Source organism: Cryptomeria japonica, chromosome 3, assembly GCF_030272615.1.
Source record: "Cryptomeria japonica chromosome 3, Sugi_1.0, whole genome shotgun sequence".
NCBI classification, from domain to species: Eukaryota; Viridiplantae; Streptophyta; class Pinopsida; order Cupressales; family Cupressaceae; genus Cryptomeria; species Cryptomeria japonica.
In genome coordinates this window covers 250,831,554-250,903,642 of record NC_081407.1, presented here as the reverse complement: position 1 = coordinate 250,903,642, position 72,089 = coordinate 250,831,554, and the positions used below count along the sequence as shown (strand labels likewise).

General features: G+C 35.8%; 1 protein-coding gene across 1 annotated transcript; it reads left to right on the top strand.

Moving 5' to 3' along the window:
• Window positions 1–60,150: 60,150 nt before the first annotated feature.
• LOC131874071 (zinc finger protein STOP1 homolog) lies at window positions 60,151–61,305 on the top strand. The gene has a single exon (XM_059217295.1). It carries the CDS (start codon window positions 60,151–60,153, stop codon window positions 61,303–61,305), a length of 1,155 nt encoding a protein of 384 aa, XP_059073278.1.
• The last annotated feature ends 10,784 nt before the right edge of the window (window positions 61,306–72,089 follow it).

Here is a 72,089-nt window from a genome sequence, read left to right as displayed (position 1 = left end):
ATGTTTGATTAGATTGACCTTAGACCTTCCCCATTTTTATGGAAGGCCAAAAATCACAGCTTAGAATTCATTTTAGATGTCTCTATTAGGAATTGAACTTGGGTCTCCACAGTGAGAACCTAATGTTTTAACTAGTTAAGCTCAACCCCTTAACATAATTTTTATACTTATTATTATTTATATAAAATTATAATATATCATATTTTAATAAATATCAAAAAAAATCAAATTTTAAATAACATGATATATATAATTTTTTTTATTCTTGAAAGAGAGGTGGGAAGTTCAAATCTTGAAAGCACCTGGATCTATCCGATAGAAACAACTCTTGATTGAAGGGAAGGGACAGGGAAAGCATACCTCCAACATAATTAGTAAATCCGAAATCTGAAGATCATAGACTATGAAACATAATTAGTTAATTAATGTAAACCTTGGGTTTGAGACACGTGTAGGATACACCGTCATTTTGGTCAGCCGCGCAAGCGCATTGACGAGATCGCTTAGCTTAAAAATTTATAAGTAAATAGACTTTAAAGTGTATTTTTTCCTCTTAAAATACGAGTATTATCGTAGCTTGGGAACTTTCGTTTGTGCTTCCTCTCCAACAAAGCAGACGGCGAAATTGTCAAGCGGAACATTTAAGATCATGTATCGTTCTGAGACAGATTTGATTTAGCAGGACCACCAGGAGTATCGAAGCCATGGAAGTTCCAACTGTTAAGCGGGATTTGGAAGCTGGGCATATGTATAATAAAGCCCAGTACCCCTGCAGTCAATACTCTTCACAACCCATGTTAAATTTCGACAATTACAGTGAAAAATCTGAGTTGGGCCAGGAAAGAAATCAGGGAGAAACAGATCTGTTTGCTCTGACGTCTAAGCTTTCTTGCCTTGGTCAGAAAGCCCAGCAATTAGAGCAATTTTTCAGAAGTCAATCGCTGTGTTCATCAGGGCAAGATTTGCAGCAGCAGCAAGCGAAATTTTCCCTGAATTCGGTTCTCAGCGAGGTCATTTACACATCTGTTTCGATTCTGTCACAATGTCAAATCTTAAATAATCAACAGAAGCCGCCGAAGGAAGAGGAAGAAGAAGCAGAAGAGGAAGAAGAAGAGAAAGTAGAAATTATACAGATCAACGAAGATGATATTCTGGCAGAGCATGTCCATTTCTGCAAGATCTGTGGGAAAGGCTTCAGGCGAGATGGGAATGTCCGTATTCATATGCGATCCCATGGCAACCAGTATAAAACCCTAGAGGCGCTCAAATCCGACAGGCCTAAGGCAACAAAATCGTATTTTTCATGCCCCATTGAAGATTGCAGGCGGAACAGGGGTCATCCCAATTTTAAGCCCCTGAAATCCATGGTCTGCCTGAGGAATCATTACAGAAGAAGCCATTGCGCTAAGATGTATACCTGCAACAAATGTGGAAAGGAATTTTCTTTTGTGACAGATCTAAAAACCCATGGAAACAAATGTGGACACAATTCCTGGCGCTGCTCCTGCAACACCACTTTTTCTACCAAGGATAAGCTGTTTCGCCATGTTGGCCTGTTTCAGGAAGGTCACAAGCCTGTGCTTCCCTCACATACCTCTTTTGCTGTTCCTGCTCTTCTGAGTGAGGAAAAACCCACAAGCAATGGCAAAAACTTGGATTCTTGTGCTCAAGATGCTGATGATTTAGCACCAGAGGGTCTGTCTAATTTAGCTGAAGGCCCGAATGGTTATGGCCGGGATGAAGATTTATTGATGTTTGATACAGGTTCAGTTGGGATACAACAAAGTGAATATATGGGGCAGGAGAATGAGTTTGCTTTCTTCGATGATTACAGAGAGGACAACGAATTGTATGGATCCCTATTTTGGTCAGATGCAGATCTGCATTGGCCCTAGGCAATTGCAGCTGGATCTTTTCCAAATTCTTTTCAATAATTTAGGGCGATCAATTTGTTTTTGTACATGGTACATACAGATTATAGTTCTATCAATATTGAGCTCTTTAGAGAGTTTTTTGGTATGAAATTTTCTGTACATCGTACAATACAGATTATAGTTCTATCAATATTGAACTCTTTAGAGAGTTTTTTTTGGTATGAAATTATCTGTACATGGTACAATACAGATTATAGTTCTATCAATATTGAGCTCTTTAGAGAGTTTTTTTGGGTATGAAATTCTCTTATCGTAATTGAAAGTATTATGTTTCTAATTCTTAAAAGTCATGATCTATTGTTGTTTATCTGTATTGAAGCATTATAAGCATTATGTCTCTAATTCTTAAAAGTAATAGTCTTTATGGTTGTTTATCTGTATTCAATATTGGTAGTATAGGTGATTTTATTTAAATTTCAAATCAAATATAGAAGATTGATGTGATAAAAAATCATATATAATTGAATTCAGAAACAATGTAATGTGGAAATCTAATTTTTCTTAAAAGATTGAGTTGTTATAGTGGGGAGATTGAAAATAAATTATGAAAAAAGAAAATGTCTATCATTCTCATATAAATTTGATCATATTTATTGATTCTATTTATCACTTAATTTCAATTCATTAATAAATATGGTCAGATGTGCATCAGAACCTTGAATAGACAATACTGAATAAAATTATCCCAATTGAAATTATACAGTTACTACATAATTAAAAATATAATATATATATTTCCTTCCAAATTTTACTTTCAAATTTTAAATGTACATATCTGCTATGTATTTTAACTGTTTTTCAATTTAAACTAGATTATTAAAATTCTCTAAAACCACTAGCTTCAAAAAAAATTCCTCAAGCATTTGATCAACAACTACTCAAAAAATAAACCAAACAACCAGATAAAACCTCCCTCTACCAAAATAGAAGTTGTAGACAAATTGAAGTTTTTTTAATAGTGTTGACAAAATTAAGGGGTTTAGGAGAGTGGTTCTAAAAACTCATGTCATGCGTTTATAAACTCTAACCAAAATTTCCAAGAAACGAAGAAAAAATAGGCTAAAAAATCTAAGGGTTAGTCCACTATTTTTTGAGTGGATACCACAGATAAAATTTATATGATTTGCTTCGTTACATGGTCACAACTCCCAATACAAAGATTTACCATATCAAGCTTTGAAGGAATTATGAACAAAAAAGATCACAGTGATCTCCATTGAAAAAGCTTACAACTCCCAATACAAAGATTTACAATATCATCTCCCTTTAAAAATCTTACAACTCCCAATACAAAGATTTACAATATCAAACTTTGAAGAAATTATGAACAAAAAAGATCACAGTGATCTCCATCCATTTAAAAAACTTAGGATGCACATCTATCAAAGCTTTTGAATCTGCAAGCAGAAATATAATGTTGATGATTCTTTTTCTTTTCTCCCACCTTGTGATCTCCTTGAATAATTATCCTGGCAAAGGTTGACATATTTGGCATTATCCCTTGCCATTTGCTTTGTTTAAACTTTCTGTATGGCAAGAGACCACACCATCTTTGACATGTGGGCCCATAGGGAATGGAAAGTGTTGATGTGGTAATGTGGGTCCACATGGAATAGGCACGTGACATAGGGTGGCCACATGATACAATCTAACTTGCCGCAGCCTAATTAGGGCATCTATTTATTTGGTTCCCAACGTTTATATTTAAATATATTTTTTATTGAGGATTTCAACATTTGCACGATTGTATATGGGACCACGAGGATGAAACTTTCTAACCTACTTCGTCAAACTCATCCAAACCAATCTCTTGAGCTCAGTTCTTATTCAAGTGGAAATTTTGGCCATTTGAGCTCAATTCTTATATGTTGAGATTCAATTCTTGATTAATTCATTCAAACAATTCAACTTTACCAAAAATATATTGATTAAAATTATTTGTCTATGAGAATTATAATTTCACACAGGATTGATCTTTGAAACAAACAATGAATGTGATTTGAGCATTCTTTGAAACTTCTAAATATATAATACTAATATAAATTACACCTTAGATTCTTAGCGATGCACTGCAACCTGTCTCCTTTAACCTTTATATTGCAAATAAACATCCATGTCTCTGGAGTAAGAATTAGAGTCTTGAAGGGACTTCCCAACTCAGGAATGTCAATAACAAATTTGTTTTATTATTCAACCTGGGCAATTTTTGAATATCAATCTACTATTTTACAAATGGTCTTCTTTGTCATTTTCGCAGATCTTAGCATTTTCAAGCTATCCAAATTAGAGGTTCATCTATTTGTTGGCACTGAGTACATCTCATCAAGGTATAGTATCATGTCCTCCCACCCAGGGACAAATATGCATTCTTTCTGGGACAAGTGATTTCTACATTTTACATTCATCACTAACAAGTAGGTCCTCTCACCACTTGATAAATTTCCTTTCTTTCAAGGTTAAGTAGTTAAGTTGGCTATTTTATATTCCCTAGTACAATGTTCCCCCTCTAACTACTTTAGAGATTTACATTATTACAGTTCATGGGATGTTGGGGTTGCATGTGTCACAGTCATGGAGAGATGGAAGGATAGGGGAGATGAACAATGATGGGGATGTTATTGTTGGTGGTGGATGGAGCAGAATTAATAGTGCATAAAAAACATATATGCAAAAATAGAACATTTATATGCAACTATGTTGCGGCACAAATAGACTTTATTGACTTCATCAAAATAGTTAACATTCACCTCTTTTTATAGAGGTCATCAAAATTATCTGAACGCATACAGTTTAAGTCAGTGGGAGAAGCATCTACACACAGATAATTCTAGATGTCTTATTTAAAGTTGGTAGGTGGTAGAAATTACCAAATACTACCAACACTCCCCCCTAATTTCTACCACAAACGCTTTGGCATTCTCAAATTATTTTGCTTATGACTGTTGTTTTTCCTCTTATTTGTCAAGTATGGTTGCAACCAAGTCTCTAGACACACTCATATTATTTTCTTGTATGATATCTTCAAACCATCTCTATAATTCTTCAAATATTTTCTTCAACTATGATGCCCTTCTCTTGGATTCTTCCAACTGTTGTGGCAGTCTCTTGATCCATTGATTTTCAAATCTTCAATCTTAAAACTTCTTGCAACTCGTCTTTCTATAGACGTCAAAACAATGATTTCTCTTAAACAACAATATTTGCTATCCTTCTTAGACCTTGATATCTTTCTCGATTGTTACTAACATATGAGCATTTATATTTGAATAAATTTTTCATCATGCATGTAATATTTGCCATCTCAATCCATTGCTCCATTCATAATCCATTTTTATGCATCCTATAATAGATTCATTTTTTTTTACTTTATTTCAATATGTCTTTTTGCAATGATTCTGCAAACCGCAAATACTACAAGGATGAATATCCCAACACTTATCTTTTGTATGAAATTTTCTATTACAATGTGAACACTACATCGTTTGCATTCCTTGCAAAAAAAATCCTTTAGTTGGAACAACTATATCATTATTTCCTCTACCTATGTTATACCCAAGACCACCATACTTTGGCCTCATTGTTTGTTCAATTGATTTTTTTATTCCTTATTCATGTTTTCCTAATCGTTGACCTTTATACCCCTTTCTTTTCATGATTTTATAACCAATTCCTTATTTTCATTATCGCTTTTATCAAGATTTGTATATTTATTAACATCTTCATTACAAACAAATTCTAAAAAATTACATTTACCAAATGACAAACACAAATCTCCTATGTCACATGAAATATCACATACTAATTGCTTTGACTTTAGACATTCATTCTCTTCATTCAATTTTGATATTTTCTTCTTGTATATTCTATTCTCCTCTTCTAGTTTATTTAGTTTCTCTTCTAAGTCATTAAATAAATTCACTCTTTATTCCAATTCCTCATTATATTTCTTAATCTCATCATACAACTTTAAAATTTCCTCAAGCTCTTTATTTTTCTCTTCGACTTTGTTGTTCTTTCCAAAGATCATAATTTTCATCTAAAATTTTACATTTTTTTCTTGTCTATGCTTTATAATTGCTATCTCTGAGTTAGATTTCTTCACTTCCATTAATTTATTTTTTAAAATATCCATTTCATGAACTAAAATTTTATTTTCTTTCTTCACTTTTTCCCCTATCTTTCCCATTGAAACAAATGATTTCAACTCACCTTGTTCACTTGAATTTGATATGGTAATTTATATTTCTTCTCTAATAGCTTTGCATGACTTCACTTCCTCAATTCCCTTGTCATTGTTGTAAAAAAGAAGAACATAAAGATCAAGAAGGACAAGAAGATCAATCAAGAATACAAGAAGATACTGAACATCAAGAAGTCCACAAGGAGACAATTCACAAGTAGGTAATGATTCTAATCCTACACTTGCATCATTAAGATCAAGAATTTTAATAAAAAAAGAAAGTAAAACTATTTAATGAGGTTATTAAAAGGAACGAAGATTTAGAAGAAAATTTGAAGAAATTGGAAGAAGAAAATAATTTACAAAAGAAGGAAATATTAAAGTTGAAAGAAGAATCACTTGCAAAACAGCAATGAATGTTTGAAAACAAAGCAAACAATATGTGATGTTTCATGTAACACAAGAGATTTGCGTAAATGGAATTTTGTTGAAGTTGTTTGTGATGAAGATGTTAATAAATATACAAATTTTGATAAAAGTGAAAATGAAAAGAATGTTGGTTTTAAAATCATGAAAAAAATGGGTTATAAAGGTAAAGGATTATAAAAACATGAACCATTGAACAAGGAATAAGAAAGTCAATTGAACAAAATATGAGGCCAAAGTATGAAGGTCTTGGGTATATCACTAGAAGAGTAAATAATGACACAAGTATTCCAAGTACAAGAAAATTAGTTCAAAGAATGCAAAATATGTAGTGTTCACATTGTAACAAAAAAGGTCATACAAAAGATAAGTGTTGGGATATTCATACTTGCAATATTTGTTGTTTGATGAAGCATTACAAAAAACATGTTGTAATAAAGAAAAAAAGAATGAATCTATGATAGGATGCATAAAAATGGATTGTGGATGGAGCTATGGATTTAGTTGGCAGAAGAGGACATGCATGATCAAAAATTTGTTCAAGTATAAAAGCTCATATGTTGGTAATAATCAAGCAAGATATCAAGGTTTTATAAAGGATATCAAATGTTGTTGGTCAGGAGAAATCATTTTTTGACATCTATAGAAAGAAGTGATGCAAGAAGTTCTAGAAAAAAGTTTGAAAATCAATGTTTGAGGGAATTGGCTATGGCAGTTGGAGAAAGACAAGAGAAAGGCATCATAGTTAAAGAAAAGATTTGAATAATTGAAGAGATGGTTTGAAGATATCATACAAGAAAATAATATGAGTGAGTTTGGAGACTTGTTGCAACCGTAAGACAAAGGAGAGAAAAGACAACAATAATTAGCAAAAGAATTTAAGAATGTCGAAGCATTCATGGTAGAAATTACGGAGGAGTGTTGGTAGTATCTAGTATTTTTTGCACCACCTACCAACATTAAATAAGACATCCAAAATTATATATATGTAGATTCTTCTCCCAAATAATTCCCAACACTTATCTTTTGTATGACCTATTTTGTTACAATGTGAACATTGCATAGTTTGAATTCCTTAAAATTATTTGCTTTTAATTGGAACACTTATATCATTATTTCCTCTACTTGTGTTATACCCAAAGCCTTCATACTTTGGCCTCATTGTTGTCTCAATTGGATTTCTTATTCCTTGTTCATGCTTTCCTAATCCTTGACCTTTATAACCTTCTTTCCATGAATTTAAAACCAATAATATTTTCATTATCACTTTTACCAATATTTGTAGATTTATAAACATCTTCATCACAAATAAATTCAGCAAATTTACATTTACCAAATGACAAACACAAATATCATGTGTCACATGAAACACCACATAGTAATTTCTTTTTTTCAAACATTCATTTCTTTTTACAAGTGATTCTTCTTTCAACTTTAATATTTCCTTCTTCTGTAAATTATTTACGTCTAATATTTTTAAATTTTCTTCTAAATCTTTGTTCCTTTCCTTAACCTCATTAAAAAAATTTACTCTTTCTTTTAACTCTTCATTTTCATCTTTAACTTTGTCCAATTCTTTCCAAAGATCACATTTTTCATCTAGAAGTTTATATTTTTCTAGTTATCTCTATTTCATAATAGCTATCATATCTACATTAGATTTCTTCACTTCCATTTATTTAACTTTGAGATAGATCTTTTACAAAGGGAATCAATGAAAGTGAAGAAATCTAATTCAGAGATGATAACTATTATAAAACAAATACAAGCAAAAAAATGTAAACTTCTAAATGAAAATTTTGATCTTTGGAACTAGATGTAATAGTTGCCAAATTACATGACCAGGGTCGTGGTTCCCATAGAGATTCTTCGCTCTAGTGACCCTTCAATCCTTTTCACCAGGGTCATGTCATGATGTGCGAGAATTTTCTCATACCCACATCATTTTGCAGCTGAGGGAAACAATCATACACAGGTGATCCCACCACAAGAGAGCCTACAACTTTTAGGCCTAGCCAAACTAGCTTGTTACCAGAGAGTATATAGACTAGTAGGGAACACAAATAGAATTGTGTATTCTTCTGATAACATACTAGTTTCTCATACAGGTGTTTACTTATCAATCTTTCCCAATCCACATAGTTGTTCTTGTCACAAATAATCAATACAAACTAGCACATTCATTCTTCAAAATATTTGTGCTGGAAATTAGGAACACTGAGAGGGGGGTTGAATTAGTGTTCTACAAATCTTATTTTTAACTTGTTCTTTTAAGCACTTAACAAATTTAATCAAGAGAAGGATACAAGAACAAAATAACAACAACCACAAAATTATAACACCACATTTTTGTACGTGGAAACCTTGTTATAGGAAACACCATGGCGGGGATGAACCCACAAAATGATTGTACTTTTTTAAAAGTATTACAAGAGAGAATGCACTTGCATTCGGGCACACTGTCTAGAGCTCACTGCTCAAGAGGAGGCTCATTGCCTATAGAATTATTAACAAAATATTACAAAAATGTTTGAACTAGAGAACAATATCTATAAATGCCAAAATACAGTTTCGGTTAAGCACAATATATGGATTTCATACACTTCATTTCTCACTACTCTGTTAAAGATCTGAAGCACAAATCTCTATCATGCGCATGTAAAACTGCACATAATCGATCACCTAGCACATAATCTATATTAAAATGATTAAATACATCAACTATATATATCTGCAAAAAGAAACTAGATCCATTGTTAGTCAGCTCATGAAGACAGAACATTATTCAAACGTGTATGAACAATCAGCAAAATTCAAGCTCCAATGCTTAAGTGGACCAAAATAATTGTTTAAACGTTTCCACAAATGTTGGCCAAACCTCTTATATCACAAAACCAATCACCAAAACTGCACCATCAAATCCGCACAAAGATCAACTACACAAGTCCGCTTGTTCTTTACTGGCAGACCAAAACCAGTACTCAGAAGCTTCTATCTTACACACCAATCATCACCAAAGACTAAAACTCTGCAATAGGGTAATCCAGACATCCATCAACCTTCCCTCATATTTGTAATACAAAATCTTAACCTAAAAAGAAGTACCAACCAAAGTACTAAACATTGTCAAATGCTTTGTTCTTAGCTTGTCGAACTCGAAAAAATCTCCAATCTGACTTTTGGTATGATCAAATAATACAATGTGGATGGGTGTAATGACTTGGGTTGTCATCAATTACAACACCTGATAACTTTTGTAGTGTCTCTTGCCAACAATCTCCCCCTTTGGCATCGATGGCAACACTTAGTGAAAAATGACCAAGTGTCATAATCAATACCACATATGTACACACACTTCAAAAATTAAAAAACTCAAAACTCCCCCTGAGATGAATATTACATTTTTCACTGTCCTATTCTCCCCCTTTGACATCAATGGAAAAGGTAGGGATCCGCATACCAAAATTCATACAAAAATCCTATAAATAGATCATATATGTACAAATAGACTTTGCTATCTTACATGAACTTAAATACATATGCAAAAATGTTATTCAATAAATTCAAATCACTGTCCCAACCTTTCTTGAGACACTCCAAAACTGAGATGAGATCACTGAAGAGAAATTCTTGTATCTCTACCGACTAAAGATATGTGGGATCATTGGTGACCATGGCATCGTGGACTTCATTTAAAGCTCTAAACATTGTTTCCACCTTAGGAGCAATTAAACTCTAAATCTCGCCAAATCTACCAACAATCTTATCCTTATCGTGCATCAAGCTCTTAATCTTATCAAGTAAAGATATAAATTAACCTTCTTGACTAGCCATAGAAATAGTCAAGGGATCAAAATACTGAGAAATACCTGCTAACTGCTTCTCATTCTCCTTTATATACTTCTCAATATCTTCAACAAAGTTAGAATCTGATGATAAACAAGATTTGTAGACACTGCCTCCTTCAGATAAGACATTTTGAATACTCTTTACAGAAGTGTCTAGCAAAATCCTATCATTAACAACTTCATCTCCTTCAACTTACTGAATCTTTTAACATCAAACTCATTCTAGACCCTAAATTCTACTAATTTTTCCAAAGACTCAAGGTGAGTACTTACAAAATTAATTAAGCTCTTCAGCTAATCAGAGGAAGGATCAGATGTGTCTTTGACAAATGTGGGCATCATCTTCTCCAGGACACCAGATGCAAGACTAATCAGCTCATTCTCTTCTATATGAGATTTCATAATCTCTTCTCTTTCCTTAGCCTGAGCAAATGGTGTTAAATTCAACTTCTGAATTGGAGAAAGAGTGGCCAAATTGATAGGCTCTTGAATCAATTTAGGATCATCCAATTCTTTTTTTTCCTTCTCTAAAAACTCCTCTAATGCCCCTGCAGTGTCTCTTGCTTCAATGACAGTTTTTATGGTCTCAGAATTCTTCTCTTCTATCACCTTCTCTGCTTCTTCTTCTGATGGAGCCTTATTCTTCATAGATGTATTTGATGTCTCTACATTTGATTTATCTAGAGGATTCTCAGTATCCTCAACTTTATCTTCCATCATTGACTCTTCATCACCTTAACTCAACTCTTCTTCAACTCTTCCTTCTGAAATAGGAGAAACATTCACTTCAACTTGTTCAACTTTTGAGTGCAGTTCTTGTACATCCAAAACATTTTAGTCATCACCACCATGGGCTTTTTCTTTGACAACATAGAATTTATTCACATCCAAAACTGACTTCAAGATTTTCTCGGTTTCCTTAACAACTTTATCAATTTGCCTAATCATTAGCTTATTTATCTTGGGTTTTCTCCTAAACTCCTTTTTAGCTTCTTTGAATATTTTGTTCATTTCCTTTATAGATATATTAGGGCATAGACTGATCAACACATTCTCTTTTAGTCTTTCTTCCTCGGCCTTAGCATTGACTCTTCTCATTTCCAAAAGGTTATATAGACCTTTAGGTATCTTAGACATTATTTCAACAAGAGCCCTATTGAATATATTCAAATACTTAATAGTGACTTCTTCAAGTATCCTCTTACTAGCATCATCAAACTTATCATAAAATTTAGAAAGTGGCTTCAAATTACCTTGCATATTTATAGCTTTTTTAACATCATTGACTGAGATACGATGTTTGTCTAAATCTAACTTCATTTTGTTACTTACTTTTTCTTCATCGAAGGACTTGTCCTTAAAGACTCTTGATGCTTTTGTGCCCTTGGTCTTGATATTCTTCACATCTTCACCTGACTTTGTCTCTTCATCATCCTCAACAATGAAATACACCCTTGTGCTCTTAACTTTCTTTCTCTTTCCTTCTTTGTCAGATGATTTAGCTTGTGATTTCTCAATGATGATTGTCTTAGGAGAACCAGAGGAGGGTGCAGAGCTTCTAGTTTGTCTTGATTTGGTGGAGAATTTTGTTAGAGTAAAGGTTTTAATTTAATCATGTTGATTAAATTACCTTTATTCCTCTCTTAAGATTTCACTTTAGTTTGCATTTGTGACATTTAATAATTATATTAATTATTAAATGTCTACCTATTAGGGTTTCTTTTAGGGCTGCACAATATCCTTTTATAAGGATTCATCATTGTAATTTATCTCTCTCTTGGATGAATACATTTTTCAGCTTTCAGAGCACCCTTGCTTGTTTGTCTCCATCTCTTCTTTCTGTGACAGGTTATTTGCATGCAGGTGATCTTCGGGGTCTGTGAAGTTGGCTTTCTCAACTTCTACATGGTATCAGAGCTCTAGACCTTCTGCTTCCTGTTCGTCTTCTGAATAATTTGGAGCTACGAGGGTTAGATCTGATTTTCAGGTTTTGGTTGCATCAGATCTGTGTTTGTCTTCTGTTTTTTATTTTGGAAAAGGGGGGTATTTTTTTTTGGTGCACTTTGAGCCCAAACAGACCTCACTGTTGCGCTCGTAGCGCCCAAAAACCCCTATTTCCATATAAAATTCATCCAATTTGGACACAGTTGCACCAGGGGGCAAAAAAAATTTTGCCCCAAGGCCGTATGGCCCTAGGGCACGAAAACCGAGGCAAAATTCAAAAAAAAATCAAAAAATAAAAATAAAAATGCAGGTTTTTTATTATAAAAAACGCGCAGCCCAGCGCGCCGCCGGTGCGCTTCCAGGCGGCCCCCCGCCCGGCCATCGCCGTCGTCGGCGGTAACCTCCGCTGCGCCGCCGGCGCAGCCCCCCGCCCGAGTGTCGCCCGGCCCCAGCCCGCACGCCACCTGCGCCCACCCCGCGTGCCGCCGCCGCCCCTGCGCCGCCCCCGCGCCACCAGCCCCAACGCTAGCCCCTAGTCGCCCAGCGGACCAGGGGCTGATTTTTTTTAGCCCTTCAGGGCTATAAGGGTCTATTTGGGCTCTTTTGGAGCAGTTTTACAAAATCGGGCATAACTCGGGCATTTTAGCTCGGATTTTCGAATGGAAATAGGCGTTGGAAAGCTGGTTCTGAGCCCGATCTAATTGATGCAGGTCTTTTTCTCTGATTTTGCTGTTTTGCAGTGTTTTTTGCCAGTCAAAGTCAGAACAAGTTTTTTGCACTCCAGGAGCCATATCTTTTGCATACGGACTCCATTTTTCGCAAATGAATAGGCATTGGAAAGGGGTTTTTGTGCTATTTCCAGATCTATCATTTATTTTTCCAGAATCTACACTAGGTACATTTTATTTAGTACTTTGTGTTTTCACACATCTGTCAATTACTTGGACGTTTCAGACTTGGAAATGATTTGTTTGTGTGGGATGGCTTTATTTGATCTGCTTTATTAGTATTAAAGTCATTTAGTCTCAGATTTGTTAATTTGAAAAGTTATCATGGGTTTTTCTACTCACCCTTCAGTTGTATTTCTAGAACGGGGTAATTATGAGTCATGGGCAAAGGGCATACTTACACACTTTAGGTGGCTTAATATTTTGCCTTATTTGTATGATCTCATACCTGAACCAGCAACTTTAGAGGGAAAACTAGCTTGGGATATCATTAGAAATCACATAGTAGGAGTTATTTTGTCTAGTGTTGATTCTGACATTGTGTGGGCTATATCGGGCATTGATTGTCCTCACTCACTTTGGACACGTCTTTGGGAGATCTATGGAGACCCCAGTCTTTCTCCATTCCCAAGGGATCCTGCTTCAGATTGTCTTGTACCCATTGGTTGGAGAGATAACACACCTTTAGATCATGATACTTTAAAGGAACTTCAATATTTAGACACCCTTACATATTCCGATGAATCAGAGGATTGTCTCACAGTTCCTACTCTTCAGACTAAGATTATAAATGTATCAACATCATCTCCTTTTGTTCCTGATCAGTTTGATATTGCCTCTTCTTTGGCTCCTATTGATTCAGCTAAGCAGGACATCATACATCTTTCAGACATGGCTACTAGGGATTCTTATCTTGCAGGCATTTCATCTTTGTTTGTAGAGTCCTATATTGCAGACTTGGAGGATTACTTTGAGGATTTTCAGCTCCTCTTTGTTGACAGCCATATTCCAGTTGTTAGCCCACCATCATCTGTGCATTCCGAGGTTGCAGTTTTTGAGTCTTCAATTCAGTTTGGATTTGACATCTTTTGTTTCCGTTCAGACAGAGGGATTCTTCAGCATCCTATTATGGCACACATCTTGAGACAGATTGATTCTTCTCTCTTCACGGGGTTTCTTCATCTTCGTCCTTTGGATCCATTTCTTCCCAAGGGGAGGAATATTATATGCCACTTCAGGATCTCTTTCTGGATTCTACCTCAGGCATCCATATGTGCGACAAGAGTTTCTTCATTGTGGGGGGGGCTTCTAGTCTCTTTCTTTTTCTCCTATGGAGACCATTGTATATGTACTTATATGATAGAAGTTGTCTATGGGGGGTATCATGTTATCCACCTCCTATCCTTCTGTTATTAGTGCATTTATTTCTTTCATCTCTTTTTGGAGTAGAGTTTTTCCCATGAGGTTTTCTCTATTTCTCCACTTTACAGAGATTTGGTTGTAATTGGGTACCTGATCAGGCCTTGTTGTCGGGACCCAAGTTTACTTTCTTGCAATGTAGTTACCTTTGCTTTCTTGCACATGTTTGTAACTGCACTTTTTCTCATCTTAAGGGGGGGTGTTAGAGTAAAGGTTTTAATTTAATCATGTTGATTAAATTACCTTTATTCCTCTCTTAAGATTTCACTTTAGTTTGCATTTGTGACATTTAATAATTATATTAATTATTAAATGTCTACCTATTAGGGTTTCTTTTAGGGTTGCACAATATCCTTTTATAAGGATTCATCATTGTAATTTATCTCTCTCTTGGATGAATACATTTTTCAGCTTTCAGAGCACCCTTGCTTGTTTGTCTCCATCTCTTCTTTCTGTGACAGGTTATTTGCATACAGGTGATCTTCGGGGTCTGTGAAGTTGGCTTTCTCAACTTCTACAAATTTTATACTAGCTATTTCAACTTCAATTGGTTTCTCCTCTGCAACTTACTTTGCTTTCTTCCTAGCTTCCTTGACTGCTTCTACCAAAATGCCAATGTTCTCTGCATATTCCTCTACATGTTTTCTTACCTTCCTTACTCTTTCAAGTCTCTTAAATTGAGAATGCAATTGTAAGTATTTCTCTGCAATGGTACCAAATCTCTCCTCTGAAGTATCAATTTGCTTACTCAACAGATGTTGAGCATACACCTCTAGTATCTCTACAACAACTTCATACCCCATAGGAATAATCCAAACTGTTCTTGCTCCCACTACTTCCATCAAGCACTGATCAATCTCAACCATAAAACATATTGTGCCTTTATACTTCTCAACAACTGATTTAGGAATCATTTCCCTATCCTACATCAAATTTTGAAAATTCTTGAAGTAACCCCAAAGAGAAGTTCTTTGGGTCTTACTATCACAAATGCTATATAAATGTTCCCTGATTTGAACAACCACTGGCTTGTCATTTGACCATTGAACATTTACAACTCCTAGAACCTCATTCATGAAGTAAAAGAAAAAGCACAAGACCAGAGTACCATACTTGAATGCATTCTTCTTATCCTTCTTTATCTTAGTCTGATTCTCCATTAGCTGGCTCCGCAGTAGCTCACACAGATCATACTCTATACTCTCCTTAATTATCTAATAAGATGCATATATTGTAGTACCAAATATAGAATTCTTCTAACTAGAGTGATAGATCTTGTAACCAATAACCATTGAAACAAACCTTACATCAAGCTCAATTATGTCATTAATTGTCATAGCCCTCTTATAAAACTTTGATCCAGTTGTATCAATAACAAGTTGACTCTTCACGGACTTCAGCATAGGCAAACCACTGGATGAGCTCAAACAAGTTACAACCCTGATTGCATCCTTGGTGATCATGAATAGCCTACTCAACCACATGAATTCAACATGAATTTTTCTCAACACATACTGAACCCATTTGTTTTCCTCAAATAGTGGGAACTTGACAACCTGGATGCAATTATTCTCCTCCAACACCTTAAATTCTAGCTTAAGCCTATAATCTTCTCCTAATAGCTTATTGGAGTACATATTCAATAGTTGTGAGCTACCTACCTCCTCGAGATTTGCATGAATATAATCCCTAATGTCTTCGACATGAAGAACTCCATATAGAATTTAAGAAAATGCACCTAGTGGATCCACCTCTATAGATTTGAAGGGGTTCTTCTTAAATTTTGGGTGAGATCTTTCTGTGATGTCAACAACTAACGACATATCCATTAGCAGAAATTTCAGATTCACGAGCTTCACAACAAAATACCTTTCTCACTGGATTAGGATTTCACACAAAATCGCCTTCATGCCTCGACCTCATAGAAATCTACTTGCAAAGCTTGCTCCTTCTCTTTCTCTCAGTATGAAAAGTGACAAATGAGAAAGTAAAGTTACTTTTTAGCATTCATACATCTAACTTTTTGATGTAATAAATGTGTTTTCCCTAAACCTTCTGGATACCCTGTCTTCTCAGACTATTTTAAAAAAATTCCTCTGCAGATCTTCAATATCACTCAATTTCTTTCGAAAATCCTTTCAACTCATTTGCAATACCCCAATACAACTTTTGTCAAACTGTCGGATTCAGGCACCAACTGCTTAGCAGGGGAGAATAGGATTTCTTGAAAATTTTCCCTAGGCCAAAGGCCTTAAATTAATTACCGAAGGAATTTCCAACACCAGATTTAAGTGTGGACCAATTTCCTGCATTAATAACACTCTTCTTCACCCACATGTGTCTTGTTCATTTTCTTCCTGATCTCATCCATATATATTTTCCCTTTTCCTTTATCATCTTTCTGCACACTTTTATTTTTGTCTGCCTAACCCTACCTGTCCACATTCTTGCTTCTACAAAATCTTGCAATGTGACCAGATTTGTTGCAATTGTAGCACACAACATTTCCCTATCCAAACTTGTAATTCACTTAATTTCCTCTTCATCTACACTGATTAGCAATGTGACCAAACCTATTACATGCAAAGCACCTAACATTCCCTCTATTGAAAGAGTTATTCATCATACTTACGAATTCACTTGATTTATGTCCATACTTTTGCAATTGAAATAGTGACCGGAGAAAGATGGATCATTTAGATTCATTCTGCTTCTACATTGAATAGATTTATGACCAAATTTATTGAAAACAAAGAAATTACCATTGAAAGATGAATACCTTTGAGCATTAGGTTGTCTTACCGGAGACCTTTTAGATTTTTTCTTTTGATTCTCTGACTTAGGACTGCTTGGAGATCTGGAGTTTTCACATTTCTCAAATCCAAGACCTTGCTTGTTATCTACTTTCTTATGGATTTCAAGTAGTGCATAAAGTTTAGCTGATATTATTTGAACTTCTCCTTGTACTCATTTGCAGTCACAAGTTCATTCCTAAGAATGACAATCTTCTTTCCAAGTTCTTCCTCATTGTGTTTGGATCCTTGCAGGTCAAGCTTCAGTTGGCCAATCTCACAATCAAGTCTATGGCATTCATCACATCTTTCTTTCAAGGACTGATAAAGATTCTCTTCATTCTTCTTTCTTCCCTCAATTTCCTTGGTCAACCCCATCACTATAGATTCCATCTCATGCTTCAAGACAGCATTTTCTTTTGCAAGCTTCTCGCATTCTTTTGTCTTCTCCTTCAACGCTTGACTCGAGTGACCATCATCCATGCTTTTGCTTTCTTTTTTCTTTAGCTATTTACAAAGTTATTTTCTCTTTTCCATGGACTTGTTTGGTTTCTCTTTTAATTACTAAATAAAATTCTCAGCATCCTTAAGATTCTCTTGCAATTCTAAGACTTCAGCTTTGAATTGATCAAGATCATCTTAGTGCAACTAGGAGTTGTTGTTGAAGACCACTAGAATCCATTGAATCGCCTTCTTGAATCTTCCTCAAGTTGTTAGACTTCTTCCGAGGAACCATGCTCTAATACCAATTGTTGGAAATAAGGAACACTGAGAGACGGGGTGAATCAGTGCTCTGCAAATCTTATTTTGAACTTGTTCTTTTAAGCACTTAACAAATTTAATCAAGAGAAGGATGAAAGAGCAAAAGAACAGCAACCACAAAATCATAACACCACAATTTTGTATGTGGAAACCCTGTTAGGGGAAAAACCATGGTGGGGATGAACCCACAAAATGATTGTACTATGTTAAAAGTGATAGTTCTGATACTTAAAGATAAGTACAGATGCCAAGATAATAAGATGAGAGGGTGGGGTGAATCATACAAACTTAATCTTCCATAAAAACATCAGATTCAACCTCGGTAACATATACTTCAGTAATATAACCAAAACTGCTAAACATGCAAACTCAAAAGCATATAAACATCATAACACTCATAACACTAGATTTAACATGGAAACCCAAATAGGGAAAAACCACTGTGGGATTTTGGACCCACTAAGAAATATACTCGTCTAGAGTATACTTGGTTAAAAGTAAATCCTGTTAAAGATTACAAACACATTGCTAGATGTGACCTAGCTAAGGGATTTCCCTCAGATCTGTTAGGATCTTCACCTTGTTAGAAGTGACCTTGTTAAAGGATTTCAAACACTCAATCAGAATGTCACCTTGCTAGAGGGTTTTACAAATAAGACTGTTAAGTCCACTCGGTTAAGAGATTTTCTGTCACTTCACAAAATAACAGTAATAAAAATCTATCTGCAACTTCACATCTAAAATGCTAAAGCAGATTCTTATTTGCTCAATACAATATAGACATAGAACTAATCTTGTCCATCTGATGGGCTCTATACTCTGTTATTCAAAACAGGTCTTCAAGCTTCTGTGCTCGATAATCACTATGTAGCATCCCTGTACATACACTTGCTCGCATGCATTGTTTATCAACAGTTCCCTATTTATAAATAATTCGCCAACCACTTAATATCCTTGATCACATTTCCCATGATCAATCATAGCCATCAGATCTTCAAACTTTGTCCAGGTTCAATGTATCCTTCGATCTGAAAACATTTTACCCTGCCTTGGAACTTGCATACATTTCTTCAAACTTGTGCTAGGGCATTGCGGTTCAATCTGATTTGTAGATCTTCCTGCCGATTATCCTTCATTCATGACATACCAATCATTTAATCATAGCCAGCTCATCAGCTTCCTTCATTAAATAATGCATGTAATCATTTAATGTATTTTGTTATTACTCGTTTGCAACTCAGTAAATACTAAACTTCACTCGGTAGACATTCTGCCTTCATTAACCGATAGCGATAACCTTAGGGTTTACCGACTAGGTTCCTTAGGGTTTACCGACTAGGTTCTTTGCTCGGTAACATAGTATAGTATTAACCTTTCAATCAATAACATATGTAGGATATCAAAACAATCTAATCATCATGATCTCATCATTGTCTAACTCGGTAATAGTTGCCCATTGAATAACTTATTTCTCCCCTTATCCATCATATTCTATCTGTGTCTTTTGCCGACATCTTTATACTCATCAAAACATTACTTCTCAAGATATGGAAACATCATACTAAATTAGAAAATCAATTTCTTGACATCAATGACAAAATAATAATATTAAGACAGTAAACATCCTTAATCAGTTTTATCCATAATCATCAACAACCTTCTCAATATCCTTATTGAAATGCCAACAATCTCTCCTTGTCTGTTATAATGTCAAATGCCAACAATCTCCCCCTTTGGCATTGATGGCAAAACCAATTGATTTGACCTAATTGACTCGGATTGCTGTGAGATTCTAAAATGCTGAAATACTCTCCCCCTGTCATCACAATTCTCCCCCATACATTAGTCTTCTCCTCTTCTCTTCTGTCTTCTCCCCCTTTGACAACAATGCCAAAAAGTAAAGAACTAAAACATAATTTCCTCCTGTATGAAGTGATTTCCTACTGTTATGTGTCAACTTAGTCTCGGTCAGAGAATTTATGTCTTCAATTCCTGTTCCCTGTATTATTTCCTGTATTGTTTCCTACACATCTTTAGAAAACATCATAAAGTGTGTAAATCAGCATCAACTCCTAAAAAGATATTCTGTAGAGTCATCGAATTAATGCTTTCACCGAACTCGGTCAGTGAGTAGAAGATAGGGGTAGGACCCCTAACTTACTTTTGAGATACTCAAAAGTGTCCCTTGGTAGTGGCTTGGTGAAGATATCTTCTATTTGTTCCTTTGTGCTAACATACTCCAACACCACTTTCTTCTCTTGAGCTTCTTCTCTAAGATAATGATATTTGATAGAGATGTACTTTGTCTTAGAGTGCATAACAAGATTCTTTGAAATGTTCATGGCACTAGTATTGTCACAGAATATAGTTACTGGCTCGGTAACTTTCTCATTTATACCTTCCAACAGTTGTTTGATCCATGCTATGTTGGTACAATTCAATGCTGCAACAACGTATTCAGCTTCTGCTGTTGACTATGAAACACATCTTTGTTTCTTGCTAAGCCAACTCACTAGTATTTCTCCTAAAAAGAAAGCTCCTCCACTTGCGCTTTTTCTGTCATCAATGTTGCCTGCCCAATCAGCATCAGTAAAAACTTTTAAATCAAAATCATTTCTTTTTTGATATACTAAACCATAATCCTCAGTGCCTTTCAAGTATCTAAAAATTCTCTTGATTGTTGTCATGTGTGTTTCCTTAGGATCTGTAGAGAATCTTGCAACTATACCTACTGCATGTGCTATGTCTGGCCTGCTGTGAACAACATATTGCAACTTTCCAATCATGGATTGGTAAAGTGTCTCATCAACAAATGCAGATTCATCATTCTTTGATAGTTTAGAGTTGGTAGTCATAGGAGTACTTGTAGACACTTTAAAATAATTAATTTAATTATTTTTAATTCCTCACATAATTAATTAATTAATTATGTTAATTAAGTTCCTCTCAATATTAATTAAGTATAATTAATATTGTCACTATAGCATATGATTGATTTATTTAATAAATAAATCCTTTTCTTTATTCTTCTAAAAAAGTCAAATCCTCACAAATCTTCCTCTTAGATAATTAATTTCAATTAATTAGTTAACCTACATGATTCCTACAAATCATCTTCTTAATTCATTCTTCTAGAAACTCCCTAAACTCACTTCACATTATTCTTCTAATTTTTAATTCTCTCCACTCATTCTCTCTCCTAGTCAAATTCTCTTGCAAATATTAATCTCACCTAACATTTCCTCTAATCCCCCTCCTAATGAGTCGTTAATGGTTAATCATCATGATTAGCCACAAAGTCAACTCTTTGCCCTTTTCATCCAGCCACTAGCTTTAAATGCTCTTTTCCTAGGTGAATGTAAGATTTTTGAAATCACACATTCCTCTAGGCATCCCCTCTCCCAAGGAATTTTTAATTCATTTTTATTCCTCCAATCCCCATGATATCCTTTTTTGGAGAATTTTTTATTCCTCCAATGCATCTTGTGGAGTGTGGAGATACGAAATGCCTTTAAGGCATATTTCTTGGTCTCCACACCCTCTCTTGGAGCTTGTGTGAGCTCACAAGTAAATCTTAGCCCTTCATCTTGAATTCATCCTAGCCTCTTCCTATAAAATAGGGCTCCATCCCTTCATTCTAAACATCTTGAAATCCAGTAAGTTTATGCTGCCCTTTTGAGCCCAAGAAATCATCTTGGCAACTTGATCATCTCATCCTTATCATTTTTCAAATCCATTCCATTTGTGCACAACATTGGAGAGCCATCCACATCCAGCAATCAAAGGAGCACATCAAGTGGAGCATTATCAAGGGACGCATTCACTTCATCAAGCTCAATCCGAAGGAGAAGGTAAAATAGCAAGGTGAAATGGTCTTTTAATGATATTTTGGCATTCTGCATGTTTATTTCGTTATGTTTTGATCATTTGACCTTAAAATCTGTTTTCCCCTCTTCATTTTGGCATGCCCGGTGGGACCCATGTCCCTAAGAACTAATGTTTTTTTAAATTTTTTTGTGAGTTGTGAGACGCAGGTTCCAGAATAGCGCGACTGAAGAAAAGAAAAAAAATATTTTTTGCAAGTTCCAGATTAGCGGCTCTATATTTCTGCGCAACAGCTTCTTTTCTGTTTCAGTTTCATTTTTGTTTTGTCATTTTTCTGTTTTTGTTTCAGTTTCAGCATGATAGCTCTGCGATTAGCGCGAGTGTTTTTGTGGGAATTTGAATTCTTGTTATCCGATCCGTTATTTTCTCTGTTATCTGCTCTGTTTAATTATAATCTGTGTGAAAGTAGGAGAGTATTCTCGTCTATATAGACAATCAGAAATCCAGACCTTTCACTTTTCTATTCTATTTAGCGCAACTGTATGCTCTGACCGCAGGAAAGTGTGAAAATAGGAGTATGCTCTTGTCTATCTAGACAATCAGAAATTCGGACCTTTGACACTTTTCTATCTGTTAGTGCTACTATCTGCTCTGTTAATCTGTCTGAAATTTTTTGGCGCTAAGTGTAGTCTACATTTCTTTTTTTTTTCATTTCCTGTTATCTTCTCTGTTTAAATATAATCTGTCTGGCTGCAGAAAAGTGTGAAAGTAGGAGATTATGCTCTTGTCTATCTAGACAATCAGAAATCCGGACCTTTGACATTTTCTTCTCTGTTAAATTTAGGGTTTCTTCTCTATTAAATCTAGGGTTTCTATCTGCTCTATTAAATCTTCTTTATATTGACTTCATTTTCCTCCAAACTTCACCAGATTCTCCGCATTGCCATTTTCCACATTTCCTTCCTTGGAGGCCTTATCCCAAAAATCCACCTTTTGAAGCCCAAAATCTCATATTTCTCTATTTTTAGGGTTTGTCATAACTCCTTCCCCCTTTATCCAATCACCTCCAAATTTTTCTCATATTATCCATCTCCAACTTTTGCTTCTTTGTCCCTCTTGGATAAATTTTCCCATTCCTTCATCTCTCCTCCAAAATCCCCATTTTTCACTTGCCTATCCCTTGGAAAGTGGCAAAAACCTAGTCAAACCCCATTTACTCATCAAAGCTTTCTTCAAATCCACATTTGTCATTAGTAAAAAAGTTTTTATTCATGTTTTTCTATTCATTCCCAAAAAATCAAAAAAATTAATATTTTTGTCATTTTGTTGTTTTTTGCAGGACGCTTGTTGAAGAGACTATTTTTCCAAACTACTAATCAAGTTGTTTTGCAGGACATTTTTTGAAGACTCCATTTTTCAAACTACTAATCAAGTGGTTTTGCAGGTTGCCTAGCTGATTCAACCAAATATTGTGCATTTATTTAAATTAAGCACCTAGATATTAATTAAAATGGAATGAACCATTGTCTTATGTGTCTTTAAGAAAAGCGTAAAGGTAGGAAAGTATGCTCTTGTCTTACTAGATGATCAGAAATCCAGACCCTCCAACCTTTTCTTGTTTGATTGTGTGTTTACCTCTAGCGGGCCTGCCCTCCCAACTTTCTCTTTGAGAAGGTAAGAGGGGAATGACCCAAGTGAGTACACCTGGACCTGGGGTTCCCAACTCACTATAATAAATAGGCGATTGACTATGAAAGGGTTAATGGTTGGGGCTATATGAAAGTTCACTCTCACATTGGGTGCTTAGTAGGATCCTAGAGATCTCAATCACGCTAGTGTGACTATTAAGTTCTTGGTACTTCGTTGGGCTATAGGCCTCAATTGTGCTTGCGCAACTTCGAAGGGTAGCTCCTAACGGGAAGACTTACTAAACACCTTGTTCATAGTGGCCAAAAACCTTCTAGTCATTGGTGTAGGAGGTCAAACCTCTCAAGCAGCCCATATTCTTACGGCCCTTAGTAGAGACACAAAGTTCACCATGAGGAGTTTTCATGGGAATTGATGCTTGGCTGCCCCAAGAAGTGAGTGTCGTGGAGGGGAGCCAATGGGGTCAAGCATCTAATTGTCCGCTTTGGGTAAGCGTAGATGAGAAACCAATTGAGATTCAATGACTATTGTCCTTGCCAGCCTTAAGAATGTTGTATATGAGCATGAGTGTCTTTGATATAATATGCATTTAATCACTGTGTTTGCTTTGTTTGATACATACTTGCCAAGAGTAAACTAAAAACACATCACTATCCCCAAACACTTTGCAAAAACATTTGTCAAGACACAAACAATTGTCCAAGTCATTACCCACACAAAGTCCAAAATTATGTCAAAACTCTGTCCGTCCCATTTTTCATAAGCCCAAGAGAGAAGCTAAGAGTTTATCCTCTACGTCAACATTCAAGTTTGTCCTTTGAAACACCTATTATCGTCCAAATCAGGGTGGTCATATCCCTTCATACAACTTGCCATTCAAATTGATCCTCCATTAAGTCGTATTCATGTCAAAGACAACCTAGTTATCAAGTTTCTTCTAAACCATCACTACCATACCTTCTTCATCAATCATCCTCAAATTTCTTAAATCCTTTCATTCTCAATTTTCTTAAATCCTTTTATCACAAATTTCTCAAGTCTTTTCATCCTGAAATTTCTCAGATCCTTTCATCACAAATTTCTCAAGTCCTTTCATCACAAATTTCTTAAATCCTTTCAACACAAATTTCTCAAGTCTTTTCACCCTGAAATTTCTCAAATCCTTTCATCACAAATTTCTCAAGTCTTTTCATCCTCAAATTTCTTAAATCCTTTCATCACAAATTTCTCAATTCTTTTCATCCTCAAATTTCTTAAATCCTTTCATCACAAATTTCTTAAGTCCTTTCATCCTCAAATTTCTTAAATCCTTTCATCACAAATTCCTTAAATCCTTTCATCACAAATTTCTTAAGTCCTTTCATCACATTTTTCCTAAGTCTTTTCATCACAAATATCGTGTATGGTCGTAACTCGATCCCAAAAGAAAAAGATGGTTGAACAACAATATGGCATGCCAGACATTGGTGTCCTATATGAAGATCCCATGCAAGATCATACACAAAGTGGGCAACCTAGAAATCAAGATCAAAGTCAAAATCTTGACATGGTTAACCAAGATGAACTTTGTCCGGAAGTGCAAACTTTCCTAGCCGATTCTTATAACCAAGAGATGATGGAAAAGTTTATTAAACACAATCCTACTGCACTTCTGAAAACTCTCCTTGAACATGGAGCTCAACTTCCGCCTGAATTTAATAGATCTTCTCTCACCCAACAACCACAAGGAGACCTCACTCCCACACAAAGTGTTGCACCTACTATTCAAACTCAATCAATTGCAACCCCATCAATCATCCAGGCTCAATCAATGCCACCCGTGGTACCTCCCACCATGGCCTCCATCCCACCTTCTTCCTCCTTACCATCCATACCACTATCAAATCCGATCTCATCCATTCTCCAACAAACTTCTATACCACCTCCTTCTATTCAAACACAAATTTCTATTCCACAAACTTCCCTTCCTCCCAACAATGTCGCAAATTTTATCCGGGCCGTACTCAATCCCGTCACAATAGTTCACGGACCACAACCAACTATCCCTCAAACCCCAGCGACATCGGTCATCATATCCCACGTTCCCACCTCCTCATCATATCAATATATTGGTGGTGGTGTACTTTCTTTGGTTCATCCAATTCTTGGGGCAAATACAATTCATCAATATCAAAGTCCACAACAAGACCTCATCAAGGAAATTCAAGACATGAAGAATATCATCAAGGACATGAAACAAAGGACTAATAAAAAGAAAACTTACTCGTTCAAAGAGTTTTGCCCTTGTCCTTACGACCCATCTATATCAGTTGCATCATATCCCCCAGGATTTGAGATCCCTAATTTCACCAAGTATGAAGGCAAAGGAGATCCCCGTGACCATGTCCAAGAATTCCACATCTTATGCCAAAAAGTCTCCTATAGTGACCTTTATCTTCACAGACTCTTTCCCAAGAGTCTCACAAGAGACGCCTTGGCATGGTTCTCATCTTTACCACGAGGTTCCATTGTCTCTTTTCTAGACTTGGCAAAAAAATTTGTGGCCCACTATGCATACAACATGGGTAATGATGTATCTATGATGGACTTATGTAATACAAAACAAAGGCCCGGAGAAACCTTCGCCAATTTCCTACAAAGATGGCAACATCTTATCAAGAAATTCCAGTGGGACATGCCAGAACAACATCAAATTGAGCTATTCCAAAAGAACTTGGTGCCCAAACTTTCAAGACCTTTAATATCTCAATGTATCAAATCCTTCCAAAAATTGATAGATAAAGGCCTCGCCCTGGAACATGTCTTGTTGGAGGAAGGAACCTTGAAACATTACCCGAAATCAACACAAAGTTCTTCCTCTTATTATAACGACAAGCCAAAATTCTGGTCCAAAAACAAAAATGTGGTCAATGATGGTATAACTGATGCAAAGCGGGTCCAAACCATGGTCGCTCCCCCAAAATCCACCACCAACAATCATCAATTCAACAACCAAAATCAATCCCAAAAACCTCACAACAATGTCTCAATCTAGGGACGACCACCCCGATTGAATAACAAGACTCCAAGAGATTTCACTCCTCTGGCTGAGTCTATTGAAGTGGTGTTTCAAAAACTTGTCCAAGCAGGTGTAGTGGTTTTTCCAATCACTCACCCATTTGACCCCAATCAACCTAAACCGAGATGGTATAATGAAAATGAGTATTGTGAATACCATCGTATCAAGGGACATGATACATGAAAGTGTATGAAACTAAAGATCTACATACAAGATCTCATTGATAGAGGTGAGATTGAAGTAGCAAATGCAAAACTTGGTAATAACAATGACAAACTCAAAATGTACCAGGAACCCTTCCCGAATCATAATAAAGGAAAAGGCTCATCATCTAATGCAATGGGTTATGACTACACTAATCATAGAACTGGTTTTGATTTTTTAGTAGGTCGCATTGAACCTGCAGACAATCATGTCAATGTCATAACCATCCAAGGAGTCAATTCTCCTTCTTCCCAAAGCAGACCAAATCCTACTAGGATAGTCATTCAAGGTGCCACGCCTTCCACCTCCCATTTCTAGAATGACTGCAATGCAACTACACGCCGAGGAAGAGTCACCATTCAAGGAGTTCCTCCCCCACCAAACCCCCCACCCATGTCTTCCACCCGCCAATATGACCTCCTTGATCAACTTGGGAAGACACCTACGCAAATCTCCATTTTGGAACTTCTCGAGACTTCCCCTGTCCATAAAGAAATTTTGGAACAAGCCCTTCTCCAATCATGCATTCCAGATAACACCAATGCCACCCAATTCCAAGCCGTCATTGGAAACCTTGCTGCCCAACAACACATTGTATTTAACTCCAAAGATGCTCCCGCAGATGAAGACCATAACAAACCTTTGCACATCAAAGCTCTTATCCACAAGCACAAGGTCAAACGTATCCTAATAGATGGTGTATCCGGGCTTAATCTATGCACATACAAATTAATAAAACAATTGGGACTTTCTGAGGATCTGATAGACACATCAGGAAGGATCACAATAAAGGCATATGATGATGCAGAAAGAATTTCAAAGGGCGTGGTCACCTTACCTCTTCAAGTGGGCCCCATTACAATTGAAACCCCTTGCCAAGTACTAGATCTTGATCTCCCCTACAACATTCTCCTTGGGAGGCCATGGATTCATTCCTTGCAGGTCGTACCCTCCACCTATCACCAATGCATCAAATTCCCCTATAACGGAAGAGAGATCACTATCAAAGGTGATCCCCAACCTTTTCAATATTGCAAACTATTAGAGGGGAAGCATCTGTATCATTGCCTGCTAAATAGACCCTCGCCAACGCCTCCATCTAACACATCAAATGTTGCCTCCACATCATCCCAACCAGATAATCAAATCAAGATCTTGGACAATGGTTGTGGAGAATACAAATTGGAGGATGTCTTGTTAATAAGCAACCTCCCTCTCTCTCCTAAGTCATTTGGCAAACCAAAAGAGATAAAAAAGGACCCAAAACCAGTCATGCAATACAAGAACACCACCTTCCAGCAATGGGCCCACTTGATAACAAGAGCCTCGAAGTAGATATCTCTTCATGGCTGTACCGAGAAGAAGATGAAGATCCAACAAGAATATCCAAAGAAATGTACCCAAAAGCATCTGCCATAGTTGAAAAAATGGGTTATAAAGGGCACAGCCTGGGACCAGAGGAGAAAGGAAGAAAAACACCCATAAATCCTATCTCCTACAGATACAACAGAGGCTTGGGGTACACCCCGGTACCTAAGATTACTATCATTGGTGCCCCTTCTAGTCCTTCTTTGGATATCGAAAGCACTGACGAAGAGGAATTCCATGAAATGCCTTATGAATATGAGAAAGATATCTTCTTAGACGCTTACATCAATACCATCACCCCCGTAACCCCTCCCACTTCACATGAGCTACATCTTGTCCATCTTGAACTCATTGACTGGGGCCAACGAGACAAACCCACTTTAGATATCTGTGTCAACGATAATGCTCTCATTGCTCTCCTAATAGTGCAAAATATGGAAGATTGTAGTAGAATCGAGGGTATTCAACTACACGAAAAGGGATACTTTGGTAGTCAAGTCAATGCCCTTAGCCACAAAAAAGATAATAGAAGAAAAAGATATGATTCCCTAGGTGAAAACCTCCCTGAGGCGCCTTTGGATGAACAAGAAATAAAAACAAAGGGCATATCTGAAAGTGAAAACCTGGAAAAGGCACTTGATGATGAGGGATTTGACCTCCCTACCATTGGTTACCTTCCATAGGACAAATCAAATTTGTTGATAGAAGAAACAGACAACATCAACATGGGCACCGAGGTCATTCTGAAAAATGTGCTCATTGCCAAATCCCTCACAGAAATCGAGAAACAAGACTTCATCAACTTCCTTACAGAGGTAAACATTAATTTTGCATGGTCCTATTTCGATATGCCAAGGTTGGACCCTGCCTTGGTGGTTCACAATCTCACCATCCGCCCAGATGCAAACCCTATAAAACAAAAATTGCGCAAAATACACCCACATATTGCACTCCTGGTCAAGGCGAAACTCCAAAAGTTGTTTGACGCAAAATTTATCAAACTAATAGATTATGCTGAATGGGTCTCCAACATTGTACCTGTCAGCAAACCTGCTGGGGGCATCCGCATCTGCACAGATTTCTGAGATCTAAATATAGCTTGTCCTAAAGATGATTTCCCGCTCCCCAATATAGACATGATTGTGGACCTTACAGCAGGACATGAAATGTTATCGCTAATGGATGGGTTTTCTGGATACAACCAAATCAGGATAGCAGATGAGGATCAACATAAAATTGCATTCACAACACCATGGGGTACCTTCTGTTACCGGGTCATGCCTTTTGGCCTTAAAAATGCTGGAGCTACGTATCAATGGGCAATGACAACAATTTTTCATGACCTCTTGCACAAAATTATGGAGGACTACATGGATGATCTACTAGGAAAATCCAAGACAAGACAAGAACACATCCCCATTCTAAAACAGATCTTCGAAAGATTGGAAAAATACAAGCTGTGCCTAAATCCTAAAAAGTGTGTGTTTGGCGTCACATTGGGAAAACTACTGGGATTCATTATTTCCTACAGAGGCATCGAGGTTGATCCCGCAAAGGTAAAAGCCATTATGGAAATGCCTCCACCAAAAACTCTCAGACAACTGCGCAGTCTCAAGGGAAAACTCCAGTTTGTCAGGCATTTCATTTCACAGCTAGTAGACAAGTGTCATCCATTTGCACACCTGTTGTGTAAAGACACAAAATTTAAATGAGATTGCCTATGTCAAAAGGCCTTTGAGAAATTAAAAGAATATCTAGCATCACCTCTCGTATTGATGCCTCTCGCTCCTGGAAAACCCCTTATTTTGTATATATGTGCTACTGCAGTGGCATTGGGGGCATTATTGGCGCAAATAGATGATCAAGAGAAGGAACATGCCATTTACTACATCAATCAGATGTTGGTAAGATATGAACTCAATTACACCCCCATTGAAACAGCATGTTTGGCATTAATGTTCAGCACACAGAAACTACGACACTATATGCTAAATAATAAGACAAAATTAATTGCTAAAATTGATCCACTTAAATATCTCTTGTCCAAAGCTGCTCTCACTGGCAGAACTGCCAAATGGGTCATGCTCTTAAGCGAGTTTGATATTGAATATGTGGATAGAAAGGCAATCAAGGGACAAGTCATTGCAGATCAGTTGGCTGAAGCTCCACATCCAGGCGACCATCCTCTTCTCACAGAATTACTAGATGAGTTCATTATGACTGTTACCACATCCTCCACATAGAAATTGTATTTTGATGGCTCCAACACTCAAAATGGATCAGGGGCAGGAATATTATTGGTCACACCTCAAGGAGATTGCATCCCCAAATCATACAAGATAGCCTTTGCATGTACCAATAACATAGCAGAATATGAGGCCCTCATCACAGGTTTATGCTTGGCTATCCACTGGAAAATAAAGGAATTACAAGTCTATGGTGATTCCCAACTCATCATAAAACAAGTGAATGATGAATACTAGACAAAAGATGATAAACTCCTTCCCTACTATACCATGGTTGAAGATCTTAAGCAACATTTCACGGCAATCAAGTTTGACCAAATCCCACGAACAAATAACAGGGCTATAGATGCAATGGCCACCATTGGCTCCCTCCTTCAAATGCCAGCACATAGTCAGAAGTGCGAGTTCTTGGTCGAGCAATTGTTTATACCGGCATACGACCTACCAAAGTCTGAAATGGTGTGTGTTCTCATTGGCCCTGAGTCCCCTTGGTACCAAGAAACCTTCGCTTTCCTCAAAGACAACACCATTCCCCCAGACCTCACCAAAACCCAACAACAAACTTTCATCTGCCGATGTGCCCGTTACACCATCCTTGCAGACACCTTGTTCATAAGGCATTTTGATGGTTCCCTCCTAAGGTGTTTAGATAAACAAGAAGTAGAATGGGCATTACATGAAGTATACGAGGGTATCTATGGGGCACACTCAAGTGAACTCATATTGGCTAAAAAACTTTTGAGAACAGGATACTATTGGCCTAAAATGAAAGAAGATGCATACAATTATGTGAAGAATTGCATCCCTTGCCAGCAGCATGGCGACAAGATTCATGCACCGTCACAAGAATTGCAGCCATTCATTACACCATGGCCCTTCTCGCAGTGGAGGCTCGATCTCATTGGGAAAATCCACCCTTCATCTTCCAACGGACATAAATTCATTATCACCGCCACCGAATACTTCACCAAGTGGGTAGAGGCTATCCCTCTTACTTTCACCACCAGCAAGCAAATATCCAAATTCATCCTGAACTACCTAATCTGCTGATATGGCATCCCAAAAGTTATCATCACAGATAATGGTAAACAATTTAAGAACCAAGATGTCAAAGAACTCTGCCAAAAATTCAACATCCAACACTGCTTCTCAACTCCATATTACCCCCAAGGCAATGGCCAAGCTGAGGCTTCTAATAAAACCCTAATAAAAATCCTCAAAAAGACAGTCAATAAAGTGGGTCGTGATTGACACCTCCAAATCCATCCTACTTTGTGGGCCTACCGCACCTCCATCCGCACCCCCACAGGTGCCACTCCTTATTCCCTAGTATTTGGTTCTAAAGCCATCCTTCCCCTTGAGATCGAGATCCCTTCTCTAAGGGTATCACTGCAAAATATCCTACTAGAGGAAGAATATAGAATTGCCCGCTTACAAGAGCTAGAATTATTAGATGAAAGGCACCTCAAGGCCTTGAATCATCTCCGGGTATATCAAAACCGTCTGTGCATGAGTTATCATAAAAAAGTTAGAACCCGAGAATTCCAAGTCGGTGATCTTGTCCTCATGGAAAATCAGAAAAATCTACAAGAAAGAGAAAAGAAAGGCAAGTTCGAGCCTAATTGGCTTGGACCATATGTAATCACAGCGAAATATGGATCAAGAGCTTATCAGTTGGCTACTCCTGAAGGCGAACCTTTGGATGATCCAATGAATATCATGCACCTCAAAAAAATTTATGCTTAGTCCTCAAAAAGTCTTAAATGGTCAAAAAAAAAATCAAGAAAAAATTTAAAAAATCAGAAAAAGATCCTGAAAAAATCGTCACTTTGGTGAAAACCTGGCAAACAGGCACCTTATGGCACAAAAAAATTAAAAAATTAGAAAAAGAAAGAAAAAAACAATTCGTCCATTAGTGAAAACCACTTGGTGGCACTATGGACAAGTACCTTGGTGAAAACCTATGTGCAGACGCCAAGGTAAATAACTGGATCCACTGTCTATCATGTCGATACTACAAATCATCTGCCATCCAACCCACCCATGTGTAACATTCCTTCTTTTCTGCCTCCCAATAAAACATGTGTATGATGATGAAGTCTTCGCCTGAGTCATGAACAAGGAATGTCCCATTAAAACTGATATTTTATGCCTCTGTGTGTAAGCTTCAAGAAGTCTTGAGAAACAATCCCAAGTCCATCCTAGTTCTACTCTTGGCAAGAGGTATCATGTGGTCACAAGGAAGATACTTGTTAGATTTTGTTAGATCTTTTCATATAGACTTGCATCTTTTGCCCTACGACTGCCACTATTTACGACTGCCTAGGTTCTTCCATATCCAGGTACGCTATGATAGGTGCATACTGGGGCATATTTCATAGTATGGCATGTTTTGGATCCTTCTTGTATAAATTGGCGACCTGGTACTAGTGTTTATCAACACTTACCCTCTTGTGTACAAGAAGTATCGGTGTGTTTGAGGGTTTCCTTGCACGAACCCACAACTCTGTATTAGTGTTTCTTAACACTTGCATTGTTGTGTGCAAGAAATTCCCGTTTGTCTACAGAGTCAGTCCACACCCTGCATTTCTCATGGCATCCTGATTTCTATAATCAATGGTGCAAGTCACTCAGGGCAACATCAAACTAGGTTGGCTCTCCACATTTGTTGTGCACAAAATCTCACCATCACTCCAAATCCTAAACTCAATAATCCCTTGGAGTTCTCAATTGCCCCCATTTTCCTCCACAGTCTCGCATCTCGTATTCTTCTTTCCAAATACCTCATGACTGCTTCATATTTGTTCCTCATCTATCCCTTCACCTTAATTTTTCTTCCTCTATTTTTTATCCTCACATAATCAATTTTGATTTTGATTCATGTCTTATATAGGATGTATCCTTCCTGAAACCAGACGCTTTGATCATATCTTATACAGGATGAATCCTTCCTGAAACCAGATGTTGTGATCTGATCATGTCTTATACAGGATGAATCCTTCCTGAAACTAGACATTGTGATCTGATCATGTCTTATACAAGATGAATCCTTCCTGAAACCAGACGTTGTGATCAATCATGTCTTATACAGGATGAATCCTTCCTAAAACCAGACATTGTGATCTGATCATGTCTTATACAGGATGAATCCTTCCTGAAACCAGACGTTGTGATCAATCATGTCTTATACAGGATGAATCCTTCCTGAAACCAGACGTTGTGATTTGATCATGTCTTATACAGGATGAATCCTTCCTGAAACCAAACGTTGTGATCCGATCATGTCTTATACAGGATGAATCCTTCATGAAACTAGACGTTGTGATCAGTCATGTCTTATATAGGATGTATCCTTCCTAAAACCAGACACTCTGATCATGTCTTATACAGGATGAATCCTTCCTGAAACCAGATATTGTGATCAATCATGTCTTATATAGGATGAATCCTTCCTAAAACCAGACACTTTGATCATCTTTGTCTTATACAGGATGAATTCTTCTTGAAACCAGACTGAATCTAGATCTTATCAATCGAAGCAAATCAAATCTATCGGGATATCAATTTCGTAAAACTCCAAAGATCAAATACCTCAATTGATCTCCTGAGGGGGCATCACCATACCATAATCTATCAATCAAGAGCCGGGGCATCCTATCAAACCAATATCAACATCAAAACAAGATTATTCTTTGAATCAATGTGTCATCACACCTCGCTTCAAAGAGGGGCAAAATGTAGACACTTAAAAATAATTATTTTAATTATTTTTAATTCCTCGCATAATTAATTAATTAACTATGTTAATTCAAATTCCTCTCAATATTAATTAAATATAATTATTATTGTCACTATAGCATATGATTGATTTATTTAATAAATCAATCCCTTTCTTTATTCTTCTAAAAAAATCAAATCCTCACAAATCTTCCTCTTAGCTAATTAATTTCAATTAATTAGTTAACCTACATGATTCCTACAAATCATCTTCTTAATTCATTCTTCTAGAAACTCCCTAAACTCACTTAACATTATTCTTCTAATTTTTTATTCTCTCCACTCATTCTCTCTCCTAGTCAAATTCTCCTACAAATATTAATCCCACCTAACATTTCCTCTAATCCCCCTCCTAATGAGTCGTTAATGGTTAATCATCATGATTAGCCACAAAGTCAACTCTTTGTCCTTTTCATCCAACCACTAGCTTTAAATGCTCTTTTCCTAGGTGAATGTAAGATTTTTGAAATCACACATTCCTCTAGGCATCCCCTCTCCCAAGAAATTTTTAATTCCTTTTTATTCCTTCAATCCCCATGATATCCTTTTTTGGAGAATTTTTAATTCCTCCAATGCATCTTGTGGAGTGTGAAGATATGAAATGCCTTTAAGGAATATTTCTTGGTCTCCACACCCTCTCTTGGAGCTTGTGTGAGCTCACAAGTAAATCTTAGCCGTTCATCTCGAATTCATCCTAGCCCCTTCCTATAAAATAGGGCTCCATCCCTTCATTCAAACATCTTGAAATCCAATAAGTTTATGCTGCCCTTTTGAGCCCAGGAAATCATCTTGGCAACTTGATCATCTCATCCTTATCATTTTTCAAATCCATTCCATGTGTGCACAACATTGGAAAGCCATCCGCATCCAACAATCAAAGGAGCGCATCAAGTGGAGCATTATCAAGGGGCGCCTTCACTTCATCAAGCTCAATCCGAAGGAGAAGGTAAAATAGCAAGGTGAAATGGTCTTTTAATGATATTTTGGCATTTTGCATGTTTATTTCGTTATGTTTTGATCATTTGACCTTCAAATCTGTTTTCCCCTCTTCAGTACTTACTGGTTTTGAATCCTCCATTCCAAATTTCTTCAAGATTTCCTTTATGTACTTGGATTGAGTAATGAAAATCTCATCTTTCATTTGCAGTATTTGTAAACCTATAAAATACTTTATCTCACCGATTAATGACATCTCAAATTCTTTGCTCATTTCATTTCCAAAGTTCTTACATAGAGAGTAATTCCCACAAAATATAATATCATCAACAAATATGGCTGAGATCAGTATTCCATTTTCATCATTCTTCATGTAAATATTGTTGTTTTCACTTGTTCTTATAAAACCAATCTTGATTAAATAAGAGTGCAATCTTTCATACCATGCTCTAGGTGCTTGTTTCAGACCATATAAAACTTTGTTCAATTTATATACCTGACCTTTATTATTGTCTTCAGCAAATCCTTCAGGTTGTTCAATAAAAACTTCTTCTTCTAATACTCCATTCAAAAATGCAGATTTGACATCCATTTGATATACCTGGAAATTCTTGTAAGCAGCATATGCCAACAATGTTCTTACTCCTTCAAGTCTTGCTACAGGTGCAAAAGTCTCACCATAATCAATTCCTTCATCTTGGGCATAACCTTTGCATACTAGTCTTTCTTTATTTCGAATGACCTCTCCTTTTTCATTCAGCTTGATTCTGAAAATCCATTTTGTACCGATTACATTTTTGTCCTTCAAACTTGGGACCAGTGTCCATGTTTCATCCTTCTTGATTTGATCAATCTCTTCTGTCATAGTATTTATCCAATCTTCACTGTTAAATGCCTCTTTCACTATTCTCGGTTCAAATTCAAATATCAGACATGTGTTCTATCTCAGTTTGTTCCTTGTCATCATTGGATCATCCTTATCTCCTATAATCTGACTTGGTGCATGATGTCTTCTAATAGATTTGGCTAATACAGGCTTGGTAGGCTCTATATGTTCTTCTTCATCACTCGGTAACTGGATATTCTCTTCATTTCCTTCTGTATTTTTCTCGGTAGGACTTGTCGGTTGAACATAGACAAATTTATCATAATCTTCTGGTTCCTTGGAATTTCCTTCATCATTTCTTTCTACAAATTCATCAATTTTCACATTTGCACTTTCTACTATTTTGTTAGATAATTTGATCAGACATTTAAATGCTTTACTTCTAGAAGAATAACCAAGAAATGTTCCTTCTTCACTTTTTTGGATCAAACTTGCCATTTCTATCATCCTTGTGTACATAGCATCTACTTCCAAAGATTTTAAAATAACTTACATTAGGTTTCTTGTCATACCAGATTTCATATGGTGTCTTCAAAGTACCTTTCTTCAGTTGTACTCGGTTCAGGGTGTAAACTGTTGTGCTTATTGCTTCTCTCCAAAATATTTTTGGCACTTTCTTTTCAATCATTAGGGTTTTGGCACAATCCACAATAGATCTGTTTCTTTTCTTAGCAATTCCATTTTGCTGTGGAGTTCTCGGTGCAGAGAGTTGTCTTTTTATACCATGATCATTGCAGAATAAGTTGAACTCAACAGATGTGAACTCTCCTCCTCTATCTAATCTAAGATATTTCAGTTGTCTTCCTGTTTCATTTTCAACTCTTACCTTGTACCATTTAAACAATTGAAAAGCTTCTGATTTTTCTTTTAAAACCATTACTGATATCATCCTTGAGTAATCATCCACAAATAATTTGAAATATTTATCAACATAATAACTTTGAACCTTCATAGGACCACAAAGATCAATGTGCACAAGATCTAAAATTCCCTTAGAAGTGTAGGACTTACTTGTAAAGCTTGATCTTGTCATTTTACCCTTTTGGCATCCTGGGCACATAGCATTCTCGGGTTTTTCAAGACTCTGTAGACCTCTTACTCGGTGCTTCTTGCCTATTTTGATCAGATTATCAAAATTTACATGACAAAATCTTTTATGCCATAACCAGGTATCATCTATCTTTGCATACAGACATTTATTCCGAGTTGAGTCAAGGTGAAATGTGTTACCTTTTGTTTGTGTCACGGTAGCAGCTAACTTTCCATGCTTGTCATGAACTTTGACAATTCTTTTCTGAAATTCTATTTGGTATCCTGTATTGTTTATTTGTGCTACACTCAACAAATTGTATTTAAAACCTTCAACCCAATAAACATCATTGCATCTTGCATTGTCAAGAAGTGTTATGGATCCTTTACCTCTTACCAGACATGGTGCATCATTACCAAATCTTACATAGCCTCCATCATAGTCTTCTAACATAACAAAGTTGTGTTTATCACCTGTCATGTGATGTGATCATCCACTATCTATGATCCAAGAATCATTAGTATTTATGTGAGATATAAGGGCTTTTTCTTCATACCTTTCTTCATCTGATCCATCTTTGATGGCCACATAAACTACTTCCTCTATATTAGTTTCATCTGATTTATCATCATTGGATTCCTCATCGGCTATTAAGCATGACTTTCTATCTCTTCTTCTGAAGTCTCAGTGTCCTCTGTAATGATTATCTTTCTTTCTATCATCTCAGTAATCTCTCTTTTCATTAGAATCTTTGTCAGGATAGTTAGAAGCCATATGTCCTATCTTATCACAATTGAAACATTTCAAAGGTAGTTTTCCTTTATACTTACCTTTGCCTCTCGGTAACCTTCTGGCTAATAGTGATTCAAACTCTTCTTGCTTTCTGATTTCCTCATACAGTTTGTGTACTTCCTCCATGTTCTTGCGAAATCTTTCACTTGCTCCACTATGATCCCCTTTAGTGTACTTACTCATTCTATCATTGTAATCATCAGATTCACCAATATGAAAAGAACTAAATGCAGATTCAACTTTATTTACCAATGACCCACTGTTATCAAAGTTACTTAACTCAAATGCATGTAGCTTACCAATGTAGCATCTAAAGAAATTGGCATATTAGGTACAGATCTCAATTCATTGATTGCAGAGACTCAAATTGCATAAACCGGTAGAAGGGTTCTTAACAACTTACTTGTTATATCCTTTTCTTCAATAGTTCCACCTGCTCCTTTGATTTGATTGACAATCTCCTTTAGTCTTGTACTGTACTGGGTTATGTTCTCACCTTCATTCATCCTCATATATTCAAGTTGTCCTCTTAGACTATCCACTTTTTCTCTTTGAACATGTTCATCTCCTCCATACACGGATATGAGCTTGTCCCACATTGCCTTTGCATCATTTCAGCCTTCTAGATCATTAAACTCTGAATCGGTCAATGCAGATGTTATTTCAATCATTGCTTGGATATGTTCTTGCTTTGCCTTTATCTCTTCCATTGTCAATGGATAGGTGCTCGGTGTGATGAAATCATTCTCCAAAAAATATACCGCATATTCTCCAACTCCTGATAGGTGCAGCTTCATCCTTTTATGCCATGTAGAGAAACTTGACTTGTTCAGCTTCAGTGCATCCCTCTTATACATCTTTGGATCTTTTCCTCAAGTACCTTTAAACTTTTCCTTCCAGAGTCCAAAGCTCTGATACCAATTGATAGTTTTGATACTTAAAGATAAGTATAGATGCCAAGGTAATAAGATGAGAGGGGGGGGTGAATCATACAAACTTAATCTTCCATAAAAATATCAAATTCAACCTCGGTAACATATACTTCAGTAATATAACCAAAACTACTAAACATGCAAACTCAAAAGCATATAAACATCATAACACTCATAACACCAGATTTAACGTGGAAACCCAAATAGGGAAAAACCACTGTGGGATTTTGGACCCACTAAGAAATATACTCTTCTAGAGTATGCTCGGTTAAAAGCAAATCATGTTAAAGATTACAAACACATTGCTAGATGTGACCCGGTTAAGGGATTTCCCTCAGATCTATTAGGATCTTCACCTTATTAGAAGTGACCTTGTTAAAGGATTTCAAATGCTCAATCAGAATGTCACCTTGCTAAAGGGTTTTACAAATAAGACTATTAAGTCCACTTGGTTAAGATATTTTCTGTCACTTCACAAAATAACAGTAATAAAAATCTATCTGCAACTTCACATCTAAAATGCTAAAGCAGATTCTTATTTGCTCAATACAATATAGACATAGAACTAATCTTGTCCATCTGCTGGGCTCTATACTCTGTTATTCAAAATAGGTCTTCAAGCTTCCGTGCTCGATAATCACTATGTAGCATCCCTATGTATACACTTGCCCACATGCATTGTTTATCAACAGTTCCCTATTTATAAACAATTCGCCAACCGCTTAATCTCCTTGATCACATTTCCCATGATCAATCATAGCCATCAGATCTTCAAACTTTGTCTAGGTTCAATGTATCCTTCGATCTGAAAACATTTTACCCCGCCTTGGAACTTGCATACATTTCTTGGAACTTGTGCTAGGGTATTGTGGTTCAATCTGAGCTGTAGATCTTCCTGCCGATTATCCTTTGCCATAGGTTCTTTAACAAACTTCATTCACAGCATACCAATCATTTAATCATAGCTAGCTCATCAGCTTCCTTCATTAAATAATGCATGTAATCATTTAATGTATTCTGTTATTACTCGGTTGCAACTCAGTAAATACTAAACTTCACTTGGTAGACATTCTACCTTCATTAACCATTAGCGATAACCTTAGGGTTTACTGACTAGGTTCCTTAGGGTTTACCGACTAGGTTCTTTGCTCGGTAACATAGTATAGTATTAACCTTTCAATCAATAACATATGTAGGATATCAAAACAATCTAATCATCATGATCTCATCATTGTCTAACTCGGTAATAGTTGCCCATTGAATAACTTATTTATCCCCTTATCCATCATATTCTATCTGTGTCTTTTACCGACATCTTTATACTCATCAAATCATACTTGTCAAGATATGGCAACATCATACTGAATTAGAAAATCAATTTCTTGACATCAATGACAAAATAATAATATTAAGACAGTAAACATCCTTAACCAGTTTTATCCATAATCATCAACCTTCTCAATATCCTTATTGAAATGCCAACAATCTCTCCTTGTCTGTTATAATCCCAAATGCCAACAAAAAGTATTACAATAGAGAATGCACTTGCATTTGGGCACACTACCCAAATCTCACTGCTCAAGAGGAGGCTCGCTACCTACAAAATCATTAACAAAAGAATGGAAATGTTTGAATTGAAGAACAACATCTATAAATGCCAAAATACAGTTCTGGTTAAGCACAATATATGGATTTCATACACTTCAACTCTCATTGTTCTATTAAAGATCCGGAGCACGAATCTCTATCATGTGCACGTGAAACTATGCATGATCGATCACCTAGCACATACTCTATATTAAAATGATTAAATACATCAATTATATATATCCACAACAAGAAATTAGGTGGATTGTTAGTTGGCTCGTGAAGACTTAGAACATTATTCAAACGTGTATGAACAATCAGTGAAACTCAAGCTCCAATGCTTATGCAGACCAAAATAATTGTTCACACGTTGCCGCAAATATCGACCAAACCTCCTAGATAACAAAAACCACTCCATAAAATCCACACAAAGATCAACTACACAAGTCGGCTTGTTCTTTACTAGTAGACTAGAACCGACACTTAGAAGATTCTATCTTACACGTCAATCATCATCGAAGACCAAAAATTTGGAATAGGGTAGCCCAATCATCCATCAACCTTCCCTCAAATCTACAATACAAAATCTTAGCCTGAAAAGAAGTACCAACCAAAGTACTAAACACTTTCAAATACTCTGTTCTTATCTTGTTAGACTTGAACTAATCTCCAATCTGACTTCCGGTATGATCAAATAACGCAATGCAAATGGGTGCACTAACTTGGGTTGCCATCAATGAAAACACCCGATAACCTATGTAGTGTCTCTTGCCAATAATTTGGAATTAGGCCTTCTAGTTACTCTATGCAAAAGCACAATCATGTTTGAGATATCCTCCCTGAATAGGTCTCTATTTATCATGGCAGGAAGTTTGGACTTTCCCTTCCTTTCTACTTTCAACCAGCTCCGAGCAATACAACTAAAACACCAATCTATCTAATTTTAAAAGAATTCCCACCCAGACTATACAGATATGTCTACGTATTGTTCCCTTCCTAGAATTTGTAACGAGGCTACGGATTTAGTATACATTCTCAATACTACAAATTCATTTAAATAAGTTCTGATTTCTCAAGAATCTAGGTGATAATTTTAAGCACATGCAAGGACTAACTTCATAATGCAATATTTGGCTGGAAACCTCTAGCTTACCTAATAGCCCACTATCCAAGATTTTATATGCAATGTGAGACCTATCACAGTGTTGTAATTTTCCCAAGACTTCATAGAGGTTAACTTATCGCCCATATTTGTATCTCTCACATCATATAATGCATTATCTATAGTATGAGGCATTTTGGGTTTCATCCTACACAAGAGAAAATATGCTAGGGCTTCTATAACTATAATGGGGGCCAAATTAATTGGTGGAGAATGTAGTACGGGGTAAAGATATGAATTCATGAGCATGGTCACGGAGAGCCCTTTCTAATTTCACCTGCAAAGCCATTAATTTTTGACAAAGTATTGGGATAGGAGGAATCTTTCTCAAACCTAGTTTTTATGTGCCTACAAATTCACCATTAACATGATCTTCTAGATTGTCTCTCGTTCGCCACCCAGAATTTCAACCAAAAGGCGGTAGCTCTATACATTCCTGGAGCATTTAAAACTTGTCTGCTTTGGGTGGCCTACTCTACTTTCCAGCTCACAAAAATGGGCTGAAATTCTCTTCTTAAAGATCACCAATGCTTTTTTTCATATTTTATTTGATTTATGCATTTAAAACCCATTAATTCTTTATATTTGCTAACGTCATGGCTGGAAATGTTCCTTGGAAATAGAAACTATTCAATGTTGGGATATCAGAAAAGATTGGAAACATTAAACCATCTAAAGTGTGTGCAAAAGTCCCTAAATGGTGTGATCGACCAATAATAAAGATAAGTAAAGGCCCTTGTCTAACTACCATGAGTCACCCATATTGGGGAATCGAGTGATTGGGGAAAGACAAAATTTGAGAACCACAAAGACTATGAGTGACTGCGTTCTGAAAGACTACGATTTGTTGACTACAAGGGGGCTAGAGCCTTAAAACAATTTTGTACACCACTAACATCTAAACACTTCAAAGGGGTCGGTCGATTGGATGTTTCAAGAACTAGGAAAGCAATAGACTTGTTTCGAAGTGATGGAAAGGGTCGATTGAGTGACTAAAGGTTGGCATATTAAATATTTGAATTCACGTGTGTTAACTCAAAACATGTAAAGCGAGTAACAATATCATTGTAAAATTGTTAGAATTATCTTTTCAATGACTATATAGTAAGTTAAAAATCTAATGCTTTGGTAAAAATTTATGCCTACCCAAACAAAGCTCATTTTAGCAATGAAAATAGGTCACAACCACTACTGCGACCTGATACACATTTATTCAACACTTGGCTAACAAATATTTTTGTAAACTCTTGGGTGGAGAGGAGAAATTGAAGGTGCACAATTGGTGGAGGGATGAATTTTTAGATTGGCTAAATGATGGTGACCCTAGTGATATATTCATGCTTAGCAATGATGGGTGTGGCAATGGCCATGACACCTATGTGACATATCCCACTAGGTTCAGGCATGATAAAGATCTCTTAACCCACACAACTAAGGGCTCAAAACACCATGCACTCCATTTTTTTTTATATAAATATAAGTGACCACCAATAGTTGATGTGATTATGGAATATGAAAATGTTGACTCATGATTGTATACAACATAAAATCACACTTGTTGATGTAGACATAGTTACTGTAGAGGAATATTTTATTGGAGATTATGCTGAGTATGATAGATCTAATTTTTTTTAATGTGGATCAATATAGATTATATAGTTTTTATATGACTGCATAGAATTTTTCTACTAGTTTTTTGCAAATCTATGAATTATGATCAAGAGAATTTTTAGTTCAAAAAATATGTAATTGTAGATTTTTTAGTTTTGTCAATACAATGGCGAGGTGTATTTAAAAAAATGCATCCAACAAAAGGTCCTACCTAAATCACTCCTACATTTGAGACAAGGCTTAAAAATTTAAATATTTGATACCATGTAAGAGTCACACAAAAATCTCAAGTATCCAAGATTGCCTCCAAAACTATACATAACCTTGGATAGGAAAGCAACAAGTCATGAATGCTTAATATAGGATGAAATAATGATACAATGATACAAAATGTATAAGGGATTTTTTTCTTATTTAAGCAAAGTGAAGACATGGAACAACACAAGACTATGACAACTTTCACAATCATGTGACATGAGATGAAAAATTGAATGACATAAAAGTGCTTTTGAGTAAAAGTAACAAACTAATAGTGAATAGGACTTCAATAGAAACTAGTTAGGCAATGTAACCATTCACACCAACAGAAATTATACATAATATATGTTTCAACTATCACATGTTTAGTGTATTATTTTTAAAACGAGCTTTAAATTTATGTGTATTTAAACTTGCATATATATGATTCATTATTTGTAAGTAGTCCCTCAAATTTTGGTGTAATAAACATGTGAGTATTTTAAAACATAATTTGTGTTCAACTTACAAAATGTTATACAAATCAAATTCTTAAAATAGTTTCATGGAAGCTACAAGTAAACCCTTTCATTCTCAACAAGGTAAATTGAAAATGCTTTACAATAAACATATAGCATAACATGGCAAAGGAAAAGTGAATGTCAGCGTGTATTATATCACTATTCTTACTTCCTTCTCAAGCACAATAAATTCATGAAAAAAATGTCATAAAAGCAATGGGTAGACTCTTGCCTTTGTAATATTCAATAAAAAAAGCTTTATTATAAACTAAAAACATAACATGGAAAGGGTAAGGTGGATGATAGTGTTCTCTATATTGTACTTTATTTTCATAAAATTGTACAGTTGTAGATATAATATTATGCCTTATATTGAAGGTATTGATTGAAACGAAAAAGGTGTCCCTGTAACTACATAATATAGATACCAAGACTCTTGGGATTGATAGATAATAAGCTTTCCAAATTTAAGAATAGCTCCATGATGCAAACTTAGGTAATAGATTGTGACTTTATTACAAGGCTAAATTCAACATTTGAGGAGATATAGAAGTAAAATTTGGGTGTTTTATCAAAGTGATAATGGATATCTAGGTCTCACTCTATTTTGATTCAAAAATAAAGTGAGATCTTTATACACCCAGAATATTCCAAGAAACAAATTAACATGATGATTTATATAGACCTAATTAATTTCACTTGAAAGGGTGTCAAAAAGAAAAAACTATCAAGACCTAGGCGACCCTTTATGAGAGCTATAGAAGAAATCCTTAAAATGATATCATTGAAGACATATGAAAATATTTGCCTTTGCAAAAATTAAAAACTCTTTACCATAAAGTTCAAACATAAAAATGACAAGGGAAGAGGGATGGTAGCTGCATTTAAGCATGCCCTATACTATTCTTCCTATCTCATTCCTAGGCATAGTCTATCCCAAAAAAGAATTTTATGGAAACCATAGGTAAACCCTTGCCTTTGCAATATCAAATGAAAATGATTTACCATAATCTTAAAATGTAACATGAGAATGGAAAAGTGAATAACAATTTTGCCTATTTCATTCTTCCTACCTTGTTCCTTGAAATCTTTTTCATGAAAGCAATACTTAAACCCTTGCCTTGATAGAATTAAATAAAAATGAATTACTATAGTCTTGATACAAAAAGAATTAAGTGAACAAAAAAGTGCCCTATTTTTTCCTTCCACTAGAATGAGGTAGAAAAAATGACATAAAATATGACTTGATAAATTTTTCTTGAAAACTTTCTTCATTACAATTTTAACAAAAAAAATCTAGACAACACATAGATATATAATACATAGACCTATTTAAAAGAATAAAATACAACTCAATTTTGAATTTTGATCATCTACAATTCATCTATAATGAAACATATATAAAACCATTTACAACTTGAATTTGAATTCTCAAAGTAAAAACAAATTAGGACTATACTTGAAAGTTGTATCCCATTATGAGAAAAATGACAAAGATATTAAATCTCAAGTTAATGGCTATTGTGAGTGTTATCTCCACAACTAATATGAGGACATAGTATTGTTGGAATCCAATAACACTGAGAGGGGAGACTGAATCAGTGTTATACCAAAATGATCAATTTTAGCCTTATGAAAACATGCATAAACCAACCGATATATCGGTACATACAAAATTGAAAGAAGTAAAGCAACCAATAAGCCAATCACATAAATGAGAATCATAACACACATAATTATATGTGGAAAACCTCAAAGAAGAAAAACCATGGTGGGATTTGTGACCCACAATATCAATCCACTAGCCATATGAAGAGATATTACAAAATATAAGGGGCCTGCACTTGCAGGAAGACTTACAGCCTAGAGCACAATGCTCAATCACAAATGGAGCCTCACTGACTACATATAAATCCAGACTACAATCTGGAGAAGTTTTGAACTGCTAAGATAGCATCTTCTATGCCAGAATATAGTTCCAGTTTAAGCTCTATCTGTTCTGGTCTAAAACCCTAAACTCTTTACCGGAATAACCCTTACATAAATATCCTCACATACATAATCTCTCTGATATATTTCGCATCAAGTATCACATTCACATATCCATCACCATCTCTATTATTCTATATCTAAAATGATTTAATCCAACTAACCTATATACCCTATACAACTTATAATGCCTTACTTCGGCTTACAAAGATAATTACAATTTATCAAATTACATGTCGGCTAGATAACATGAATGCATAAATATTAAAAAAAAATTACCGATGCCAGATCTAAGAGATGTTAGCCTCCAATATCGATAACCATATTCTAAACCATGTCGGCCTGCATTGCCGGTAACCAAAGAAATATTTTTGTCTTGCCCGTGTCGGTGTCGATGCCGATGTAGTATCTGAGAAGTGTCTGTTGGTACACAACTAAACCAAAACACGAAGCTGAAACAAAATACCATGTTTCCATCAATCACAACATAGTGAAACCAACCAATTGAGTGTCAATTTCCAACAATCTCCCCCTTTGGCATTGATGACAACACTCATGTGAAAAATGGTCAAGGTTTCATCTGCCGGTTCCATCCTACCTGCTCCCTCTAAGCTTAATATTCATTAATGCAAAATACTCCACATCTCCATATCTCCCCCTAATGTATACAACTTCTTCTATTCTTTTTCACATCTATATCACTCCCCCTTTGACATCAATGCCATCAAAAATTCTAAAAAGAATGTAAAAGATCAAAAAAACTGTACAATGAATATCCCAAAAATATCTTACTGGAGCTTAACAAATTTCAAAATTTCCAAATAAGCCTTCTCCAATAGCTCAAGATAAGTATCCCAACCTGTTTTGAAAGTGCTAGAAATAGATACAAGTCCACTTAATATATGTGCAAATGACTCTTTCTCATTTACCTCTATCAGTGTGGGCTTTCCAACCATATCCATACATTCTTTCTTATGTACACTGAGTGAATCCAACTGGGGACTTACCAAGCCTCTCAAACTTCTGTCTCTTCTTATAATTTTGTCTCTTTCATTCTCAAGAACAAAAATTTGGGCTTCCAAAATTAAAATTTGGCCATCAATGGATGTAGTCAATGAAGTTAATCCATCAAAAGAATTAGCTATATTTGCAATTTTCTCCTGAAATTCTTTTACCTTCTTATCCACATTAACTGTAAGTATATTCTTCTTATCTATATTAATTTATAAGTATATCTATATTACAACATACCCTATAAATATTTGTACACTACTTCAAAGAATTATCTATTAGTTTCAACTTTTCATCAATCTTCTTCTTCTCAGATTCAATCACTTGATCAAATGCAACTCTCTTAGCCTAAGTGAACCTCTCTAGTGCTTGTCGGTTTGAAATCTGCTGTAAGGATTGAAAGTCCTTTGAAATATGCTCAGTAATTGTCTTAAGCTTGTCGGATGGGCTCGCTTCATTGTCAATCTTGCACTCTAGGAATAGTCTGTGTAAAAAAGCGATTGATTGATCAATAATCCCTTTATCTGTAGATCCCTCCTTCATTAGTTTTTGTGCTACCATCATCATGAGTTCAGTAGGACTCATCTCTATTATGTTTTTCTTTTCAACCTATGAGGTGTCAATTGACAACAATGATTGACCAACTACCGGTTCTTTGTCGATTTCCCCTTTCTCCTCCTCTAATGATTTATCCTGTATAGCTTCCTCACTTGCACAGGTGACTTTACCACTTGGTGTAGTCTCTATAACTATTGGTTCCTCTGTAGGAACTATAACCTCAACATGTGCATTTGTATCCAAAGGACTGTTATCCTCAATATTAGTATCATGTACATCATTAACTTTTTCACTCTCTGTTTTAGCTGGTATCTCAACATTTGTCTATACATTTGTATCTATCGGGGGCTATATTTCCACTACCTTAATGTTCTTCAAAATTGAGGGTGAAGTACCCATAATCCCCTTTCCTTTTCCTTCAGCCGGGGTGTCTACAGTGTATGTCTTTGATTCTTGTGAAGTAAAGAATCCTTTGTTCTCTCCAAAGAACTTAACCCATGTTTTTGAGCCTCTTTTATTATCTCATTTACCCTTCCTAGCATCAAACTGGTTATTCTATATTTTTTATTAAAGACTTTTCTATCTACCACCTCAAGTGTCCTTTCCATTTCCTCTGGAGCAATAGTAACACAAACAGATAATAACTCTTGAATTTTAATATGCTTGTCTTCTTTCATTGCAGACAGTCTTTTAGCATCCAACATATTATATAATTTTGTCGATATTTGATTTTCAATTTCTATTAAGGCTTTCTTATAAATATCTAACTATAATAAGACTTCTTCCTCTACCTCTCTTTGTTCATCATCCTCTAAGTGTTCATAATTAAACTGTACATTCTTTAACATGCCATCCTTAGTGATTTCATCTACTGACTCTGCATAAGTTTTAGGTGGAATGATAGTCAAATTACCAAATTGAATTCCCAGATCGATGTCACTCTTCTTCATCCTCTTTGCAGTATCGGATGTAGCTGAAGGTGTTCTCTTTGGTGCTTTCTCCTATGTTGGTATTTTGAATGTAACCTTCCTAACTGGTTGCTTTTTAGCTTCTACCTTTGTTTCCTCTATTTTCTTCCTTACAACCCTCTTGAATGCCAAGGGTGTGTCATCCTCAGATTTAGACTCTATTGTAACAGGCTCAATGTGTACTTGTGGATGAACTTCCTCTTCGTGCCTTCTTTTGTGACAACATCAATAAATGATTTAATGTCCTTTGAGACCTTCTCAAAAAAATTCCTTTCTTTTCCTTCCTACTTCTCTCTCTTCTTCTAGTTGAACTCTGTTTCAACCTCTTGTGATTTTTGTTTTGCAGTACCACAGGGCTTCTCTGCCTCATCAATATGTGCATCATCAATCAACATTTTTGCATAAGCCTAAAGAATCTGTGCATCCACTTCATAGCCCATTTCCTCAATCCAAATCTTTCTGGGCTTAACCGCTTCCATAATTCTTTCATCCTTCTTCACCATGAAGCATATGTCAATTGAATATTTTTCAACAACATGCGTAGAAACCCTTACCCTAGACTTCATAGATTTCTGAAATGCTTTAAAGTATCCCCATACTTTATCATCTCTATGACTACCTAAAGTAGCAATTGACTATTTCAATTGTCTCCCTACTGGGATTTCAAATGCGGGCATTGCCTTTTACAAAACCGGGTCTATCATTCATGAAAAATAACATTAATCAGACTATTAAGTTGCCATACCAGAAGGTTCCCTTCTTTTCTCCCTTAATCTTTCCTAGGTTTATTAATAACTCATCTAACATCCAACCGCATAGATCCAATTTCACATTTTCTCTCATCATTTTGTATGCAACAAAATGCAGGAACTAGAAACATAATTCAGTCAGTTTGACTGAGTTACCTTATACCCGATCATCATGCTACCGAGTCTGATGTCTGTGTCGGTAATAGTGCTTATTCTCATAGATCTCCTATCAGATGTCACGCTGGTGATTTTGTTCATGTAATCATTCGAAACCTTCTTATCTGGATGTTTCCCAACTGATGGTAAACCAATGATTGCCCAGATGACTTTCTTGGTGATCTTGTAAGGTCTATCTAACCAGATAAACTCCCCATGTACTCTACTCAAAACATATCTAATTATCTCATCTTCAAATTCTAGGATGTCCAGAATGTCGATAAACCCTAAGTCTTCAATGTGCTTGTATGTCGGTTTTGATCTTTCTAGATTCTCCCATCAACTCGCTCATGTACATGCTCTTTATTTCATATGTTTCCAAGTCCTCAATGTGACAGTGTATGTATGCCCTAACATCTTCAACATAGATAACTCCCTCCAGAACACAAGAAAATGCTCCAACCAAATCTTCCAAGATAGCCACATGTGGATGCCGCTTGAAAATTGGCCTGGGGTGGTCCTTGACCTCTACTAAAGTCAGGTTTGCAACAAAGATAGGAATAGATGATGATCTCACTTCCATGTTTAAAGATAAATACCTGTTGATCGCTTTTGGTGAAAACCCTACACAAATTCTTCCAGTTGTCGGTGAAATCGCTCAAGAAGAAATATAATTGTTCTGAAATGCCTTTGATTGCTCTTAGTCGCTCTTAATCACTTTGAAAATGCTCTTAATGCAAGGTAATCAATAACAAAGTAAATTTGATCTTTTAACATCTGAGAAAAACCCTAATCTTCCATTGACATAAATGAATATCGGTGAAAGATATCGGATCTCAAACAGAACATATCCATGCCGGATAAGCATCTCCAATGTCTGGAACATCTCCTAGAACCTCTTCCCAGGGAATATGTAGCATCTTCATGAATTTTGCCTACCCCTAAGGCATTTGCCTCAATTACTAGATGAGCTACCTATCGGTGTAAGAGAAATCTCCTTTGTCAGATAAGTAATTGGTGCATTTCCATCTGATGATTGTTCTTCAATCTTCCTAACCCATCTCTAAGTATGATCTTGTCGGATTTCATTGACCTTCTCTTTCCCTTTCTCATTTGATCCTCCATTACCAACTGGTGGATTTTTGCTTCTACAGAATTTAGCAATATGTCTAACTTCATTACATACATAACATGTAACATTGTTCCTTTGCTTTGCTAAAACCAGTCAAATTGCTTGACCTACACTGATTAGCCATATGTCCAAACTTTCCACATGCATATCATTTAACATTCATTTTGCAATCTTCTATCTTATGACCATACTTATTGCATTTAGAATATTTACCGAGAGTAGAATCAGGGTTCTGATTTGCTCTATTTCTATATTATCTAGCCATGTGACCAAATCTATTGCAAACAAAACATCTACCATTAAATTTATAAGCATTAAATTGCCTTACTGGTACCTTATGGTTTTGATCTTCATTAGTAGTACTAGAACTCTGTCCTTGCTCAAATCTAAGTCCATTGGAATCTCCAATCTCTCTTTATCTCTTCAATAACTCATCTAGTTGCGGTGAGCTAATCTTGAATTTTCTTTATACTCACTTGCAATAGTTAGATATTCTCTTAGAATTATCATTTGTCTCTCAAGCTCTTGTTCATTACCCTGGGATTGTACTAAATCAGTTCTCAACATATCATTCTCATGAACCAACCTACCACATTCTTCAAATTTAATCTTCAAGGATACAGCAAGATTTTCTTCCTTTTTCTTTCAGTCCTCAATCTCCTTAGACATTCTCATAGTTATAACTTGCATTTCATTTTTCATAACCATGTTCTCCTAACTCAATTTCTGACATTGTTCCTTAAGTGAATCTTTCTCTTCATCATCTTGACTTTGCAAAATTTCCTTCCTTCTAGCCTGAACAGATGATAGCCTCTCTTGTAGGACAAGGATGAATTCCTTAGAAGAATTCAATTCATCTTGTAGCTTTAAGTTCTTCAACCTAAATTAGTATCATAATCTTCAAGTGCCATCTCAAGTTGCTTCTCCAAAGCCATATCCATGGATTCTGGATTCTGGATCTTCCTCAAGCTATTAAACTTCCTCAGAGGCACAAGGATTTGATACCAATTGTTAGAATCCAATAACACTAAGAGGGGGGGTGAATCAATGTTATACCAGAATGATCAATTTTAGCCTTATTAATACATGCATACACCAACTGGTATGCCGGTACATACAGAATTGAAAGAAGTAAAGCAACCAATAAGCCAATCACATAAATGAGAATCATAATACACATAATTATACGTGGAAAACCTTAAAGAGGAAAAACCACAGTGGGATTTGTGACCCACAATATCAATCCACTGGCCATATGAAGAGATATTACAAAATATAAGGGGTCTGCACTTTTAGGAAGGCTTACAGCCTAGAGCACATTGCTCAATCACAAATGGAGCCTCATTGATTACATATAAATCCAGACTACAATCTGGAGAAGTGTTGAACTGCTAAGATAGCATCTTCTATGCCAAAATACAGTTCTGGTTTAAGCTATGTTTGTTCTGGTCTGAAACCCTAAACTCTTTACCAAAATAACCCTTACATAAATACCCTCACATACATAATCTCTCTGATATATTTTGCATTGTATCACATTCACATATCCATCACCATCTATGTTATTCTATATCTAAAATAATTTAATCCAACTGACCTATATACCCTATACAACTTATCATGCCTTATGTTGTCTTACAAAGATACTTACAATATCAAATTATATTTCAGCTAGATAACATGAACGCATAAATATTAAAAACAATTGCTGATGTCAGATCCAAGAGATGTCGGCCTCCAATACCGATAACCATATTCTAAACGATGTCAGCCTCCAATACCGATAACCATATTATAAACCATATTCTAAACCATGTCGGCCAACATGTATTGTATGTTAGAATATTGCATGGACATAGTATTTTGAGTAGAGTATAGCCACAACTTCCTAAGTAGCCTTTATGACATATTAGACTCAGCCCATGCAAATTCTCGAAGTTGTCATTTTAAAATTATTTTGTTTCCAAATGGTTGTCTTATAATGTTTATCATGACACTATAAGGCATATGCATCACAATTTGACAACAAATTTTTATCATGTAATTTTTTTACATGTATAGATTCATATAGGTAGTGTAACTCATGTTCAAAGAACGAAAAAAGTAAAGAAAGGAAAAATATATTATAATTAGCTGATCGACTATTCTTAGGTGGGAAAGCTCCCATCAGAATTGTCTCATTTCAGATTTTCATAGCCATGTTTTCTTATTGTTGTTGGGTTTTTCAAGTGATGTTTTATTTTTAAACAAACATCATCTTGTCTTGTCTTCATCTGATACCAACCTTTCATGGTCAAAGTTGTTCTTGACACTATGCATCGCCAACTCATGCTATGTATGTCGTAGTAAATCTATCAATTTCTATAATCTAATATCTCATGCTCCTTATGTCATAGTGTTTATTTTAGGTTCTACAATTTAAAATCTTTATCTTTCAATTTATCATTTGATCCATCTATTTCAACTTCCTTTGTAGTAAGGGCCTCATATGCTTCCATCAAACAAAAAAGAATACACTTACAACATAAAAGAATATTAATATTTAAAATTATAAGAGCATAAACCTACTATTACAAAAATTCACCAGGTCAAGTATTTAACATAACATATATGTCAGTCAAAAGAGCTCAACTTTCAATACAATACTAATATATGACCTTGCAACCCTTTTAAATGTCTTGTTGAAGCCTAAATCACTAGACAAGCTCATTTCCTAATTCACATAACATAAAGTAAAAAAGTAAATAATAAGATTTATAAAATTCACCACCAAACAACACAAAAATTATAAAATTTCAGATTTTAGAGAATAGCATCCTGAAATTGCAACAAGTTTGAGTAGTAAAGGGAAAATGTGGATATGAAAATTATAATTATGTTAAGTATTAAAAATAATAACTATTTGAAAATAGAATTTTTTATTGATATTTATAATTTTATAGTTGTATTATCTTTCTTTTAATCTATTTTCTTTTAATTTTAGATTATATTCATGAGTTCTTTTTCTCTTTTCTATTTTGATTTTTTTTTTAATGAGAAATTAAAAATACAAAATTAGACATTAAGAAGAAATTTAAATAGAATAATACAATATAACAAAAAATATATTTCTATGTAATATAACAATATTGTACTCTACTAAATATTAAATTAAATATTTTTAATATTTAAATAGTATCTTCAATTTATTTTTAAAAAAACTATTGTTCAAGCATTATTTATATTTGAAAAAAGCGATTTTAATATTAATAATATTATAAATCATTGAAGCTAAATTTTGTTGAATTGAAAATAATTATAAAAAAAGAGGATCACTTAATATTTTTTTTCCTAAGTTACATATTAAATCTTTAAAATATATAGTGATATAACTTTTAAGTATAATTACATAAGCATTATCTATATTTGATAAAAGAAATTTTAAAACATTAATGATAATACTATAATAATATTAATACAATAGAGATTATAATTGAGAAATAATTCTATATTTTCAACTATCCTAATCAAATAAAATAATTGGTTGCATCATGGGAAATCATGTACATTAAATAATTTGCCTAAAATATAGTTAAAGAGAAATATATATTTGACTTGAAAGTTAGAAATGGTATAATATTGCCACAATTTTTTGAATCTTTGCATTAGTTTTGAAGGAGAGATTATTAAATTATGTTTTAAAATAGAGTTATAATTTTTTAAAATTTTATTAAATATTTTTTAAATAATGATTATATTAAATTGATATTTATATATTTTTTTATATAATATATCATAAAATTAGTATTGAAGTTATAAATTAATCTAATCAAAATTCTACTATCTTTCTCAATTGATTTATAGTCATTCAAAACTTTTATTAAAATAAAAACTACTAGTAGACTATAAGACTTGGTGAGAAACTTATTAGTGTGAAAACTTGAAGAACAATATTATTATTAAAAGGAAAATAAAATTAATGAAATTATTTTTAAACAAACAACATATTTTGTAGGTTAATAAATAATTACAAGTAAATAAAAATTAAAAAATTAAACTTAAATTAAAGAAAGTAAATAGAATAAATTTTATATAATTTTAAAATTGAAATAAAATAAATCTTAAAGTGAATAAATTTTTTAAATGGTTAAAATAAATAATTCTTCAATAAATAAAATAAATTGTAAATTAAATACTATAAATGAAATAAAATAATTTTTAAATAGGTTTACACTTTGAGGTAAAATACAACAATATCATGATTTTTAAATAGATGTATTTAACATATCTATATTAATATATTAAAATTATAAAATTAAATAATCTTTTATTAATAATTTTAGGTTTTTCAACATAACAATTTTTCAGGATGAAATCATAAAATTTTTAGAATTAGAGTCCCTTTATCTTTCAATATATGGTTGTCTAAAATCTTAGTTAATATATACGTAGTCCATTTTGTTATATGCTAACTCATTACAATAAGCCTTTTATTTGTTTGCTTCTACACTTTAGATTATTATTCCCAAGTAATAGCAGCTTCTTGGTTGTTGAAGGTCTATAAGTACCCCATCTGGTTTACCATGAAAGTCATCTCATGGAATGCGAGAGGTTTGGAGGCTCCAGACAGGAAAAGAATTGTTAAACATTTTCTGGATTCCCACAAAGATCTAGACTTCCTAATGCTCCAGGAATTAAAATCTGTTAATTTTACACTAGAAACCAATCTAAATGTCATTTGGAAAGACTCTATCAAGTTCTGCTCTAGCCATCTCAAGGGTAGGGGGGGAGTTGGTTTTCTCATTAGCCCCAGATGGGCGAACTGCATCACTGGTAATGGTTGCTCCCCCTGTAATAGGGTTGTTTGGGCCTCAGTAAGTATTAACAATACCCTCCTTGGGATTTGTAACATCTATGCGTCTAATGATTATAATGAAAGGATTGCCCTCTGGGATTTGATCGCCTCCCTCCCCAACATACCCTGGATCATAGGGGGTGACTTTAACATGGTAGAACATGGTGAGGAAAAAATGGGAGGCTCATCCTTCTACTGGAAGGGGGCGGAGAAAACCCATTGGGATAGAATGAAACATAACAGAAACCTTTTTGACCTATTGCTTGGCAAGAAGGGCGAATCCAAGGGACTATGGAACACATGGTGCAATTCCCAATTAGGTCCCAACAGAATCTATTGCAGGCTCGACCATCTTTATGCCAATAAGGACCTCTTCTCCTTTGCCCCTAACGCTTATAATAACCCTGTCATGGTTTGCCCCTTTACTCTTTCTGATCATCACCCCATCTCTGCCCCTATCAGATTAGCTACCCCTCCCCCTGCCAATAGGTTAGGGCCTAAGAAGTTCATTCTCAATACTCACCTCCTCAAAGATGTGGATGTTCTCTCTACCATCAACATCATCAGACTGATTAATAAAAATAACAAAGATCTCGCGTCTCAAATTGACAGATGGAACTTAAATATTAACTCTTAGCATAGACTCCTGCAAACTATTGGTCAAAAAAGGGCCAAAGACTACAGATTTCAGGAAAGCATCCTTAGCAACAACCTCTCCCGGGTGGAGAATGAAGTCCAGTCAGACCCCTCTAACCCTAAACTTGTTGCTAAGGTGGCTAGTGCTAGAGATGCACTAAGATGACACCAACAAACGAAGATCAAGGGGGCCATGATTAGGACCTGCACCCAGTGGCTGCAGTTTGGTGACAGAGGCTCCAAATTCTTCTTTAATCTCCTTAGGCAAAAACATAGCCGAGAAGCAATCGATAGAATCATCATTGATAATGATGAGATCTTGGACCTGGATAAGATAAAAGAGGCCTTTACTCTCTTCTATCAAAAGCTATTCACCTCTGAGGAGTCTGAGGAGGATAGGACCCTTAGAATCAACTTTCAAGCCATCATCCCCAAAAGGATCTTTGAGGAAGATGCCTGCCTCTTGAAACAGCATTTCTCCCTTAATGAAATCCAATGTGCCATTAACTCCCTCCATGACGATAAAGCTCCTGGGCCTGACGGGCTCCCTATTGAATTTTACAAGGCTAATAGTGATTGGATCTGCTCAGACCTACTAGAAGTGTACAATGAGGCTATTCTTAAAGGCTCTCTTGGAAGCTCTATCAATAAGGGCACTATCAAGCTCATACCCAAGGATGGGGATAAGGCCCTCATCAAAAACTGGAGGCCCATTACTCTTCTCAATGTCTCCTATAAAATCTTGGCCAAAATGCTTGCTATGAGGCTGGAAAAAATCCTTCCTAGGTTCATATGCTCTACTCAGACTAGGTTCCTTAAAGGTCGCTATATTCTGGAAAATCTTATCACCAGTTGGGAAACTATGGACTGGGCTAAAGTCTCTAGGCAAGATGCTGCTATGTTTCTCCTAGACTTCGAAAAAGCATATGATGGGGTAGAATGGGGATTTATTCTCCTTATGCTTGAATCCTTCGGCTTTCCTAGGGAATTTTGCTCCTTTGTTAGAGTCCTTCTACAGGATGCTTCTGCATAGATTGATGTTAATGGCTCCCTCTCACCTCCTATTTTGCTTTCCCGCTCCATTCTCCAGGGGTGCCCTCTAGCCCCTGCCCTATTCGTCATTGCCTCAAATGCACTATACTATCTGTTTAGAGATAGCTCGCTCTCCCCCAAGGTAAATGGAGTTAGGCTCCCTGATGACAATGAACTTATCAACTTGCAATTTGCTGATGACACAGCCCTATTTGTGGAACTTACCAAATCTAATCGAGCACCTTAATCACAAACTTCAACTATTTGGCTCCATCTCAAGAGCCCAGATCTCTAAAACCAAGTCAACATTCCTTAGCTGGAAGGAGTGCCCTCTGGACTGGTTTGAGAATTTTGAATATCAATGGGGGGGGGCCATCCAAGCTTGTCAGATACCTTGGAGCTCCCTTCTCTGTATCCCCCTCTCTGAAGGATATGTGGCTCTGGGTCAAAGAGAAAATTGACAAGAAACTGAACAAATGGAACAATAGATTCCTCTCCCTCGCTGGTAGAGTTCAAGTTTGCCAAAAAAATCCTCTCATCTTATAATATCTACTATTCCTCTACTTGGATGTTTAGCAATTACTAGATCCTCGATATTCAAAAGACTATTAGACGGTTTCTCTGGTCGGATGGTAAAGGCAATAAGAAAATACATGTTGTTAATTGGAAGTGGCGTCACACTGAGAAAACTCTTGGTGGCCTTGGGTTAAAAGATCTTAGGACCCAAGGTATTTCCCTCGCGGCTAAGTGGATCTTTCATGCCCTGGAAGGGCAGGAGCCCTGGAAAGTCCTATCAGAAGCAACATTGAGAGGGTTGTTCCGAAGAAGGCCAACACCTGGAAAGGGTTACCCTTTGCTGATCTCATGGCTAGTAACTTCCCTATCTCTGTCCAAGGCTCCTGTGTGTTTAGGTCTATTTGGAAGGCCTGGGAACATGTTAGAAGATTTCTAGGGAACACTAGTGCCAGTAGTGGTGACCTTATCCATGGTGAGAGGTCTATTTGGTGGAACCTTTATCATGCGGGCAAACCTCTGTTTCTTTATTATCAACCATGCTAATATGTTATGGTACTCTGATCTTTCTGATCTATAGTGGCTAAAAAACTTTAGCAGGCTTTGGAAAAGTCCGATTGAGCCCAAACTCAAGTGCTTTAAATGGTTGTTGCTGCTTAATAGGCTCCCTTTATAAAGGAACGGTGAAGCTTTTGACCTTTGTTCTATTTGTAAACTCCCTGATACTGGCAGGCATATCTTCTTTGACTGCTCCATTGCTAGGGAGATCTAGTTAATGTTTGGTTTTTCTATCCCTGACCTTATAAACACAATGGAAGTTATTTCTGGTTATATTCATGGCTTAAAAAAAGATGCTAATTTGATCTGGTTTTTTTTATCTGCTAATATTCTCTGGTATATTTGGAAGGTTAGGAATGCTAACAGGTTTGAAGCTCAATCCAGGGCCCTTACTGAATCTTTCCGAAGACTCACTTTTTTTAAAATTGCTATGCAGGTTACTCTTATCATGAACATTGAAAGGAATAAGCTGCAGAGATTCCTGAAGGACGGGCACGCAACCATGTTTGTGTATGAAATGAAAGATGGGTACGAATGGAGACGCAACATGGATAACCTCTCATCCTTCGAAGAGGTGCTCAAGAAGTTGAACAATGAAGTTAGAGACAACAGGAACCCTCCCTACGACCAAGTGGAAATGTTATCTCACACCCTGAGCCAGAAGAACATAGTCTGGATGGAAGGACCACAGGGGTGGATGGCTTGGATGGAGGCCATTGATGACATCCTGTCTTAGATGGAAGCCTGTCTCCCATGTACTATCCTTGTTGTATATTTTTGGCCTTTTCATCTTTTTGGGGTCTTGAACTATGGCATAGTCTTTCATACTAGTTTAAATTTTGTTCCTACTGTCAGGTGGCAATGATAGCTATATTTTTGTACTGTTCTCCCTCGATTTTTAATATAAAAAAAATTATATTAGAAGATATCTTTTTAATAAAAAACATTAGATTTCCACAATCCATGAGACAGAACCAGTTGCTTCCGGAATAGTCTGTGTATATTGTTTTGCATTAATGTTTTGGATCACACTCTGTGATCCATCATCAAGTTGAATAGCTGGAGAACATGCAGAGTGAGATATCTTTTTAATAAATTGCATATTTATTCATATAGACATTATTTAAATTATTAAGATAATTATTTGATTAATAGTTGAAAATTTTCATATAAATTATTATTAATATCAAATACCAAATATTGTAATAATGTCTTATAATCATTAATTTATTACAATAAATATCAAGTCATCCTTGAGTTTTGTTTTATTTAGACATTAGTGATGTGACTCTTTTCATCTACTTCATTTTTGTGAATATATATTAACACTATTTTATAAGTGATAATTTAAATGTCCATTCAACCACTAATCACAAACATGAAAATAAATTCAAATGAGTAGATGAAAGTTAACACAAAACTCAACGATTGAATATGGATGGATTATATCAACCACTAATCACAAACATGAAAAATAAATTTAAATGAATATATGAAAATTAATACAAAACTAAAGGATTGAATATGGATAGGTTATATCACATAACAATGCATACAATAATAGAACCATCAAATTTGGAATATTGTCTTATTAGTTCAATGCAATCAATACCAGGTTGCCATTTAATTGTTTTGTTTTATTTTTTATGTTTTAAAACATTTGTTTTATTTGACTTTTAGAAATATGACTCTATTCATCTAATCTTTTCAATTATATGTAATACTATTCTATAAATGATCATATAAATAATATTTATTAGACCAATACTCACAAACATGAAATTATCATGAAAAATAAATTCAAATGAATGATAAAAAATAAAAATAAAAGAAAAAGAAACAGAAACATTTCAATATTGACAAATAATCAGATAGCAATGCACGCCGCCATACAGCCATCAAATTAGGAGTATTTCGTGCATAATCGCATTCTCAACTTCCATGTCTTAGTAAAATAGAGTAAACTATACACCTAAAAACTGACATCTTGTGAGCAGTGCTTTGTAAATTGAGCTTTGTGTTTTTTTGTGCAATAATGTGAGTATTATAATGGCTAATGGTGTGGCTTGGGAAGCTTCGTATGCGCTTTCGTTCAGACAAACCAGGCGTTGAAATCGATCAAGGAACGTTAAGTAAGCAGAACATGAAGAACAATCCAAATCATGGTAATTCCAGCTCATGTGCTGGATGTCGAGGCTGGGAATAGTTTTAAAGAAACTGAGTACCAATGCCGTCAATACTCTTCACAACCCATGCTAAATTTCGAGAAATACGATAATCAATCTGCCTTGAGACAGGAAAGCAATCAGATGGAAACAAATCTGTTTGCTTTGACGTCTAAGCTTTCTTGCCTTGATAAGAAAGCCCAGCAGCTGGGTCAGTTCTTTTTCAGTCACTCGCTATGCTCATCAGGGCATAAAGAGCAGCAGCAAGAAGCGAGATCAACCCTGAATTCTGTCCTGCACGAGGTAATTATCACATCTGGTTTGATTTTGTCGCAATGTCAAATCTTAAGTATTCCAGAGAAGCCACCGAAGGAGGAGGGAGAAGAAAGAGTAGAAATTATAGAGATGAAGGAAGATGATATTCTTGCAGAGCATGCCCATTTTTGTAAGATCTGTGGGAAAGGATTCAGACGAGATGGGAATGTGCGCATTCATATGCGATCCCACGGGAACCAGTATAAAACCCAAGAGGCCCTCAGATCCAGCAAGCCAAAGCCAATTAGCGGCTCATATTATTCATGCCCATTTGGGGACTGCAGGAGGAATAGGGGCCATCCAAGTTTCAAACCATTGAAATCGCTGGTCTGCCTGAGGAACCATTACAGAAGAAGCCACTGCACTAAGATGTATGCCTGCAACAAATGTGGGAAGGACTTTTCTTTTGTGGGTGATCTTAAAACCCATGGAAACAAGTGTGGTCATGCTACCTGGCGATGCTCTTGTAACTCCACTTTTAGTACCAAGAATAAGCTGTTTCGTCATGTCACCTTGTTTCAGGAAGGTCACAAGCCTGTGCTGGCCTCACATACCTCATCTTCTGCTCCTCCTCCTCCTCCTCTCAAGGTAGTAAAGCCCACAAGCAATGAGAAAAGATTGGATTATTGTGCCAAAGATGGTGATGATTTGGCAGCAGAAGTTCCACCTTATTTAGCAGAAGGACCGCCTAGTTATGGCAATGCTGAGGATTTATTAAGATTGGACATAGGATCAGTTGGGATACAGGAAAGTGAATACATGAGCCAGGACAATGAGTTTGCTTTCTTCAACGATGGTAGAGAGGAGAATGAATTGTATGGATCTCTCTTTTGGTAACATTCAGGTCTGCATTGGGCCTAAACAATTGTAGTTGGATTTGTCTTTATTTATTTTTCTTTCGTGTAGAAAATAAAGTTTAAATGTTGTAATACAGTTATCTTAGTGATTTAGTAACATTAATAAATTAAATATTGTGAGTGAAGTGTATTTGGTTTAATGGTAAAATTCATATTGTAAATATCTAGATGGTGATGACTTCAAAACTTTTACAATACAAAGAAAACATTTAAAATTTTAGTAAATATTTTTTTCAATTTGATGGTGTAGATTTATAAACTTCTACAATACAAAGAAAATAATCTAAATTTTTTACAAATATTTTTTTCAATTTGATGGTGTAGATTTTTATTACTAATGTTTCATATCAGTATGAATTGTAGAAATTTCATGATTTTAAACAATTAAAAATGTTTATTTACTTTAAACATTATTGTTGGTAAAAAAATATAGAATTTTTAAAATGGAGCAAAGCAGGAGCGGGTCTGCTAGGGTTTCTATAGTGGGCAAAGATGCACGGGAGGAAGAGGGAGACAAAGGGGATGACGGTCATTCCCCAGGCACGGCCTATCCTTTGTGCCCTACTTTCATCTCTTGTGGTGGTTGGGTGTGGGTTGTTCGTCTTTTTCCTATGCATGGGTTTCCCTTCCCTGCCTTGTTCTTGGTTGCATGTGGGAAGATCTGTGTTGCTTGGTGTTCCTGTTGTGAATGTGATGTTGGGAAGGCGTTTGATGGTGGTGACACTCGTGTTTGGGAGGATGCCCATGGCCACCCTGCTCATGTTGGTGCCATGATTCTAGCTATTCAATGGTTTCTGTCTGTGAGAGGCATGTTGGGCTCTTTTGGTGGTTCTCATGTTGGCGCTTTGTCCCTAGCCTGCGGTTCCAATCTAGGCTACCACTTTGTGTTCATTTTGGTGGTTTTACGTGGAGTGTCATCTGCCTGTGATGGCAGGTTATTGGTTGCTCGAGATTTGTGTGGATTCGTGGTTGGGTTTTTGTGTAAGAGGGTTTGGCGTAAGGGTTGGGTCTCCTTTATCCGTCTACACTATGTGGCTTTCACTACTGTTGTTGAGGGGCTTCATTGCCACCTTTTCTAGGTGAGGGTTTTCAGGGTTTTGGACCTTGTTTTGTGTGTTTTTTTCTCAGCCTGGCTCTATGTGGGGAGGCTTCCTAGTGCGTTTTTCTTGTGGGTTGTGATGTTTAAGGGGAGGTTGTTTGAGGCTTTGCTTCTTCCGTTTCCTTTGTCGTTGCAGGAGGAATTGTTTTTGGGAGACTCTCTTTGGTGGTGCTCCTTGCTTTTGGAAGGGAAGAGTGTTGCTTTACCGCCCTTCTAGGAAGTGACTCCTTTGTCCTCTGCCCTTCTTGTGAGGACTTTTAAGGTCTTTTTTTGCTTTTGTCTTTGCAAGTGTTCTATTTATGGCGTTTTTGGTGCTTTCAATCATTTTGGTTGTCTATATGGTGGGGGTGTTGTACCTCTTGTCAGTCGAAAGGATGCTAGCAGTTTTCAAGGGGCCATTCTAGTCATGATTTGTTCTTGGTTAAGGTATGGTTTGGAGGGTGTTTTGTTTGTCAAATGGGCTTTTGTTCTTGGTTGGGCTCTATCCTATTTGGCTTCTATGGAGATGAAGCCTACCCCTATTGAGGTGGGGTGTATGCTAATAGCTTCATTTAGGGGATGGCATTTTTGGCTCCCATTATTCTCTTTCCTATTCCTTATTGAGGTGGGGGCATCTCCAATTGAGGAGGTGATCTGCTTGTGGAGGGAGGATGGTGGTTGTTCTCTATGGTATTCTTTTAATGGTTGTTGCTCAGCTGAGGGATCGAGGTTGGTCTAGAACGCCTATTGTGTTATCTTCTCCTCATTTTCTCCTATTGCAGGTTCCTCTCCTATTGAGGTGGAGAGAAGTTTGGAAGGTGAGAGGTTGTTTTGTTGCTAGGATTGCTAGTTTAGATGTTGTTGGATGGCTTAGGGTACCATTTTTGGACATTTTGGAAAAGTTTGAGAACCTGATTAAATCCCCCTTTTTATGTACCTAGCTGCTTGGGGTGGATGAGGTTTAGCTGATGGGTGGTCTAGTGTTGTCCACTCTTAATCTCACCAGTTAGCTATCTTCTGGTGTGAAGGTTTTGGGTCCTTTTAAAAACCCATTAAGATGTTTGGGTCCTTTTGAAAACCCATGTTTGGAAGTTGATTTGCCTTGGTGGGTTGTTGCCTTCCTCTTTGTTCAAGGGTTCAGGGCCCTTTCAAAATCCTGCTTTCCTAATTTTTGCATGGGGTAGGGTCCTTTCCCTACTTACCTTAATCAAAAACATTAGTTGTTTATAGTTGGACAGTATGTTTTCGTAAAGTTATATAAAAGTTATAATGTGATGTATAGACAACCAATTTAAGTAACTTAAATTTATTATTATCATTATCTTTATTAGCTATACTACTATTATTAAAATCTTTAAATATTTAGTTTTTCAAATTTTTGACGTGGTATCAATGTAATTGTCCATCAAAATGACAATTTATGTTGTGTATGGATCAATGGAAGCTACTTGAATGGATGCATTTCTTTTCTTGGGCTAAAGTTTATAAAAACATGTTTTTAATTCATTTGTCAGAGTGAGTATGATAGCCAGATGGAAGTTTGTATTATGTAGTCTCTATATTCTCTAACAAATAGTGGTTGATGAATAAAACCAAGAAGTTAGTGTGGGCAAAATGGTAGAAGATGTAAATTGTTAACAATAATTCTAGAAATTTTCTCAATGGATTATTCATATAAATCTAATGAAAACTCAATTAAAATAATGAGGCTTCCAAGATGAATTCAATGCAATTTTCCTTTCCATAAATAATATAAAAATCCTACCTTTATCCAAATTTCAAAATTGTAGAATAAAATAAAATGGAGAAGATATATTATTTGTTAAGTGTCATCTTAGGTTGTAATGCATATTAGTAAAGTTTATTTTTTAGGGTAAGTGCACCAAGATGGTGAACAAAAAGGGGGGGTATATGTGGCCACTTTTTTCTGAAAATAGGTAAACCTGAACTTCAAAGAGATATTTGAAGGTCATGGACTAAAAATTAGGAGTGTTGAAAATGTAGCTAGGTCGTATCTCTTGATTGGGCCAACCTAGCTTGGTAAATTTTAGATGTGGCCTTCGACCTTAAAATTTATTATGTAATTTGTAAAGGGTTATTGGTTAGGTCCTAACCTATGTAACTTGTGGTTATAAATGGGTCTAACCCCATAATGTAACTTGTGACCATTGGAGATTGGTCCCGCCTAGGCACATAAAACACTCAAAGGGCAAACACAAATGTAATGTGTGGAAGCATGGACCCATTCATGTAACTTAAACTAAAAGCATTATATTTTGACGCCAAAGTCCTTAGCTGACTAAGGCAAGATATAATGCTTGTACCTCCTATATAATCAATGGATTGTAATCCATTTCATAGACAATAATGTGCACTTGATCAGCGAATACCACTCTACTAGTGAATTCAATGTTGAAGTCAGCGAATATTCTCCAAGAGTCAGCTAACACATTCTGAGTGACAGCAAATTCAAATTCTTGTAAATCGGCAAACTTCTGATCCAAGAAGCTATCTTCTTGCTGTGTGAACTATATCAGACTGATCTTCCCTAAGGTCTGCCCTACATCTAATTGGAGATTCGGTCAAGTTCAAATCAGAACTTGTGATTCAAATAAGTCAATTTTGTCATGCCCTAGGTGGCTGAATTTGTATTTAATTATCTTTTGACATTAATCTAATCAGATCTGAGATCTTTGGTTGCTGGTTTTTTCCTCCAAGAGGGAGGTTTTCCTAGGGTACATGTGTGTTATGCATATGAATTACTTTGCATTCTAATTTTCTGTTCTATATTGCTAATCTGATTGCTAAAATTAACAAGGAGTTGATAAAAGAATAAGAATTATAGTGCTCTTAATCTAGTTTCTAAACTACTTAAGTTTTTTAAAATTGGATAAGATTAAGAGGGTCAAACCTCTTGCGCACAAAAAATTATTCTTGATTTTTTCAGAAAAACATAACATAGTTGTTTTCATGCGCTGCACAAAATATATAGTTAGATTTAGTATTTGCAAAACCTTTTGGTAGGATGATAGGTAAGAGTGAGATCTAGAAGTTGTGTATTTTTTTTGTAATTTTCCATTGAGTATTTTTTTTTATGATTTTTTGAAGTGACCATATCCTGAAAATTTGGTACCTGTTCATGTGTTGGGCATAACTTGCATCAAAAAAATTGAAAATGCAAACTTATTTTTTTTAAAGTGTATAGAATCTAGTGTAGAACAATAATATGTAATTTATTTTTAATTTGGTTAAGTATATCAAAAGTTATTTAAAAAATGGTAGACATATGTCTATGAGGAGTGTCAAGGCACTGGTAAAGAAAATTAAAGTTTACTATGCTAATGTTGTCCAAAAATAGAAAAATTTATATGGTTAGAAACCTGAGAAGACATGTGAGATTATGGTGGTAATTTTAGAGATACCCACTTGATCATTTGTAAGCCTAATGACGACGAAGTTGAGAAACATTGTTGAAAGATGAAAAAATGTGTAAAGGGACAAAAATGGAGGGAAAATGGGCTTGCAAGCCTTAGGGTCATTTTCGAACCCTCTTACCAAGCCAAAACCCACACAGGTTTAGAAAAACAAACTATTCACAGTTCTCCATAACCCACACAGGTTTTGAAAAACAAAAAGTACTATTCACAGTTCTACATAACCTGTATGGGTTATGTAGAACTAAAACCATTATTTTATGTTTCACAAAACTCGTACAAGTTATGAAGACATAATAATATATGCTTGTAAACTTAGCATTTACTACACATATGTATAGACATACATATATAATTTGTGTTTATGTATAGACATCTCTCTCTCTCTCTCTCTCTCTCTCTCTCTCTCTCTCTCTCTCTCTCTCTCTCTCTCTCTCTCTTCCTATCCCTTATTCTCTCTCTTACCCCCTCTCCTCTCTCTCTCTCTCTCTCTCTCTCTCTCTCTCTCTCTCTCTCTCTCTCTCTCTCTCTCCCAATCTCCCTCTCTCTCCCTTTCCCTCTCCCCCTCTACTTTTCTCAATCTCCCTCTCTCCCTCTCTCTCTCTCTCTCTCTCTCTCTCTCTCCCCCCACTTCCTATTTGGTTCCTAGTTCTACATAACCCGTATGAGTTATGCAGGACTAAGGCCAAAACATCTAGTTCTGTATAATTTGCGGGTTTTGAGAAACTTTTTGTTTTTTTTAATTGTTTTTGGCTAGGCTTGTTGTTAACCTAGCCTATCACATTTTTTGAATTTCCAGAACACACATGGGTTATGAATTTTTATTTTTTTTTGCATGTGGCCACTTTTCTGTTCACCATCTTGGTGCACTTACCCTTCATATTTATCTTATAGTCACATCTCACTATATAGATGTAATCTTCTCAATTTCATTTTTTTAACTTTGTAGATCTTATCATTTTGATAACATTGAGATTTATTATGTCATGTAAGAGAATATTTTTGTTGGAATCAATGACCACTGAGAGGGGGGGTGAATCAGTGTTTTATAATTTTTAAACTTGTTAATCTTATTTTTAAACCACAAGATGCATAAGAAAGAAAGAAAAGCACAGAAACATAAAGCAATCAACCACACAACCATAACACCAAGATTTTTACGTGGAAACCCAGAAAGGGAAAAACCACAGTGGGATTTGAACCCACAATATTATTATACTATGGCCAGAAGTATGATAATATTACATAAGTGGAATGCACTTGCATTCAGGTACACTACCTAGAGCTCACTGCTCAAATACATAAAAGGGAAACAACCCCGGAGGACTCACTATCCGACAAATGAGATACAAGAGTAATTACAATGTTTGAACTAGAATATAGCATCTACAAATGCCAAAGATCACTTTTGGTTAGGCACAGTTTGACTGTCAAATGTTCCTCTACCTTTCTGCCCTGTTATGCTACATAGTCATCTACCCGAGCACCAATTTTGCAGTTTGATGCCCATCCACATACCACAAATTCACATTTGCATAAAACCATTACTTAAAATGATCATCTAGATCAATTTTATATATCCGCACAACCTAATAAGATTTCAAATATGTTGGATTCACAAAAACTGCATAACACGCAACATGAAACGTGTATCACCAAGTCAGCTCAATCTGTCCACAAATCCAAATGCGGACCTAAACAAAATGATAAAAAGCTTCATATGAGTCAGCCCAATCACCGAAATCAACCCAACAATTTCGCATCACACATTACACCAAAATAGTTCTACTCTAACTAAATTACCAAATACCAAACCTTCAATCTTGCTTACGAATCAACACCAGATAGTAGGATCACGAAATAAGCTACCTCAAACTTTGAATCATCTACCTTGATCACCACAACCAAAATTACATCACCAATATCAAGACATGCACAATGATCTCATTCTCTACTAGTTATTGTGTTCCACCTTCCAGACTTATGCCTTATGAACAATATGACTTCCAGTAAACCAAATAATAGGTACACCGGATGTGATTTCCGAACTGGGTTGCCATCACTGACAACTCCTAAGCATCAATCATGCATCAATCTTCACCTGAACAGTGTCTCTTGCCAACAATCTCCCCCTTTGGCATTGATGGCAACACTATGAAAAATGAACTGCACACTCAAGACTTTCAAATTTTCAAACTCTCCAAGAATTTACAAGCTCCCCCTAAAAATTTACATCATTTTTTAGTCATTTCTCTCCCCCTTTGATAACAATGCCAAAGATATGAATATACCAAAGAATATGTATGGTTTCTCATAAAAATTTGAAAATATCAGCAAAAATTGTCCTTAGGGGCAACAAATGGTTATCCCATGCTTTCTTCAAGTTCTCTAAAATGTTGATCGTCCCACTGAAAAGGTAAGCATGCATCTTTGTTCCTCTTCTATCTACTAGAATAGACTTATCCAGAGCATCCTTATCATTTTGTATACTACACATCAAAGAATCTATCGGAGGAGTGATAAGACTCCTCACTTCTCCTACTCTACCCAAAATTTTGTCCTTCTCCTGGTTTAAACTCTTTATCTTATTCAATATATTCAAAACTTGCAGTTCAAAATTGTTGGTAGGGACTGTTTGGGGTGTTGGCAACAGCAGGGAAGGAAAACTAAGAGGGGGGCAGGTGAGAGGGGAGGGGGCGAGGGTGAATCATTTTTCACTAGATTAAACAAATTAAGCACAATCTCAAATCTGATCAACTACAACAAAAAGAAAGATAACAACAATAACAACAACACACATAACACCAATATTTGTGAGGTGGAAAACCTAGTTAAGGGGAAAACCACGATGGGAACCTACTCACAATGAGATGATACACTGCAATAGTATGAGGTAAGTGTACAAAGATGGGGGACCAAAAAGGGGTCTTAAGATGCCACTTTTTTCTAAAATCAGCAAAGTCTGAACTTCAACAAGAAAATGAAGATAGTTACACTCAAAATATGAGGATGTGGTAAGAACAAGAATTGTAGTGCTCTGAGTCTAATTTCTAAAATACTAATTTTGTTTTGAAAATAGTGGAGATTAAGGGTTTCAAAAAGGGGGAGCACACAAAGTGGTGTTATTTTTTCAGAAAAAAATAACATAGCACCTGGTGTGCTCCCCCTAAAATGTAAACTTTTTTTTGGAATTTTTAAAATCACTCTAGTGAGAAATTAGCTAACACCATGTAGTTTATGCCAGGCTTTTCAGCTAAATTTTTAATGGATATATGATTTTTTTACCAATTTTCGAAGTGGACACTAATTTTTAATGAAATTTGAGCATGCTCCCTCGAAAAATTTGTGAAAACTAATCAAAAATTTAATTTTTTTTTTTTAAAATTGTGTAGGATGCAGTCTAGTTTCTAAAAATGTAATTTTTAAAAAAATTGGATAAACGAGTAAAAATCTATGGCCGAAATATGACATGTTGGTTTTTGACAAAAAAGCGACACACTAACAAAAGAAATTATGGATGAAGACCTTAACATTATCAAAATTTAAAAATAATTACATGGTTGGATAGCTAAGAGAGAGCTTGACGATTGTGTGGTGTTTTTTTATTTCATTGTAACACATGTAAACCTAATGGAGAGCACGAACAAAAAAGTAAGAAAAATTTCAATACTTGCTGGAAAACATGTCTCAGGCCTAAGAAGGGCATCCAAACCTTTGGGTTGGATGCCCAAGGAAAATTCAAGCCTTTGGATTGGTGTTTACCAGAGCACCACATTTGGCGCACACCAAATTTGGCGCTTACCACATTTGGTGCATGCCAAATGAAATTGTTTTTTAAAATTTATTTGGTGCATGCCTAATGAATTCCATAGAAATTTTTCATGCTAGGAAGCACAAATTGTTCTTTGTCTTAGAATATATACATAAAATATGACTTTTAAGTATAAGTTAAGTTATATTTTATGTATATATTGTCAGGATGTTTGAGAGTGGTTCCAGATCTCTAGGAGTTATAATGTAGATTCTAGTTTTTTGAGTATTCGTATAAATTTCAGACTTAGTCAAATTTCAGTAATTAGCATGCTCATATCAACATTATCTCTCTGGTCTCTTCCCTACATTCCCCCTCTCTCTTCCTTAACCCCCACATATCTCTCTCTCTTAGGTCTCTTCCTCTATACTTCCTTCCCTCTCTCAGGTATCTCTCCTTCTTTCCCATCTCCCTCACCCTCTCTCTCTCTTTCGTCTAACCCTCTCTTTCCCTCTTTCACTTGGGCTCTATCTTTCTCTCCCTCTCTCAAGTATCTCTATCTCTCACTCTCCCATTATCTCCCTCTTCCTCTCACTCCCTTTCTCTTTCTCTTCCTCTTTCAAGTCTGTCTTTCTCTCTATCTCTCTTTCTCTTTCTCTCCCTCTTGCTCCCTTTCTCTTTCTCTCAAGTCTCTCTCCTCTCTATCAAGTCTCTCGCTCTAAACCTTTATCTATATATATCTCTCTCCTCCTCTCTCAGGTGTCTCTCTCCCATTATTTCTCCCTCTTTCCCTCTAACTCTTTTTCCCTCTCTTCGTCGTGTTCTCTCTCTCTCTATCTCTCTCTCTAACTCTCTTTCCCTCTCTTTCTCTCCCATTCTTTCTCTCTTAAGTCTCTCTCCCTCTCTACCTCTATCTCTCTATCTCACTCTCCTAGACTCTCTCATTTGTATCTCTCTCCCATTCTCTCCCTCTCTCTCTCTCCATCTCTCTTCCTCTCTCATTATTTATCTCTTAAGTAACTCCCTCTCAGCCTCTATCTCTCTATCTCACTATCCTCTCTCAAGTGTATCTCTCTCCCATTATCTCCCTCTCTCCTCCCACTCCCTCTCTCCCTTTCTCATTATATCTTTTTATCCCTCTCTCCCTCTCTTTACCTCTCTCTCTCTAGTCTCTTGTAATATACTTTCATCCCTTCCTCTCACTCAGGCTCTCTCTCTCTCTCTCTCTCTCTCTCTCTCTCTCTCTCTCTCTCTCTCTCTCTCTCTCTCTCTCTCTCTCGTCCTCCCTCCACCTCTTAGGTATCTCTCTTTCCTTCCCTCCTTCCACATCTTAGGTCTCTCTCTCACACACAATCCCTACATCCACCTCGCAGGTCTCTCTATATCTCCCTGTTGGCAAATGCACAATCCAATGAGATATTGTAGGTGATTGAAGGTTTTGTCATTGATGGCAACCTTACAATAATATGATACTGACAAGACAATTTACCGGCACCAGCAACAACAGACTCTACACCGACACACAGAACACTGGCAGTAAAAGGAAGTATACCAGCACCCAAGCCAACAGGAATTTTGTTAATAATTTTTTTTTCTAATAAATTGTAAAATCATTGTAAGCTGACTTGGCAAGTTGTAAAATGACTTATATATGTATGAGATCATTATAGAACATGTTGTAAGATAGAAGATAGGTGAAATAAGGTAGACCTATTATGTGAATTATAGGTTAAGGGTTTATGTATGAAGCAGAGCTAAAACCGGTACTGGATCTGGCATAGTAGATGCTATTTTGAAGAAGTACAAGACATTGGATTTGCATAATCCATTTTGTAAGTCAGTGAGACTTCCCATTTTGTAATTGAGCAGTGAGCTCTAGGCACTTGGTCTTCCTGCATGTGCAGGCCCCTATTGTAGCAGTAATATTCTCTTATTGGCCAGTAAGTGAATATTGTGGTCACAAATCCCACTGAGGTATTTCCCACACTGGATTTCCTCGTTAAACTAATGTGTTATGGTGTGTTTTTCATGTGGTTGCTATTATCTTTGTTTATTGTATTACTTTTTGTTTACCGGTATACAATATTGATATGCTTTACATGTTTTAAGTTAAGAAAATTATATAACCAGTTAGATACTGATTCACCTCCCCCACCCCCCCCTCTTAGTATCTTTGGGAATCCTAACAATTTGTATCAGAGCCTGGTCCTCTGTTTTTAGAAGCCTAATAGCTTGAGGAAGATATTGACAACGGTAGAGATGGAGAACTTGATGAAGCAATTAGAAGAAGCTCTCTCAGACTATACAGAAAAGTTGAAAAATATCAAACTTGAAGATGATCTAAAGGCTGCACAAGATATTATTCAAGCACTTCAAGAAAATCTTACTATTGCAAGAAATAAGAGAAGAGAACTTTGTGAAAAGATGCAAAATGAGAATGATGAAAAGGAAACTCTTAGTGATCTGATGAATAAGCTGAAACAAGAAAACATGACAACAAA

Coding starts and splice junctions, on each gene's coding strand:
- LOC131874071 (XM_059217295.1), top strand. CDS start 60,151: ATGGTAATTCCAGCTCATGTGCTGGATGTCGAGGCTGGGAATAGTTTT.